The 64,059-nt window shown below is 45.7% G+C and overlaps 3 long non-coding RNA genes across 3 annotated transcripts; all 3 read left to right on the forward strand.

Annotated features, from left to right (window-relative positions):
* The first annotated feature begins 28,817 nt into the window (after positions 1-28,817).
* LOC140693389 (uncharacterized) lies at positions 28,818-33,926 on the forward strand. The gene is made up of 3 exons (XR_012069125.1): positions 28,818-29,062; positions 32,252-32,324; positions 33,698-33,926. It is a non-coding gene; the product is annotated as an uncharacterized lncRNA (long non-coding RNA).
* Positions 33,927-34,098: 172 nt separating this feature from the next.
* On the forward strand, positions 34,099-39,231 carry LOC140693384 (uncharacterized). The gene is made up of 3 exons (XR_012069120.1): positions 34,099-34,343; positions 37,533-37,605; positions 38,979-39,231. It is a non-coding gene; the product is annotated as an uncharacterized lncRNA (long non-coding RNA).
* Positions 39,232-55,222: 15,991 nt separating this feature from the next.
* Positions 55,223-60,221, forward strand: LOC140693390 (uncharacterized). Its single transcript, XR_012069126.1, has 3 exons — positions 55,223-55,467; positions 58,657-58,729; positions 60,104-60,221. It is a non-coding gene; the product is annotated as an uncharacterized lncRNA (long non-coding RNA).
* The last annotated feature ends 3,838 nt before the right edge of the window (positions 60,222-64,059 follow it).

Raw genomic sequence — 64,059 nt, forward strand, 5'->3', positions numbered from 1 at the left:
CATTCTGAATTCAAACCCAAGGCCCCCTGGATCCCTCAGACCCGATGCACAATATCTCTGATTCAGCCCCACACATGCTCTATTGGCAAAATGCCAAATTGGTCTCTGGTCCTGCAGATGCACTGGGTGTGGCCATGGGACAGATCGATAATTTCAACTGCGTGCGCCAGGGTGGTTGCTTGCTCATTGGGGTCACAGGTCTGTTTGCTCTCTTGATAGGACCCACCACATCCCACAACGCACTCCAGATCCCTGAGACTCAGCGTGTGCCATCATCTGTAGCCCTATCCCTCCCTGAACGCTGCCTCTGCTACCTCAAATTTGGCAGCTCGGAGCTTGGTCTCAGAATCAACTGTGGGGATATTTTGCACTGGATTCTTTGCGTTCTGTCAGCCAAGCATCTGCTGTGCACTCTTCTAACACTCAGCGCATCACCTTCAATCCCATGTCTCCTGTCCGCTTGAGAGTGTGCGTCCAAGTTAAAGAGAGTTTCACCTTTACTGCTCCATCAACAGGGCTCAGACCATGCACTGGTATCCATTCCCTGCTTTTCCTTCTCCTGCTTCCAGGTGTTCTGAGGCCTCATCCTGTCTTTGGAAGTAACAGGCCTCTCTTCGGCAAGTGTCCTGTGCCAAGGGCTGGGTGAGTGGATGTTTCCATTGCTGTGTTCATGGGAGCGAGTGAGCGCAGGTTGCACTGCTTCTCTGTCAACTGGGCATCGATGAATCAACACTTTCCAGATACATTTCACAGAAATGTGATTTTTTTTATCTCTTAGTTTCTATACAGCCGTGGTGGGAGGGATTGTCCGAAGACTCCAGTTTTGACATTGTGTTGATATCTCATTTGCAGTCTCTAAAAATTTAATAGAATATATATAAATGTTTTGGGAGTTATACGAAAATGAAGTTAGTTTCTGAAACATACTAATTCGACCTAGAAGCCCGACTTGTCAATTTCGGTAACATTTTGTCAGCTCTAAGGAAAACATAGACAGATAGAATGCAAACTAGCAGTCCGAACTTTTAAAGGGGTCATGTCAACTCTTTACTGTTGAAGCCTCCGAAACCAACAGGAACCATGAAATAACTAATGGAAACATGAAATAACCCCTAAGCTTGGATTCACTTGTGCATGTGGTGCCCTTTACTCCCGAAGACACCTACTGGTCAATGTTGGCATTTCAAGGTGTAACATCCCTCTCAAGGAAAATACAAGAGGAAACGAACTAAATATATACATTTAGCTTTGAATCCAAAGAACCTAGAGGCATTATAGCTATGAGAAGCCTGCTGCAGCTATGCTAGGCTACTGAGAACCAGGTGTTCTTCTATCAGTGATGAGAACGCTTAATCATCCGATCATGTTGGGTAAAGCACTTGAATGCAACCAAGTCTGCACCCCCATGATCGATTGCCCCCGGGGGCTTGACTCAATTGAAAGACGGTCCACATAAGCTGTGTCTTTCATGTCATTGGCGACTTTTACAGTTCCGTTCACTATCTGACTTCTAATATGTACCTAGACTGTCTTGAAAAACGGAGGCCTAATACAGATTCAAGTTCAGTCAAAGATTCCCCTCACTTACCACACTCCCTTCACCCCAGAGAAGACATGAACCCAGCATTTGCTGAATCTAGCGGAAGGCCATCGTTTCTTTGTGGGAGCTAAGTATTCAATTCCTATCTATTTCATACGAGAGTATTTGACCTTTATGGGGTTCCCTGTTGTTCACAGAGGATGAAGCTAGAGGAACTCTGATTCTAGGAGGGGCTTGCTCTTCTCTTACTGGCTCCATTGCAGCTCAGGTACTGATCCCTCAAAATGGATGCCTGAGTGGAGGGGAGGGAAGAGCAAGTGCTTGATAGCTAGGCCCAAACCTGGGAAAAGGCTTACCTGGGCTTGGTGCATTTTGATCTGAATGGCTTGGAATTGCCCCTTGGGTCGTGTGGATTATCTGACCTCTTTCAAGAACATGAGCGTTTTTATCATCTCTGCCATCTCTTCTCTTTAGACGTCAGAGATCTTGGACCCGTTCTTGGAGCAGAGAATTGAGGAACTTCCTCCAGTCCACGGTGGCCCTCCGTATGTTTCTGCTAGTATCAGCGAGGTTCAATATGTCTCATGAATGCCTTTCGAGCCTGCTATCCTCTACAGCTGTCTCCAGGCCAGTATTCTCTATTGTAGCAGAACATCTCTCATCAATGTGTTCGCATCTCTCCTCAATCCGTGCAGCCATATTTTCGGCCAGCTTCTCTTCGTGTCTCCCATAAAGTCGACTTCAACAGGACTGGGCAAGTCTGAAAGGACCTCGGAGCCTCTCCAGTAAGCTGAAGACAGGCAGATCTTCCACTGTCTGCCCTTTCAGGTTCTGGAAACTGACCCGTGAACTCAGGTCTTTGGGCAGCAGCAGTATCTCGAACTGACACAGCTTCCCGGACCAAAGACCTAAGCCAAGCTCCACAGAGGGCGGCAGCCCCTCCATCGCACTGATCCACCCACAGAACTCTGCCCGGTTACCTAGGATCCACCAGCCACAACAAGCCTCGCGGTACACACCAACATTCCACCTGGAATCCAACCGCTAACTGCCATCCCCAATGGCTGCTGCATCTTGTCAGTGTTGGGGGAGGGGCTGCATCCGACGAGAGGTTCCTAAGGTAAATGTGATTCTACCCACTAGCGTCCCATGGGCCTTTGTTCTTCCCTCTTTCCTTTTGTTCAGATCTGTATGCACTGTAGCAACGGAGGGAAGTGTGTCCATTTTCAGTTGAATGTTTCACACGTCTTTAAACTTTCTAACAGTTCACAGTACACAGAGACCCACTAAGGGAAACTATTGTTCCTGTAATATGGGCACACCCGCAATACATAGCCGTCGGTTGATTTCTGCTGAAACACCCGCATTCACGGGACATCTATCCATTTGTTTCAAGGGGGCTGAAATTCCTAGGAATGATACAATCCCCAATGTGCACTTTACTGCCTGTCTCTTTTGATCTTAGTACACTTTTGCGGAGCTACTTTTCCTTGTTATAGGCTTGTGCCATTTCTTCTCGACGTAGTGTAGAATATGGCATTCATTCATCCTGTTGGAAGACTTGCAAGTCTATATCACGGACTAGGAATCCATTGGATTCCTAATCGGCATTTGGGTTAGGTCACGATATGCTCATATGAAACAATATTTACGAATATAAATGCACGCCTCTGATTTCCGAATACAGGTGTGCTGAGTACATTCAAGCCGCGATACTGGGTCGACGCGTACTGAATGATCCTTGACATCACCTTGAGTAATTTCTTTTGAATATTCATGTTACCCTACCCTTTTTGTGTTGTTTGTTTGTTTGATTCTTTCTTGGTCTGCTTCTCGTTTGTTTTGCAAACACGTCAGGCCATGCATCTCTCCGTTTGCTTCCAACAGAGAGTCATATAAGCTGACTCCCTTAAGATAGTGCTTCCAATCCCCTATGATTTCCTGCTTCCCTCTCCCATCTTTAGGGTTTTGATGTCCTCCTTGCTTTCTTCTTGTTTCTTCTTTTCCACTCATGCTCTTCTTGCATTTCCAATAAGGGTTTTCTTCTTTCCATTTCATCTTGCTGCTTATCCCTTCAGGGGAGAATTCTCAACCTTTCTTTTAGGATAAGTTTCGAACTGCTGAATTCTTTTAAGATTTGCAGGTCTGTGGCATTCTCTAGCTCTGCTGTTATTAGAAATGGTGGTCATGTGGCATAGGCTACCCTAGATGGCAGCATTTTGCCATTCAAGCTATGGTCTATGTCCTGGCACTCCTCCCTGTCCTGCAATATTGCTGCTGAGATAGCAGCTGAAACCCCTCTGGAGGTTCTCTTGTGACTATGTTGCTTTCCTCCAGGCGCATTTTAAATCACTGGGATGCTCATGAACTTTGTTGATTTGGATCATACAGCTGCTGCTAAGTCTATTGGGATTCCACCTCTTTTGGACGCTGTGTACTTCCTGAATTCGCCTAGATGATTCTATCTTGGCTTTCAGCAAGTTTCAGTCTGATTTTTCTACACATAACTTTTCAAACATTGTTTGTTTCTTTATCTCTTGCTTTTCCATCTGGGACTCTTTCGAATTTTAGTCTTTCATGCCTTGTCTTAAACCAGGATTCAACAGCAATGTTTTCAATGGTTTGCACTTGCTTTCCTATGTGTGCTTCTGACCGAGGGATTTCTGTTCCCCTGTCTTCAAAAACTTTCACGCGTCCCTCTGCAATATCTAGTCTGCTTAGGACGGAATGTTAGCCCTGATATTTTCTCATCCACTGAGTTTTCTGATATTATTTGGCTCGTCTTTAGGCTTTCTCTTCCCCTTTTCTGGTATTCTGCCTTTTGTGATTCAGAGACACTGTTGTTCTTCAGTGTTTCCCTCACCTCCATTTTCAATACTTGCTCTGGAGAGCGTTTTGCAGTCTAGTTGTCTGAAAGCTTATCTTTAGGGCCTTCAATCTCTTTGGAACTGAAAATGGTACTTCATTTTCCTTTTACTGTATTTCTTCATCTCTACTGGTCAGGTAATTTCGGGTATCTAATGTAGACTTCTAGGGCTTGGTTAAGTGAAAACTTTAGACTCTTGGCTCTACACAATTGCATGGGATTTCTGTGAGGACAAATTTTCCTAGACATTGATGCCATGTCCTGTTCCTGTGTGTGTTGTCTGGTCTATCTCCAATTGCTGGTGTTGCCTTTGTTGTGATGAACCCCCCATACTATTTTGATTAGGATAACCTCATTTTGATTACGCTTATCTCACAAATCTGAAAGAGCACAGGACACTTCCTCTGGTGGAAATGGAGCTTCTAAAGGTTCTCAGCTCTGCATTCTACTCTATGTTATTTTGGAGTGTTTCCAGAAGAGCAGAGTGTGAGTGCGCTTGTGCTTTGGAGTGCCACGGGAATGTCCCACTGAAACCAGTTCTTCCAAGAGCTTCTCTGTCTACAGAAACACCAGTGGAAGCATATCTATGGATGTCACACATCAGGGCCTGCTGGAATGATCCCGCAGCCCGAACTTGGTGTCCTCGCTGCCGAACCGTGCCGGTGCCATCCAAAATGTAGCATCCGCTTTTGAGCGATAAACTGAAGGAAATCCTTCCTCTTCTCACGCTGTGGTCTTGGACCACACTTCCTTGTCCTCTCATCCTTGTGGTACGGGTGCACGAAGGCAACCACAGAGCTGTTGCACATCCTGTGCCTCAAACCAAACCATAATCACAGCCCAGGTTTTGAATGTAGCAGATCCTAAGGCTTTTCATTCTGAATTCAAACCCAAGGCCCCCTGGATCCCTCAGACCCGATGCACAATATCTCTGATTCAGCCCCACACATGCTCTATTGGCAAAATGCCAAATTGGTCTCTGGTCCTGCAGATGCACTGGGTGTGGCCATGGGACAGATCGATAATTTCAACTGCGTGCGCCAGGGTGGTTGCTTGCTCATTGGGGTCACAGGTCTGTTTGCTCTCTTGATAGGACCCACCACATCCCACAACGCACTCCAGATCCCTGAGACTCAGCGTGTGCCATCATCTGTAGCCCTATCCCTCCCTGAACGCTGCCTCTGCTACCTCAAATTTGGCAGCTCGGAGCTTGGTCTCAGAATCAACTGTGGGGATATTTTGCACTGGATTCTTTGCGTTCTGTCAGCCAAGCATCTGCTGTGCACTCTTCTAACACTCAGCGCATCACCTTCAATCCCATGTCTCCTGTCCGCTTGAGAGTGTGCGTCCAAGTTAAAGAGAGTTTCACCTTTACTGCTCCATCAACAGGGCTCAGACCATGCACTGGTATCCATTCCCTGCTTTTCCTTCTCCTGCTTCCAGGTGTTCTGAGGCCTCATCCTGTCTTTGGAAGTAACAGGCCTCTCTTCGGCAAGTGTCCTGTGCCAAGGGCTGGGTGAGTGGATGTTTCCATTGCTGTGTTCATGGGAGCGAGTGAGCGCAGGTTGCACTGCTTCTCTGTCAACTGGGCATCGATGAATCAACACTTTCCAGATACATTTCACAGAAATGTGATTTTTTTTATCTCTTAGTTTCTATACAGCCGTGGTGGGAGGGATTGTCCGAAGACTCCAGTTTTGACATTGTGTTGATATCTCATTTGCAGTCTCTAAAAATTTAATAGAATATATATAAATGTTTTGGGAGTTATACGAAAATGAAGTTAGTTTCTGAAACATACTAATTCGACCTAGAAGCCCGACTTGTCAATTTCGGTAACATTTTGTCAGCTCTAAGGAAAACATAGACAGATAGAATGCAAACTAGCAGTCCGAACTTTTAAAGGGGTCATGTCAACTCTTTACTGTTGAAGCCTCCGAAACCAACAGGAACCATGAAATAACTAATGGAAACATGAAATAACCCCTAAGCTTGGATTCACTTGTGCATGTGGTGCCCTTTACTCCCGAAGACACCTACTGGTCAATGTTGGCATTTCAAGGTGTAACATCCCTCTCAAGGAAAATACAAGAGGAAACGAACTAAATATATACATTTAGCTTTGAATCCAAAGAACCTAGAGGCATTATAGCTATGAGAAGCCTGCTGCAGCTATGCTAGGCTACTGAGAACCAGGTGTTCTTCTATCAGTGATGAGAACGCTTAATCATCCGATCATGTTGGGTAAAGCACTTGAATGCAACCAAGTCTGCACCCCCATGATCGATTGCCCCCGGGGGCTTGACTCAATTGAAAGACGGTCCACATAAGCTGTGTCTTTCATGTCATTGGCGACTTTTACAGTTCCGTTCACTATCTGACTTCTAATATGTACCTAGACTGTCTTGAAAAATGGAGGCCTAATACAGATTCAAGTTCAGTCAAAGATTCCCCTCACTTACCACACTCCCTTCACCCCAGAGAAGACATGAACCCAGCATTTGCTGAATCTAGCGGAAGGCCATCGTTTCTTTGTGGGAGCTAAGTATTCAATTCCTATCTATTTCATACGAGAGTATTTGACCTTTATGGGGTTCCCTGTTGTTCACAGAGGATGAAGCTAGAGGAACTCTGATTCTAGGAGGGGCTTGCTCTTCTCTTACTGGCTTCATTGCAGCTCAGGTACTGATCCCTCAAAATGGATGCCTGAGTGGAGGGGAGGGAAGAGCAAGTGCTTGATAGCTAGGCCCAAACCTGGGAAAAGGCTTACCTGGGCTTGGTGCACTTTGATCTGAATGGCTTGGAATTGCCCCTTGGGTCGTGTGGATTATCTGACCTCTTTCAAGAACATGAGCGTTTTTATCATCTCTGCCATCTCTTCTCTTTAGACGTCAGAGATCTTGGACCCGTTCTTGGAGCAGAGAATTGAGGAACTTCCTCCAGTCCACGGTGGCCCTCCGTATGTTTCTGCTAGTATCAGCGAGGTTCAATATGTCTCATGAATGCCTTTCGAGCCTGCTATCCTCTACAGCTGTCTCCAGGCCAGTATTCTCTATTGTAGCAGAACATCTCTCATCAATGTGTTCGCATCTCTCCTCAATCCGTGCAGCCATATTTTCGGCCAGCTTCTCTTCGTGTCTCCCATAAAGTCGACTTCAACAGGACTGGGCAAGTCTGAAAGGACCTCGGAGCCTCTCCAGTAAGCTGAAGACAGGCAGATCTTCCACTGTCTGCCCTTTCAGGTTCTGGAAACTGACCCGTGAACTCAGGTCTTTGGGCAGCAGCAGTATCTCGAACTGACACAGCTTCCCGGACCAAAGACCTAAGCCAAGCTCCACAGAGGGCGGCAGCCCCTCCATCGCACTGATCCACCCACAGAACTCTGCCCGGTTACCTAGGATCCACCAGCCACAACAAGCCTCGCGGTACACACCAACATTCCACCTGGAATCCAACCGCTAACTGCCATCCCCAATGGCTGCTGCATCTTGTCAGTGTTGGGGGAGGGGCTGCATCCGACGAGAGGTTCCTAAGGTAAATGTGATTCTACCCACTAGCGTCCCATGGGCCTTTGTTCTTCCCTCTTTCCTTTTGTTCAGATCTGTATGCACTGTAGCAACGGAGGGAAGTGTGTCCATTTTCAGTTGAATGTTTCACACGTCTTTAAACTTTCTAACAGTTCACAGTACACAGAGACCCACTAAGGGAAACTATTGTTCCTGTAATATGGGCACACCCGCAATACATAGCCGTCGGTTGATTTCTGCTGAAACACCCGCATTCACGGGACATCTATCCATTTGTTTCAAGGGGGCTGAAATTCCTAGGAATGATACAATCCCCAATGTGCACTTTACTGCCTGTCTCTTTTGATCTTAGTACACTTTTGCGGAGCTACTTTTCCTTGTTATAGGCTTGTGCCATTTCTTCTCGACGTAGTGTAGAATATGGCATTCATTCATCCTGTTGGAAGACTTGCAAGTCTATATCACGGACTAGGAATCCATTGGATTCCTAATCGGCATTTGGGTTAGGTCACGATATGCTCATATGAAACAATATTTACGAATATAAATGCACGCCTCTGATTTCCGAATACAGGTGTGCTGAGTACATTCAAGCCGCGATACTGGGTCGACGCGTACTGAATGATCCTTGACATCACCTTGAGTAATTTCTTTTGAATATTCATGTTACCCTACCCTTTTTGTGTTGTTTGTTTGTTTGATTCTTTCTTGGTCTGCTTCTCGTTTGTTTTGCAAACACGTCAGGCCATGCATCTCTCCGTTTGCTTCCAACAGAGAGTCATATAAGCTGACTCCCTTAAGATAGTGCTTCCAATCCCCTATGATTTCCTGCTTCCCTCTCCCATCTTTAGGGTTTTGATGTCCTCCTTGCTTTCTTCTTGTTTCTTCTTTTCCACTCATGCTCTTCTTGCATTTCCAATAAGGGTTTTCTTCTTTCCATTTCATCTTGCTGCTTATCCCTTCAGGGGAGAATTCTCAACCTTTCTTTTAGGATAAGTTTCGAACTGCTGAATTCTTTTAAGATTTGCAGGTCTGTGGCATTCTCTAGCTCTGCTGTTATTAGAAATGGTGGTCATGTGGCATAGGCTACCCTAGATGGCAGCATTTTGCCATTCAAGCTATGGTCTATGTCCTGGCACTCCTCCCTGTCCTGCAATATTGCTGCTGAGATAGCAGCTGAAACCCCTCTGGAGGTTCTCTTGTGACTATGTTGCTTTCCTCCAGGCGCATTTTAAATCACTGGGATGCTCATGAACTTTGTTGATTTGGATCATACAGCTGCTGCTAAGTCTATTGGGATTCCACCTCTTTTGGACGCTGTGTACTTCCTGAATTCGCCTAGATGATTCTATCTTGGCTTTCAGCAAGTTTCAGTCTGATTTTTCTACACATCACTTTTCAAACATTGTTTGTTTCTTTATCTCTTGCTTTTCCATCTGGGACTCTTTCGAATTTTAGTCTTTCATGCCTTGTCTTAAACCAGGATTCAACAGCAATGTTTTCAATGGTTTGCACTTGCTTTCCTATGTGTGCTTCTGACCGAGGGATTTCTGTTCCCCTGTCTTCAAAAACTTTCACGCGTCCCTCTGCAATATCTAGTCTGCTTAGGACGGAATGTTAGCCCTGATATTTTCTCATCCACTGAGTTTTCTGATATTATTTGGCTCGTCTTTAGGCTTTCTCTTCCCCTTTTCTGGTATTCTGCCTTTTGTGATTCAGAGACACTGTTGTTCTTCAGTGTTTCCCTCACCTCCATTTTCAATACTTGCTCTGGAGAGCGTTTTGCAGTCTAGTTGTCTGAAAGCTTATCTTTAGGGCCTTCAATCTCTTTGGAACTGAAAATGGTACTTCATTTTCCTTTTACTGTATTTCTTCATCTCTACTGGTCAGGTAATTTCGGGTATCTAATGTAGACTTCTAGGGCTTGGTTAAGTGAAAACTTTAGACTCTTGGCTCTACACAATTGCATGGGATTTCTGTGAGGACAAATTTTCCTAGACATTGATGCCATGTCCTGTTCCTGTGTGTGTTGTCTGGTCTATCTCCAATTGCTGGTGTTGCCTTTGTTGTGATGAACCCCCCATACTATTTCGATTAGGATAACCTCATTTTGATTACGCTTATCTCACAAATCTGAAAGAGCACAGGACACTTCCTCTGGTGGAAATGGAGCTTCTAAAGGTTCTCAGCTCTGCATTCTACTCTATGTTATTTTGGAGTGTTTCCAGAAGAGCAGAGTGTGAGTGCGCTTGTGCTTTGGAGTGCCACGGGAATGTCCCACTGAAACCAGTTCTTCCAAGAGCTTCTCTGTCTACAGAAACACCAGTGGAAGCATATCTATGGATGTCACACATCAGGGCCTGCTGGAATGATCCCGCAGCCCGAACTTGGTGTCCTCGCTGCCGAACCGTGCCGGTGCCATCCAAAATGTAGCATCCGCTTTTGAGCGATAAACTGAAGGAAATCCTTCCTCTTCTCACGCTGTGGTCTTGGACCACACTTCCTTGTCCTCTCATCCTTGTGGTACGGGTGCACGAAGGCAACCACAGAGCTGTTGCACATCCTGTGCCTCAAACCAAACCATAATCACAGCCCAGGTTTTGAATGTAGCAGATCCTAAGGCTTTTCATTCTGAATTCAAACCCAAGGCCCCCTGGATCCCTCAGACCCGATGCACAATATCTCTGATTCAGCCCCACACATGCTCTATTGGCAAAATGCCAAATTGGTCTCTGGTCCTGCAGATGCACTGGGTGTGGCCATGGGACAGATCGATAATTTCAACTGCGTGCGCCAGGGTGGTTGCTTGCTCATTGGGGTCACAGGTCTGTTTGCTCTCTTGATAGGACCCACCACATCCCACAACGCACTCCAGATCCCTGAGACTCAGCGTGTGCCATCATCTGTAGCCCTATCCCTCCCTGAACGCTGCCTCTGCTACCTCAAATTTGGCAGCTCGGAGCTTGGTCTCAGAATCAACTGTGGGGATATTTTGCACTGGATTCTTTGCGTTCTGTCAGCCAAGCATCTGCTGTGCACTCTTCTAACACTCAGCGCATCACCTTCAATCCCATGTCTCCTGTCCGCTTGAGAGTGTGCGTCCAAGTTAAAGAGAGTTTCACCTTTACTGCTCCATCAACAGGGCTCAGACCATGCACTGGTATCCATTCCCTGCTTTTCCTTCTCCTGCTTCCAGGTGTTCTGAGGCCTCATCCTGTCTTTGGAAGTAACAGGCCTCTCTTCGGCAAGTGTCCTGTGCCAAGGGCTGGGTGAGTGGATGTTTCCATTGCTGTGTTCATGGGAGCGAGTGAGCGCAGGTTGCACTGCTTCTCTGTCAACTGGGCATCGATGAATCAACACTTTCCAGATACATTTCACAGAAATGTGATTTTTTTTATCTCTTAGTTTCTATACAGCCGTGGTGGGAGGGATTGTCCGAAGACTCCAGTTTTGACATTGTGTTGATATCTCATTTGCAGTCTCTAAAAATTTAATAGAATATATATAAATGTTTTGGGAGTTATACGAAAATGAAGTTAGTTTCTGAAACATACTAATTCGACCTAGAAGCCCGACTTGTCAATTTCGGTAACATTTTGTCAGCTCTAAGGAAAACATAGACAGATAGAATGCAAACTAGCAGTCCGAACTTTTAAAGGGGTCATGTCAACTCTTTACTGTTGAAGCCTCCGAAACCAACAGGAACCATGAAATAACTAATGGAAACATGAAATAACCCCTAAGCTTGGATTCACTTGTGCATGTGGTGCCCTTTACTCCCGAAGACACCTACTGGTCAATGTTGGCATTTCAAGGTGTAACATCCCTCTCAAGGAAAATACAAGAGGAAACGAACTAAATATATACATTTAGCTTTGAATCCAAAGAACCTAGAGGCATTATAGCTATGAGAAGCCTGCTGCAGCTATGCTAGGCTACTGAGAACCAGGTGTTCTTCTATCAGTGATGAGAACGCTTAATCATCCGATCATGTTGGGTAAAGCACTTGAATGCAACCAAGTCTGCACCCCCATGATCGATTGCCCCCGGGGGCTTGACTCAATTGAAAGACGGTCCACATAAGCTGTGTCTTTCATGTCATTGGCGACTTTTACAGTTCCGTTCACTATCTGACTTCTAATATGTACCTAGACTGTCTTGAAAAACGGAGGCCTAATACAGATTCAAGTTCAGTCAAAGATTCCCCTCACTTACCACACTCCCTTCACCCCAGAGAAGACATGAACCCAGCATTTGCTGAATCTAGCGGAAGGCCATCGTTTCTTTGTGGGAGCTAAGTATTCAATTCCTATCTATTTCATACGAGAGTATTTGACCTTTATGGGGTTCCCTGTTGTTCACAGAGGATGAAGCTAGAGGAACTCTGATTCTAGGAGGGGCTTGCTCTTCTCTTACTGGCTCCATTGCAGCTCAGGTACTGATCCCTCAAAATGGATGCCTGAGTGGAGGGGAGGGAAGAGCAAGTGCTTGATAGCTAGGCCCAAACCTGGGAAAAGGCTTACCTGGGCTTGGTGCATTTTGATCTGAATGGCTTGGAATTGCCCCTTGGGTCGTGTGGATTATCTGACCTCTTTCAAGAACATGAGCGTTTTTATCATCTCTGCCATCTCTTCTCTTTAGACGTCAGAGATCTTGGACCCGTTCTTGGAGCAGAGAATTGAGGAACTTCCTCCAGTCCACGGTGGCCCTCCGTATGTTTCTGCTAGTATCAGCGAGGTTCAATATGTCTCATGAATGCCTTTCGAGCCTGCTATCCTCTACAGCTGTCTCCAGGCCAGTATTCTCTATTGTAGCAGAACATCTCTCATCAATGTGTTCGCATCTCTCCTCAATCCGTGCAGCCATATTTTCGGCCAGCTTCTCTTCGTGTCTCCCATAAAGTCGACTTCAACAGGACTGGGCAAGTCTGAAAGGACCTCGGAGCCTCTCCAGTAAGCTGAAGACAGGCAGATCTTCCACTGTCTGCCCTTTCAGGTTCTGGAAACTGACCCGTGAACTCAGGTCTTTGGGCAGCAGCAGTATCTCGAACTGACACAGCTTCCCGGACCAAAGACCTAAGCCAAGCTCCACAGAGGGCGGCAGCCCCTCCATCGCACTGATCCACCCACAGAACTCTGCCCGGTTACCTAGGATCCACCAGCCACAACAAGCCTCGCGGTACACACCAACATTCCACCTGGAATCCAACCGCTAACTGCCATCCCCAATGGCTGCTGCATCTTGTCAGTGTTGGGGGAGGGGCTGCATCCGACGAGAGGTTCCTAAGGTAAATGTGATTCTACCCACTAGCGTCCCATGGGCCTTTGTTCTTCCCTCTTTCCTTTTGTTCAGATCTGTATGCACTGTAGCAACGGAGGGAAGTGTGTCCATTTTCAGTTGAATGTTTCACACGTCTTTAAACTTTCTAACAGTTCACAGTACACAGAGACCCACTAAGGGAAACTATTGTTCCTGTAATATGGGCACACCCGCAATACATAGCCGTCGGTTGATTTCTGCTGAAACACCCGCATTCACGGGACATCTATCCATTTGTTTCAAGGGGGCTGAAATTCCTAGGAATGATACAATCCCCAATGTGCACTTTACTGCCTGTCTCTTTTGATCTTAGTACACTTTTGCGGAGCTACTTTTCCTTGTTATAGGCTTGTGCCATTTCTTCTCGACGTAGTGTAGAATATGGCATTCATTCATCCTGTTGGAAGACTTGCAAGTCTATATCACGGACTAGGAATCCATTGGATTCCTAATCGGCATTTGGGTTAGGTCACGATATGCTCATATGAAACAATATTTACGAATATAAATGCACGCCTCTGATTTCCGAATACAGGTGTGCTGAGTACATTCAAGCCGCGATACTGGGTCGACGCGTACTGAATGATCCTTGACATCACCTTGAGTAATTTCTTTTGAATATTCATGTTACCCTACCCTTTTTGTGTTGTTTGTTTGTTTGATTCTTTCTTGGTCTGCTTCTCGTTTGTTTTGCAAACACGTCAGGCCATGCATCTCTCCGTTTGCTTCCAACAGAGAGTCATATAAGCTGACTCCCTTAAGATAGTGCTTCCAATCCCCTATGATTTCCTGCTTCCCTCTCCCATCTTTAGGGTTTTGATGTCCTCCTTGCTTTCTTCTTGTTTCTTCTTTTCCACTCATGCTCTTCTTGCATTTCCAATAAGGGTTTTCTTCTTTCCATTTCATCTTGCTGCTTATCCCTTCAGGGGAGAATTCTCAACCTTTCTTTTAGGATAAGTTTCGAACTGCTGAATTCTTTTAAGATTTGCAGGTCTGTGGCATTCTCTAGCTCTGCTGTTATTAGAAATGGTGGTCATGTGGCATAGGCTACCCTAGATGGCAGCATTTTGCCATTCAAGCTATGGTCTATGTCCTGGCACTCCTCCCTGTCCTGCAATATTGCTGCTGAGATAGCAGCTGAAACCCCTCTGGAGGTTCTCTTGTGACTATGTTGCTTTCCTCCAGGCGCATTTTAAATCACTGGGATGCTCATGAACTTTGTTGATTTGGATCATACAGCTGCTGCTAAGTCTATTGGGATTCCACCTCTTTTGGACGCTGTGTACTTCCTGAATTCGCCTAGATGATTCTATCTTGGCTTTCAGCAAGTTTCAGTCTGATTTTTCTACACATAACTTTTCAAACATTGTTTGTTTCTTTATCTCTTGCTTTTCCATCTGGGACTCTTTCGAATTTTAGTCTTTCATGCCTTGTCTTAAACCAGGATTCAACAGCAATGTTTTCAATGGTTTGCACTTGCTTTCCTATGTGTGCTTCTGACCGAGGGATTTCTGTTCCCCTGTCTTCAAAAACTTTCACGCGTCCCTCTGCAATATCTAGTCTGCTTAGGACGGAATGTTAGCCCTGATATTTTCTCATCCACTGAGTTTTCTGATATTATTTGGCTCGTCTTTAGGCTTTCTCTTCCCCTTTTCTGGTATTCTGCCTTTTGTGATTCAGAGACACTGTTGTTCTTCAGTGTTTCCCTCACCTCCATTTTCAATACTTGCTCTGGAGAGCGTTTTGCAGTCTAGTTGTCTGAAAGCTTATCTTTAGGGCCTTCAATCTCTTTGGAACTGAAAATGGTACTTCATTTTCCTTTTACTGTATTTCTTCATCTCTACTGGTCAGGTAATTTCGGGTATCTAATGTAGACTTCTAGGGCTTGGTTAAGTGAAAACTTTAGACTCTTGGCTCTACACAATTGCATGGGATTTCTGTGAGGACAAATTTTCCTAGACATTGATGCCATGTCCTGTTCCTGTGTGTGTTGTCTGGTCTATCTCCAATTGCTGGTGTTGCCTTTGTTGTGATGAACCCCCCATACTATTTTGATTAGGATAACCTCATTTTGATTACGCTTATCTCACAAATCTGAAAGAGCACAGGACACTTCCTCTGGTGGAAATGGAGCTTCTAAAGGTTCTCAGCTCTGCATTCTACTCTATGTTATTTTGGAGTGTTTCCAGAAGAGCAGAGTGTGAGTGCGCTTGTGCTTTGGAGTGCCACGGGAATGTCCCACTGAAACCAGTTCTTCCAAGAGCTTCTCTGTCTACAGAAACACCAGTGGAAGCATATCTATGGATGTCACACATCAGGGCCTGCTGGAATGATCCCGCAGCCCGAACTTGGTGTCCTCGCTGCCGAACCGTGCCGGTGCCATCCAAAATGTAGCATCCGCTTTTGAGCGATAAACTGAAGGAAATCCTTCCTCTTCTCACGCTGTGGTCTTGGACCACACTTCCTTGTCCTCTCATCCTTGTGGTACGGGTGCACGAAGGCAACCACAGAGCTGTTGCACATCCTGTGCCTCAAACCAAACCATAATCACAGCCCAGGTTTTGAATGTAGCAGATCCTAAGGCTTTTCATTCTGAATTCAAACCCAAGGCCCCCTGGATCCCTCAGACCCGATGCACAATATCTCTGATTCAGCCCCACACATGCTCTATTGGCAAAATGCCAAATTGGTCTCTGGTCCTGCAGATGCACTGGGTGTGGCCATGGGACAGATCGATAATTTCAACTGCGTGCGCCAGGGTGGTTGCTTGCTCATTGGGGTCACAGGTCTGTTTGCTCTCTTGATAGGACCCACCACATCCCACAACGCACTCCAGATCCCTGAGACTCAGCGTGTGCCATCATCTGTAGCCCTATCCCTCCCTGAACGCTGCCTCTGCTACCTCAAATTTGGCAGCTCGGAGCTTGGTCTCAGAATCAACTGTGGGGATATTTTGCACTGGATTCTTTGCGTTCTGTCAGCCAAGCATCTGCTGTGCACTCTTCTAACACTCAGCGCATCACCTTCAATCCCATGTCTCCTGTCCGCTTGAGAGTGTGCGTCCAAGTTAAAGAGAGTTTCACCTTTACTGCTCCATCAACAGGGCTCAGACCATGCACTGGTATCCATTCCCTGCTTTTCCTTCTCCTGCTTCCAGGTGTTCTGAGGCCTCATCCTGTCTTTGGAAGTAACAGGCCTCTCTTCGGCAAGTGTCCTGTGCCAAGGGCTGGGTGAGTGGATGTTTCCATTGCTGTGTTCATGGGAGCGAGTGAGCGCAGGTTGCACTGCTTCTCTGTCAACTGGGCATCGATGAATCAACACTTTCCAGATACATTTCACAGAAATGTGATTTTTTTTATCTCTTAGTTTCTATACAGCCGTGGTGGGAGGGATTGTCCGAAGACTCCAGTTTTGACATTGTGTTGATATCTCATTTGCAGTCTCTAAAAATTTAATAGAATATATATAAATGTTTTGGGAGTTATACGAAAATGAAGTTAGTTTCTGAAACATACTAATTCGACCTAGAAGCCCGACTTGTCAATTTCGGTAACATTTTGTCAGCTCTAAGGAAAACATAGACAGATAGAATGCAAACTAGCAGTCCGAACTTTTAAAGGGGTCATGTCAACTCTTTACTGTTGAAGCCTCCGAAACCAACAGGAACCATGAAATAACTAATGGAAACATGAAATAACCCCTAAGCTTGGATTCACTTGTGCATGTGGTGCCCTTTACTCCCGAAGACACCTACTGGTCAATGTTGGCATTTCAAGGTGTAACATCCCTCTCAAGGAAAATACAAGAGGAAACGAACTAAATATATACATTTAGCTTTGAATCCAAAGAACCTAGAGGCATTATAGCTATGAGAAGCCTGCTGCAGCTATGCTAGGCTACTGAGAACCAGGTGTTCTTCTATCAGTGATGAGAACGCTTAATCATCCGATCATGTTGGGTAAAGCACTTGAATGCAACCAAGTCTGCACCCCCATGATCGATTGCCCCCGGGGGCTTGACTCAATTGAAAGACGGTCCACATAAGCTGTGTCTTTCATGTCATTGGCGACTTTTACAGTTCCGTTCACTATCTGACTTCTAATATGTACCTAGACTGTCTTGAAAAACGGAGGCCTAATACAGATTCAAGTTCAGTCAAAGATTCCCCTCACTTACCACACTCCCTTCACCCCAGAGAAGACATGAACCCAGCATTTGCTGAATCTAGCGGAAGGCCATCGTTTCTTTGTGGGAGCTAAGTATTCAATTCCTATCTATTTCATACGAGAGTATTTGACCTTTATGGGGTTCCCTGTTGTTCACAGAGGATGAAGCTAGAGGAACTCTGATTCTAGGAGGGGCTTGCTCTTCTCTTACTGGCTTCATTGCAGCTCAGGTACTGATCCCTCAAAATGGATGCCTGAGTGGAGGGGAGGGAAGAGCAAGTGCTTGATAGCTAGGCCCAAACCTGGGAAAAGGCTTACCTGGGCTTGGTGCACTTTGATCTGAATGGCTTGGAATTGCCCCTTGGGTCGTGTGGATTATCTGACCTCTTTCAAGAACATGAGCGTTTTTATCATCTCTGCCATCTCTTCTCTTTAGACGTCAGAGATCTTGGACCCGTTCTTGGAGCAGAGAATTGAGGAACTTCCTCCAGTCCACGGTGGCCCTCCGTATGTTTCTGCTAGTATCAGCGAGGTTCAATATGTCTCATGAATGCCTTTCGAGCCTGCTATCCTCTACAGCTGTCTCCAGGCCAGTATTCTCTATTGTAGCAGAACATCTCTCATCAATGTGTTCGCATCTCTCCTCAATCCGTGCAGCCATATTTTCGGCCAGCTTCTCTTCGTGTCTCCCATAAAGTCGACTTCAACAGGACTGGGCAAGTCTGAAAGGACCTCGGAGCCTCTCCAGTAAGCTGAAGACAGGCAGATCTTCCACTGTCTGCCCTTTCAGGTTCTGGAAACTGACCCGTGAACTCAGGTCTTTGGGCAGCAGCAGTATCTCGAACTGACACAGCTTCCCGGACCAAAGACCTAAGCCAAGCTCCACAGAGGGCGGCAGCCCCTCCATCGCACTGATCCACCCACAGAACTCTGCCCGGTTACCTAGGATCCACCAGCCACAACAAGCCTCGCGGTACACACCAACATTCCACCTGGAATCCAACCGCTAACTGCCATCCCCAATGGCTGCTGCATCTTGTCAGTGTTGGGGGAGGGGCTGCATCCGACGAGAGGTTCCTAAGGTAAATGTGATTCTACCCACTAGCGTCCCATGGGCCTTTGTTCTTCCCTCTTTCCTTTTGTTCAGATCTGTATGCACTGTAGCAACGGAGGGAAGTGTGTCCATTTTCAGTTGAATGTTTCACACGTCTTTAAACTTTCTAACAGTTCACAGTACACAGAGACCCACTAAGGGAAACTATTGTTCCTGTAATATGGGCACACCCGCAATACATAGCCGTCGGTTGATTTCTGCTGAAACACCCGCATTCACGGGACATCTATCCATTTGTTTCAAGGGGGCTGAAATTCCTAGGAATGATACAATCCCCAATGTGCACTTTACTGCCTGTCTCTTTTGATCTTAGTACACTTTTGCGGAGCTACTTTTCCTTGTTATAGGCTTGTGCCATTTCTTCTCGACGTAGTGTAGAATATGGCATTCATTCATCCTGTTGGAAGACTTGCAAGTCTATATCACGGACTAGGAATCCATTGGATTCCTAATCGGCATTTGGGTTAGGTCACGATATGCTCATATGAAACAATATTTACGAATATAAATGCACGCCTCTGATTTCCGAATACAGGTGTGCTGAGTACATTCAAGCCGCGATACTGGGTCGACGCGTACTGAATGATCCTTGACATCACCTTGAGTAATTTCTTTTGAATATTCATGTTACCCTACCCTTTTTGTGTTGTTTGTTTGTTTGATTCTTTCTTGGTCTGCTTCTCGTTTGTTTTGCAAACACGTCAGGCCATGCATCTCTCCGTTTGCTTCCAACAGAGAGTCATATAAGCTGACTCCCTTAAGATAGTGCTTCCAATCCCCTATGATTTCCTGCTTCCCTCTCCCATCTTTAGGGTTTTGATGTCCTCCTTGCTTTCTTCTTGTTTCTTCTTTTCCACTCATGCTCTTCTTGCATTTCCAATAAGGGTTTTCTTCTTTCCATTTCATCTTGCTGCTTATCCCTTCAGGGGAGAATTCTCAACCTTTCTTTTAGGATAAGTTTCGAACTGCTGAATTCTTTTAAGATTTGCAGGTCTGTGGCATTCTCTAGCTCTGCTGTTATTAGAAATGGTGGTCATGTGGCATAGGCTACCCTAGATGGCAGCATTTTGCCATTCAAGCTATGGTCTATGTCCTGGCACTCCTCCCTGTCCTGCAATATTGCTGCTGAGATAGCAGCTGAAACCCCTCTGGAGGTTCTCTTGTGACTATGTTGCTTTCCTCCAGGTGCATTTGAAATCACTGGGATGCTCATGAACTTTGTTGATTTGGATCATACAGCTGCTGCTAAGTCTATTGGGATTCCACCTCTTTTGGACGCTGTGTACTTCCTGAATTCGCCTAGATGATTCTATCTTGGCTTTCAGCAAGTTTCAGTCTGATTTTTCTACACATAACTTTTCAAACATTGTTTGTTTCTTTATCTCTTGCTTTTCCATCTGGGACTCTTTCGAATTTTAGTCTTTCATGCCTTGCCTTAAACCAGGATTCAACAGCAATGTTTTCATTGGTTTGAACTTGCTTTCCTATGTGTGCTTCTGACCGAGGGATTTCTGTTCCCCTGTCTTCAAAAAATTTCACGCGTCCCTCTGCAATATCTAGTCTGCTTAGGACGGAATGTTAGCCCTGATATTTTCTCATCCACTGAGTTTTCTGATATTATTTAGCTCGTCTTTAGGCTTTCTCTTCCCCTTTTCTGGTATTCTGCCTTTTGTGATTCTGAGACACTGTTGTTCTTCAGTGTTTCCCTCACCTCCATTTTCAACACTTGCTCTGGAGAGCGTTTTGCAGTCTAGTTGTCTGAAAGCTTATCTTTAGGGCCTTCAATCTCTTTGGAACTGAAAATGGTACTTCCTTTTCCTTTTACTGTATTTCTTCATCTCTACTGGTCAGTTAATATCGGGTATCTAATGTAGACTTCTATGGCTTGGTTAAGTGAAAACTTAAGACTCTTATCTCTACACAATTGCATGGGATTTCTGTGAGGAGAAATTTTCCTAGACATTGATGCCATGTCCTTTTCCTGTGTGTGTTGTCTGGTCTATCTCCAATTGCTGGTGTTGCCTTTGTTGTGATGAACCCCCCATACTATTTCGATTAGGATAACCTCATTTTGATTACGCTTATCTCACAAATCTGAAAGAGCACAGGACACTTCCTCTGGTGGAAATGGAGCTTCTAAAGGTTCTCAGCTCTGCATTCTACTCTATGTTATTTTGGAGTGTTTCCAGAAGAGCAGACTGTGAGTGCGCTTGTGCTTTGTAGTGCCACGGGAATGTCCCACAGAAACCAGTTCTTCCAAGAGCTTCTCTGTCTAAAGAAACACCAGTGGAAGCATATCCATGGATGTCACACATCAGGGCCTGCTGGAATGATCCCGCAGCCCGAACTTGGTGTCCTCGCTGCCGAACCGTGCCGGTGCCTTTCAAAATGTAGCATCCGCTTTTGAGCGATAAACTGAAGGAAATCCTTCCTCTTCTCACGCTGTGGTCTTGGACCACACTTCCTTGTCCTCTCATACTTGTGGTACGGGTGCACGAAGGCAACCACAGAGCTGTTGCACATCCTGTGCCTCAAACCAAACCATAATCACAGCCCAGGTTTTGAATGTAGCAGATCCTAAGGCTTTTCATTCTGAATTCAAACCCAAGGCCCCCTGGATCCCTCAGACCCGATGCACAATATCTCTGATTCAGCCCCACACATGCTCTATTGGCAAAATGCCAAATTGGTCTCTGGTCCTGCAGATGCACTGGGTGTGGCCATGGGACAGATCGATAATTTCAACTGCGTGCGCCAGGGTGGTTGCTTGCTCATTGGGGTCACAGGTCGGTTTGCTCTCTTGATAGGACCCACCACATCCCACAACGCACTCCAGATCCCTGAGACTCAGCGTGTGCCATCATCTGTAGCCCTATCCCTCCCTGAACGCTGCCTCTGCTACCTCAAATTTGGCAGCTCGGAGCTTGGTCTCAGAATCAACTGTGGGGATATTTTGCACTGGATTCTTTGCGTTCTGTCAGCCAAGCATCTGCTGTGCACTCTTCTAACACTCAGCGCATCACCTTCAATCCCATGTCTCCTGTCCGCTTGAGAGTGTGCGTCCAAGTTAAAGAGAGTTTCACCTTTACTGCTCCATCAACAGGGCTCAGACCATGCACTGGTATCCATTCCCTGCTTTTCCTTCTCCTGCTTCCAGGTGTTCTGAGGCCTCATCCTGTCTTTGGAAGTAACAGGCCTCTCTTCGGCAAGTGTCCTGTGCCAAGGGCTGGGTGAGTGGATGTTTCCATTGCTGTGTTCATGGGAGCGAGTGAGCGCAGGTTGCACTGCTTCTCTGTCAACTGGGCATCGATGAATCAACACTTTCCAGATACATTTCACAGAAATGTGATTTTTTTTTATCTCTTTGTTTCTATACAGCCGTGGTGGGAGGGATTGTCCGAAGACTCCAGTTTTGACATTGTGTTGATATCTCATTTGCAGTCTCTAAAAATTTAATAGAATATATATAAATGTTTTGGGAGTTATACGAAAATGAAGTTAGTTTCTGAAACATACTAATTCGACCTAGAAGCCCGACTTGTCAATTTCGGTAACATTTTGTCAGCTCTAAGGAAAACATAGACAGATAGAATGCAAACTAGCAGTCCGAACTTTTAAAGGGGTCATGTCAACTCTTTACTGTTGAAGCCTCCGAAACCAACAGGAACCATGAAATAACTAATGGAAACATGAAATAACCCCCAAGCTTGGATTCACTTGTGCATGTGGTGCCCTTTACTCCCGATGACACCTACTGGTCAATGTTGGCATTTCAAGGTGTAACATCCCTCTCAAGGAAAATACAAGAGGAAACGAACTAAATATATACATTTAGCTTTGAATCCAAAGAACCTAGAGGCATTATAGCTATGAGAAGCCTGCTGCAGCTATGCTAGGCTACTGAGAACCAGGTGTTCTTCTATCAGTGATGAGAACGCTTAATCATCCGATCATGTTGGGTAAAGCACTTGAATGCAACCAAGTCTGCACCCCCATGATCGATTGCCCCCGGGGGCTTGACTCAATTGAAAGACGGTCCACATAAGCTGTGTCTTTCATGTCATTGGCGACTTTTACAGTTCCGTTCACTATCTGACTTCTAATATGTACCTAGACTGTCTTGAAAAACGGAGGCCTAATACAGATTCAAGTTCAGTCAAAGATTCCCCTCACTTACCACACTCCCTTCACCCCAGAGAAGACATGAACCCAGCATTTGCTGAATCTAGCGGAAGGCCATCGTTTCTTTGTGGGAGCTAAGTATTCAATTCCTATCTATTTCATACGAGAGTATTTGACCTTTATGGGGTTCCCTGTTGTTCACAGAGGATGAAGCTAGAGGAACTCTGATTCTAGGAGGGGCTTGCTCTTCTCTTACTGGCTCCATTGCAGCTCAGGTACTGATCCCTCAAAATGGATGCCTGAGTGGAGGGGAGGGAAGAGCAAGTGCTTGATAGCTAGGCCCAAACCTGGGAAAAGGCTTACCTGGGCTTGGTGCACTTTGATCTGAATGGCTTGGAATTGCCCCTTGGGTCGTGTGGATTATCTGACCTCTTTCAAGAACATGAGCGTTTTTATCATCTCTGCCATCTCTTCTCTTTAGACGTCAGAGATCTTGGACCCGTTCTTGGAGCAGAGAATTGAGGAACTTCCTCCAGTCCACGGTGGCCCTCCGTATGTTTCTGCTAGTATCAGCGAGGTTCAATATGTCTCATGAATGCCTTTCGAGCCTGCTATCCTCTACAGCTGTCTCCAGGCCAGTATTCTCTATTGTAGCAGAACATCTCTCATCAATGTGTTCGCATCTCTCCTCAATCCGTGCAGCCATATTTTCGGCCAGCTTCTCTTCGTGTCTCCCATAAAGTCGACTTCAACAGGACTGGGCAAGTCTGAAAGGACCTCGGAGCCTCTCCAGTAAGCTGAAGACAGGCAGATCTTCCACTGTCTGCCCTTTCAGGTTCTGGAAACTGACCCGTGAACTCAGGTCTTTGGGCAGCAGCAGTATCTCGAACTGACACAGCTTCCCGGACCAAAGACCTAAGCCAAGCTCCACAGAGGGCGGCAGCCCCTCCATCGCACTGATCCACCCACAGAACTCTGCCCGGTTACCTAGGATCCACCAGCCACAACAAGCCTCGCGGTACACACCAACATTCCACCTGGAATCCAACCGCTAACTGCCATCCCCAATGGCTGCTGCATCTTGTCAGTGTTGGGGGAGGGGCTGCATCCGACGAGAGGTTCCTAAGGTAAATGTGATTCTACCCACTAGCGTCCCATGGGCCTTTGTTCTTCCCTCTTTCCTTTTGTTCAGATCTGTATGCACTGTAGCAACGGAGGGAAGTGTGTCCATTTTCAGTTGAATGTTTCACACGTCTTTAAACTTTCTAACAGTTCACAGTACACAGAGACCCACTAAGGGAAACTATTGTTCCTGTAATATGGGCACACCTGCAATACATAGCCGTCGGTTGATTTCTGCTGAAACACCCGCATTCACGGGACATCTATCCATTTGTTTCAAGGGGGCTGAAATTCCTAGGAATGATACAATCCCCAATGTGCACTTTACTGCCTGTCTCTTTTGATCTTAGTACACTTTTGCGGAGCTACTTTTCCTTGTTATAGGCTTGTGCCATTTCTTCTCGACGTAGTGTAGAATATGGCATTCATTCATCCTGTTGGAAGACTTGCAAGTCTATATCACGGACTAGGAATCCATTGGATTCCAAATCGGCATTTGGGTTAGGTCACGATATGCTCATATGAATCAATATTTACGAATATAAATGCACGCCTCTGATTTCCGAATACAGGTGTGCTGAGTACATTCAAGCCGCGATACTGTGTCGATGCGTACTGAATGATCCTAAACATCACCTTGAGTAATTTCTTTTGAATATTCATGTTACCCTACCCTTTTTGTGTTGTTTGTTTGTTTGATTCTTTCTTGGTCTGCTTCTCGTTTGTTTTGCAAACACGTCAGGCCATGCATCTCTCCGTTTGCTTCCAACAGAGAGTCATATAAGCTGACTCCCTTAAGATAGTGCTTCCAATCCCCTATGATTTCCTGCTTCCCTCTCCCATCTTTAGGGTTTTGATGTCCTCCTTGCTTTCTTCTTGTTTCTTCTTTTCCACTCATGCTCTTCTTGCATTTCCAATAAGGGTTTTCTTCTTTCCATTTCATCTTGCTGCTTATCCCTTCAGGGGAGAATTCTCAACCTTTCTTTTAGGATAAGTTTCGAACTGCTGAATTCTTTTAAGATTTGCAGGTCTGTGGCATTCTCTAGCTCTGCTGTTATTAGAAATGGTGGTCATGTGGCATAGGCTACCCTAGATGGCAGCATTTTGCCATTCAAGCTATGGTCTATGTCCTGGCACTCCTCCCTGTCCTGCAATATTGCTGCTGAGATAGCAGCTGAAACCCCTCTGGAGGTTCTCTTGTGACTATGTTGCTTTCCTCCAGGTGCATTTGAAATCACTGGGATGCTCATGAACTTTGTTGATTTGGATCATACAGCTGCTGCTAAGTCTATTGGGATTCCACCTCTTTTGGACGCTGTGTACTTCCTGAATTCGCCTAGATGATTCTATCTTGGCTTTCAGCAAGTTTCAGTCTGATTTTTCTACACATAACTTTTCAAACATTGTTTGTTTCTTTATCTCTTGCTTTTCCATCTGGGACTCTTTCGAATTTTAGTCTTTCATGCCTTGCCTTAAACCAGGATTCAACAGCAATGTTTTCATTGGTTTGAACTTGCTTTCCTATGTGTGCTTCTGACCGAGGGATTTCTGTTCCCCTGTCTTCAAAAAATTTCACGCGTCCCTCTGCAATATCTAGTCTGCTTAGGACGGAATGTTAGCCCTGATATTTTCTCATCCACTGAGTTTTCTGATATTATTTAGCTCGTCTTTAGGCTTTCTCTTCCCCTTTTCTGGTATTCTGCCTTTTGTGATTCTGAGACACTGTTGTTCTTCAGTGTTTCCCTCACCTCCATTTTCAACACTTGCTCTGGAGAGCGTTTTGCAGTCTAGTTGTCTGAAAGCTTATCTTTAGGGCCTTCAATCTCTTTGGAACTGAAAATGGTACTTCCTTTTCCTTTTACTGTATTTCTTCATCTCTACTGGTCAGTTAATATCGGGTATCTAATGTAGACTTCTATGGCTTGGTTAAGTGAAAACTTAAGACTCTTATCTCTACACAATTGCATGGGATTTCTGTGAGGACAAATTTTCCTAGACATTGATGCCATGTCCTTTTCCTGTGTGTGTTGTCTGGTCTATCTCCAATTGCTGGTGTTGCCTTTGTTGTGATGAACCCCCCATACTATTTCGATTAGGATAACCTCATTTTGATTACGCTTATCTCACAAATCTGAAAGAGCACAGGACACTTCCTCTGGTGGAAATGGAGCTTCTAAAGGTTCTCAGCTCTGCATTCTACTCTATGTTATTTTGGAGTGTTTCCAGAAGAGCAGACTGTGAGTGCGCTTGTGCTTTGTAGTGCCACGGGAATGTCCCACAGAAACCAGTTCTTCCAAGAGCTTCTCTGTCTACAGAAACACCAGTGGAAGCATATCTATGGATGTCACACATCAGGGCCTGCTGGAATGATCCCGCAGCCCGAACTTGGTGTCCTCGCTGCCGAACCGTGCCGGTGCCTTTCAAAATGTAGCATCCGCTTTTGAGCGATAAACTGAAGGAAATCCTTCCTCTTCTCACGCTGTGGTCTTGGACCACACTTCCTTGTCCTCTCATCCTTGTGGTACGGGTGCACGAAGGCAACCACAGAGCTGTTGCACATCCTGTGCCTCAAACCAAACCATAATCACAGCCCAGGTTTTGAATGTAGCAGATCCTAAGGCTTTTCATTCTGAATTCAAACCCAAGGCCCCCTGGATCCCTCAGACCCGATGCACAATATCTCTGATTCAGCCCCACACATGCTCTATTGGCAAAATGCCAAATTGGTCTCTGGTCCTGCAGATGCACTGGGTGTGGCCATGGGACAGATCGATAATTTCAACTGCGTGCGCCAGGGTGGTTGCTTGCTCATTGGGGTCACAGGTCGGTTTGCTCTCTTGATAGGACCCACCACATCCCACAACGCACTCCAGATCCCTGAGACTCAGCGTGTGCCATCATCCGTAGCCCTATCCCTCCCTGAACGCTGCCTCTGCTACCTCAAATTTGGCAGCTCGGAGCTTGGTCTCAGAATCAACTGTGGGGATATTTTGCACTGGATTCTTTGCGTTCTGTCAGCCAAGCATCTGCTGTGCACTCTTCTAACACTCAGCGCATCACCTTCAATCCCATGTCTCCTGTCCGCTTGAGAGTGTGCGTCCAAGTTAAAGAGAGTTTCACCTTTACTGCTCCATCAACAGGGCTCAGACCATGCACTGGTATCCATTCCCTGCTTTTCCTTCTCCTGCTTCCAGGTGTTCTGAGGCCTCATCCTGTCTTTGGAAGTAACAGGCCTCTCTTCGGCAAGTGTCCTGTGCCAAGGGCTGGGTGAGTGGATGTTTCCATTGCTGTGTTCATGGGAGCGAGTGAGCGCAGGTTGCACTGCTTCTCTGTCAACTGGGCATCGATGAATCAACACTTTCCAGATACATTTCACAGAAATGTGATTTTTTTTTATCTCTTTGTTTCTATACAGCCGTGGTGGGAGGGATTGTCCGAAGACTCCAGTTTTGACATTGTGTTGATATCTCATTTGCAGTCTCTAAAAATTTAATAGAATATATATAAATGTTTTGGGAGTTATACGAAAATGAAGTTAGTTTCTGAAACATACTAATTCGACCTAGAAGCCCGACTTGTCAATTTCGGTAACATTTTGTCAGCTCTAAGGAAAACATAGACAGATAGAATGCAAACTAGCAGTCCGAACTTTTAAAGGGGTCATGTCAACTCTTTACTGTTGAAGCCTCCGAAACCAACAGGAACCATGAAATAACTAATGGAAACATGAAATAACCCCCAAGCTTGGATTCACTTGTGCATGTGGTGCCCTTTACTCCCGATGACACCTACTGGTCAATGTTGGCATTTCAAGGTGTAACATCCCTCTCAAGGAAAATACAAGAGGAAACGAACTAAATATATACATTTAGCTTTGAATCCAAAGAACCTAGAGGCATTATAGCTATGAGAAGCCTGCTGCAGCTATGCTAGGCTACTGAGAACCAGGTGTTCTTCTATCAGTGATGAGAACACTTAATCATCCGATCATGTTGGGTAAAGCACTTGAATGCAACCAAGTCTGCACCCCCATGATCGATTGCCCCCGGGGGCTTGACTCAATTGAAAGACGGTCCACATAAGCTGTGTCTTTCATGTCATTGGCGACTTTTACAGTTCCGTTCACTATCTGACTTCTAATATGTACCTAGACTGTCTTGAAAAACGGAGGCCTAATACAGATTCAAGTTCAGTCAAAGATTCCCCTCACTTACCACACTCCCTTCACCCCAGAGAAGACATGAACCCAGCATTTGCTGAATCTAGCGGAAGGCCATCGTTTCTATGTGGGAGCTAAGTATTCAATTCCTATCTATTTCATACGAGAGTATTTGACCTTTATGGGGTTCCCTGTTGTTCACAGAGGATGAAGCTAGAGGAACTCTGATTCTAGGAGGGGCTTGCTCTTCTCTTACTGGCTTCATTGCAGCTCAGGTACTGATCCCTCAAAATGGATGCCTGAGTGGAGGGGAGGGAAGAGCAAGTGCTTGATAGCTAGGCCCAAACCTGGGAAAAGGCTTACCTGGGCTTGGTGCACTTTGATCTGAATGGCTTGGAATTGCCCCTTGGGTCGTGTGGATTATCTGACCTCTTTCAAGAACATGAGCGTTTTTATCATCTCTGCCATCTCTTCTCTTTAGACGTCAGAGATCTTGGACCCGTTCTTGGAGCAGAGAATTGAGGAACTTCCTCCAGTCCACGGTGGCCCTCCGTATGTTTCTGCTAGTATCAGCGAGGTTCAATATGTCTCATGAATGCCTTTCGAGCCTGCTATCCTCTACAGCTGTCTCCAGGCCAGTATTCTCTATTGTAGCAGAACATCTCTCATCAATGTGTTCGCATCTCTCCTCAATCCGTGCAGCCATATTTTCGGCCAGCTTCTCTTCGTGTCTCCCATAAAGTCGACTTCAACAGGACTGGGCAAGTCTGAAAGGACCTCGGAGCCTCTCCAGTAAGCTGAAGACAGGCAGATCTTCCACTGTCTGCCCTTTCAGGTTCTGGAAACTGACCCGTGAACTCAGGTCTTTGGGCAGCAGCAGTATCTCGAACTGACACAGCTTCCCGGACCAAAGACCTAAGCCAAGCTCCACAGAGGGCGGCAGCCCCTCCATCGCACTGATCCACCCACAGAACTCTGCCCGGTTACCTAGGATCCACCAGCCACAACAAGCCTCGCGGTACACATCAACATTCCACCTGGAATCCAACCGCTAACTGCCATCCCCAATGGCTGCTGCATCTTGTCAGTGTTGGGGGAGGGGCTGCATCCGACGAGAGGTTCCTAAGGTAAATGTGATTCTACCCACTAGCGTCCCATGGGCCTTTGTTCTTCCCTCTTTCCTTTTGTTCAGATCTGTATGCACTGTAGCAACGGAGGGAAGTGTGTCCATTTTCAGTTGAATGTTTCACACGTCTTTAAACTTTCTAACAGTTCACAGTACACAGAGACCCACTAAGGGAAACTATTGTTCCTGTAATATGGGCACACCCGCAATACATAGCCGTCGGTTGATTTCTGCTGAAACACCCGCATTCACGGGACATCTATCCATTTGTTTCAAGGGGGCTGAAATTCCTAGGAATGATACAATCCCCAATGTGCACTTTACTGCCTGTCTCTTTTGATCTTAGTACACTTTTGCGGAGCTACTTTTCCTTGTTATAGGCTTGTGCCATTTCTTCTCGACGTAGTGTAGAATATGGCATTCATTCATCCTGTTGGAAGACTTGCAAGTCTATATCACGGACTAGGAATCCATTGGATTCCAAATCGGCATTTGGGTTAGGTCACGATATGCTCATATGAATCAATATTTACGAATATAAATGCACGCCTCTGATTTCCGAATACAGGTGTGCTGAGTACATTCAAGCCGCGATACTGGGTCGATGCGTACTGAATGATCCTTGACATCACCTTGAGTAATTTCTTTTGAATATTCATGTTACCCTACCCTTTTTGTGTTGTTTGTTTGTTTGATTCTTTCTTGGTCTGCTTCTCGTTTGTTTTGCAAACACGTCAGGCCATGCATCTCTCCGTTTGCTTCCAACAAAGAGTCATATAAGCTGACTCCCTTAAGATAGTGCTTCCAATCCCCTATGATTTCCTGCTTCCCTCTCCCATCTTTAGGGTTTTGATGTCCTCCTTGCTTTCTTCTTGTTTCTTCTTTTCCACTCATGCTCTTCTTGCATTTCCAATAAGGGTTTTCTTCTTTCCATTTCATCTTGCTGCTTATCCCTTCAGGGGAGAATTCTCAACCTTTCTTTTAGGATAAGTTTCGAACTGCTGAATTCTTTTAAGATTTGCAGGTCTGTGGCATTCTCTAGCTCTGCTGTTATTAGAAATGGTGGTCATGTGGCATAGGCTACCCTAGATGGCAGCATTTTGCCATTCAAGCTATGGTCTATGTCCTGGCACTCCTCCCTGTCCTGCAATATTGCTGCTGAGATAGCAGCTGAAACCCCTCTGGAGGTTCTCTTGTGACTATGTTGCTTTCCTCCAGGCGCATTTTAAATCACTGGGATGCTCATGAACTTTGTTGATTTGGATCATACAGCTGCTGCTAAGTCTATTGGGATTCCACCTCTTTTGGACGCTGTGTACTTCCTGAATTCGCCTAGATGATTCTATCTTGGCTTTCAGCAAGTTTCAGTCTGATTTTTCTACACATCAATTTTCAAACATTGTTTGTTTCTTTATCTCTTGCTTTTCCATCTGGGACTCTTTCGAATTTTAGTCTTTCATGCCTTGCCTTAAACCAGGATTCAACAGCAATGTTTTCATTGGTTTGAACTTGCTTTCCTATGTGTGCTTCTGACCGAGGGATTTCTGTTCCCCTGTCTTCAAAAAATTTCACGCGTCCCTCTGCAATATCTAGTCTGCTTAGGACGGAATGTTAGCCCTGATATTTTCTCATCCACTGAGTTTTCTGATATTATTTAGCTCGTCTTTAGGCTTTCTCTTCCCCTTTTCTGGTATTCTGCCTTTTGTGATTCTGAGACACTGTTGTTCTTCAGTGTTTCCCTCACCTCCATTTTCAACACTTGCTCTGGAGAGCGTTTTGCAGTCTAGTTGTCTGAAAGCTTATCTTTAGGGCCTTCAATCTCTTTGGAACTGAAAATGGTACTTCCTTTTCCTTTTACTGTATTTCTTCATCTCTACTGGTCAGTTAATATCGGGTATCTAATGTAGACTTCTATGGCTTGGTTAAGTGAAAACTTAAGACTCTTATCTCTACACAATTGCATGGGATTTCTGTGAGGACAAATTTTCCTAGACATTGATGCCATGTCCTTTTCCTGTGTGTGTTGTCTGGTCTATCTCCAATTGCTGGTGTTGCCTTTGTTGTGATGAACCCCCCATACTATTTCGATTAGGATAACCTCATTTTGATTACGCTTATCTCACAAATCTGAAAGAGCACAGGACACTTCCTCTGGTGGAAATGGAGCTTCTAAAGGTTCTCAGCTCTGCATTCTACTCTATGTTATTTTGGAGTGTTTCCAGAAGAGCAGACTGTGAGTGCGCTTGTGCTTTGTAGTGCCACGGGAATGTCCCACAGAAACCAGTTCTTCCAAGAGCTTCTCTGTCTACAGAAACACCAGTGGAAGCATATCTATGGATGTCACACATCAGGGCCTGCTGGAATGATCCCGCAGCCCGAACTTGGTGTCCTCGCTGCCGAACCGTGCCGGTGCCTTTCAAAATGTAGCATCCGCTTTTGAGCGATAAACTGAAGGAAATCCTTCCTCTTCTCACGCTGTGGTCTTGGACCACACTTCCTTGTCCTCTCATCCTTGTGGTACGGGTGCACGAAGGCAACCACAGAGCTGTTGCACATCCTGTGCCTCAAACCAAACCATAATCACAGCCCAGGTTTTGAATGTAGCAGATCCTAAGGCTTTTCATTCTGAATTCAAACCCAAGGCCCCCTGGATCCCTCAGACCCGATGCACAATATCTCTGATTCAGCCCCACACATGCTCTATTGGCAAAATGCCAAATTGGTCTCTGGTCCTGCAGATGCACTGGGTGTGGCCATGGGACAGATCGATAATTTCAACTGCGTGCGCCAGGGTGGTTGCTTGCTCATTGGGGTCACAGGTCGGTTTGCTCTCTTGATAGGACCCACCACATCCCACAACGCACTCCAGATCCCTGAGACTCAGCGTGTGCCATCATCCGTAGCCCTATCCCTCCCTGAACGCTGCCTCTGCTACCTCAAATTTGGCAGCTCGGAGCTTGGTCTCAGAATCAACTGTGGGGATATTTTGCACTGGATTCTTTGCGTTCTGTCAGCCAAGCATCTGCTGTGCACTCTTCTAACACTCAGCGCATCACCTTCAATCCCATGTCTCCTGTCCGCTTGAGAGTGTGCGTCCAAGTTAAAGAGAGTTTCACCTTTACTGCTCCATCAACAGGGCTCAGACCATGCACTGGTATCCATTCCCTGCTTTTCCTTCTCCTGCTTCCAGGTGTTCTGAGGCCTCATCCTGTCTTTGGAAGTAACAGGCCTCTCTTCGGCAAGTGTCCTGTGCCAAGGGCTGGGTGAGTGGATGTTTCCATTGCTGTGTTCATGGGAGCGAGTGAGCGCAGGTTGCACTGCTTCTCTGTCAACTGGGCATCGATGAATCAACACTTTCCAGATACATTTCACAGAAATGTGATTTTTTTTTATCTCTTTGTTTCTATACAGCCGTGGTGGGAGGGATTGTCCGAAGACTCCAGTTTTGACATTGTGTTGATCTCTCATTTGCAGTCTCTAAAAATTTAATAGAATATATATAAATGTTTTGGGAGTTATACGAAAATGAAGTTAGTTTCTGAAACATACTAATTCGACCTAGAAGCCCGACTTGTCAATTTCGGTAACATTTTGTCAGCTCTAAGGAAAACATAGACAGATAGAATGCAAACTAGCAGTCCGAACTTTTAAAGGGGTCATGTCAACTCTTTACTGTTGAAGCCTCCGAAACCAACAGGAACCATGAAATAACTAATGGAAACATGAAATAACCCCTAAGCTTGGATTCACTTGTGCATGTGGTGCCCTTTACTCCCGAAGACACCTACTGGTCAATGTTGGCATTTCAAGGTGTAACATCCCTCTCAAGGAAAATACAAGAGAAAACGAACTAAATATATACATTTAGCTTTGAATCCAAAGAACCTAGAGGCATTATAGCTATGAGAACCCTGCTGCAGCTATGCTAGGCTACTGAGAACCAGGTGTTCTTCTATCAGTGATGAGAACGCTTAATCATCCGATCATGTTGGGTAAAGCACTTGAATGCAACCAAGTCTGCACCCCCATGATAGATTGCCCCCGGGGGCTTGACTTAATTGAAAGACGGTCCACATAAGCTGTGTCTTTCATGTCATTGGCGAATTTTACAGTTCAGTTCACTATCTGACTTCTAATATGTACCTAGACTGTCTTGAAAAACGGAGGCCTAATACAGATTCAAGTTCAGTCAAAGATTCCCCTCACTTACCACACTCCCTTCACCCCAGAGAAGACATGAACCCAGCATTTGCTGAATCTAGCGGAAGGCCATCGTTTCTTTGTGGGAGCTAAGTATTCAATTCCTATCTCTTTCATACGAGAGTGTTTGACCTTTATGAAGTTCCCTGTTGTTCACAGAGGATGAAGCTAGAGGAACTCTGATTTTAGGAGGGGCTTGCTCTTCTCTTACTGGCTTCATTGCAGCTCAGGTACTGATCCCTCAAAATGGATGCCTGAGTGGAGGGGAGGGAAGAGCAAGTGCTTGATAGCTAGGCCCAAAGCTGGGAAAAGGCTTACCTGGGCTTGGTGCACTTTGATCTGAATGGCTTGGAATTGCCCCTTGGGTCGTGTGGATTATCTGACCTCTTTCAAGAACATGAGCGTTTTTATCATCTCTGCCATCTCTTCTCTTTAGACGTCAGAGATCTTGGACCCGTTCTTGGAGCAGAGAATTGAGGAACTTCCTCCAGTCCACGGTGGCCCTCCGTATGTTTCTGCTAGTATCAGCGAGGTTCAATATGTCTCATGAATGCCTTTCGAGCCTGCTATCCTCTACAGCTGTCTCCAGGCCAGTATTCTCTATTGTAGCAGAACATCTCTCATCAATGTGTTCGCATCTCTCCTCAATCCGTGCAGCCATATTATCGGCCAGCTTCTCTTCGTGTCTCCCATAAAGTCGACTTCAACAGGACTGGGCAAGTCTGAAAGGACCTCGGAGCCTCTCCAGTAAGCTGAAGACAGGCAGATCTTCCACTGTCTGCCCTTTCAGGTTCTGGAAACTGACCCGTGAACTCAGGTCTTTGGGCAGCAGCAGTATCTCGAACTGACACAGCTTCCCGGACCAAAGACCTAAGCCAAGCTCCACAGAGGGCGGCAGCCCCTCCATCGCACTGATCCACCCACAGAACTCTGCCCGGTTACCTAGGATCCACCAGCCACAACAAGCCTCGCGGTACACATCAACATTCCACCTGGAATCCAACCGCTAACTGCCATCCCCAATGGCTGCTGCATCTTGTCAGTGTTGGGGGAGGGGCTGCATCCGACGAGAGGTTCCTAAGGTAAATGTGATTCTACCCACTAGCGTCCCATGGGCCTTTGTTCTTCCCTCTTTCCTTTTGTTCAGATCTGTATGCACTGTAGCAACGGAGGGAAGTGTGTCCATTTTCAGTTGAATGTTTCACACGTCTTTAAACTTTCTAACAGTTCACAGTACACAGAGACCCACTAAGGGAAACTATTGTTCCTGTAATATGGGCACACCCGCAATACATAGCCGTCGGTTGATTTCTGCTGAAACACCCGCATTCACGGGACATCTATCCATTTGTTTCAAGGGGGCTGAAATTCCTAGGAATGATACAATCCCCAATGTGCACTTTACTGCCTGTCTCTTTTGATCTTAGTACACTTTTGCGGAGCTACTTTTCCTTGTTATAGGCTTGTGCCATTTCTTCTCGACGTAGTGTAGAATATGGCATTCATTCATCCTGTTGGAAGACTTGCAAGTCTATATCACGGACTAGGAATCCATTGGATTCCAAATCGGCATTTGGGTTAGGTCACGATATGCTCATATGAATCAATATTTACGAATATAAATGCACGCCTCTGATTTCCGAATACAGGTGTGCTGAGTACATTCAAGCCGCGATACTGGGTCGACGCGTACTGAATGATCCTTGACATCACCTTGAGTAATTTCTTTTGAATATTCATGTTACCCTACCCTTTTTGTGTTGTTTGTTTGTTTGATTCTTTCTTGGTCTGCTTCTCGTTTGTTTTGCAAACACGTCAGGCCATGCATCTCTCCGTTTGCTTCCAACAAAGAGTCATATAAGCTGACTCCCTTAAGATAGTGCTTCCAATCCCCTATGATTTCCTGCTTCCCTCTCCCATCTTTAGGGTTTTGATGTCCTCCTTGCTTTCTTCTTGTTTCTTCTTTTCCACTCATGCTCTTCTTGCATTTCCAATAAGGGTTTTCTTCTTTCCATTTCATCTTGCTGCTTATCCCTTCAGGGGAGAATTCTCAACCTTTCTTTTAGGATAAGTTTCGAACTGCTGAATTCTTTTAAGATTTGCAGGTCTGTGGCATTCTCTAGCTCTGCTGTTATTAGAAATGGTGGTCATGTGGCATAGGCTACCCTAGATGGCAGCATTTTGCCATTCAAGCTATGGTCTATGTCCTGGCACTCCTCCCTGTCCTGCAATATTGCTGCTGAGATAGCAGCTGAAACCCCTCTGGAGGTTCTCTTGTGACTATGTTGCTTTCCTCCAGGCGCATTTTAAATCACTGGGATGCTCATGAACTTTGTTGATTTGGATCATACAGCTGCTGCTAAGTCTATTGGGATTCCACCTCTTTTGGACGCTGTGTACTTCCTGAATTCGCCTAGATGATTCTATCTTGGCTTTCAGCAAGTTTCAGTCTGATTTTTCTACACATAACTTTTCAAACATTGTTTGTTTCTTTATCTCTTGCTTTTCCATCTGGGACTCTTTCGAATTTTAGTCTTTCATGCCTTGCCTTAAACCAGGATTCAACAGCAATGTTTTCATTGGTTTGAACTTGCTTTCCTATGTGTGCTTCTGACCGAGGGATTTCTGTTCCCCTGTCTTCAAAAAATTTCACGCGTCCCTCTGCAATATCTAGTCTGCTTAGGACGGAATGTTAGCCCTGATATTTTCTCATCCACTGAGTTTTCTGATATTATTTAGCTCGTCTTTAGGCTTTCTCTTCCCCTTTTCTGGTATTCTGCCTTTTGTGATTCTGAGACACTGTTGTTCTTCAGTGTTTCCCTCACCTCCATTTTCAACACTTGCTCTGGAGAGCGTTTTGCAGTCTAGTTGTCTGAAAGCTTATCTTTAGGGCCTTCAATCTCTTTGGAACTGAAAATGGTACTTCCTTTTCCTTTTACTGTATTTCTTCATCTCTACTGGTCAGTTAATATCGGGTATCTAATGTAGACTTCTATGGCTTGGTTAAGTGAAAACTTAAGACTCTTATCTCTACACAATTGCATGGGATTTCTGTGAGGACAAATTTTCCTAGACATTGATGCCATGTCCTTTTCCTGTGTGTGTTGTCTGGTCTATCTCCAATTGCTGGTGTTGCCTTTGTTGTGATGAACCCCCCATACTATTTCGATTAGGATAACCTCATTTTGATTACGCTTATCTCACAAATCTGAAAGAGCACAGGACACTTCCTCTGGTGGAAATGGAGCTTCTAAAGGTTCTCAGCTCTGCATTCTACTCTATGTTATTTTGGAGTGTTTCCAGAAGAGCAGACTGTGAGTGCGCTTGTGCTTTGTAGTGCCACGGGAATGTCCCACAGAAACCAGTTCTTCCAAGAGCTTCTCTGTCTACAGAAACACCAGTGGAAGCATATCTATGGATGTCACACATCAGGGCCTGCTGGAATGATCCCGCAGCCCGAACTTGGTGTCCTCGCTGCCGAACCGTGCCGGTGCCTTTCAAAATGTAGCATCCGCTTTTGAGCGATAAACTGAAGGAAATCCTTCCTCTTCTCACGCTGTGGTCTTGGACCACACTTCCTTGTCCTCTCATCCTTGTGGTACGGGTGCACGAAGGCAACCACAGAGCTGTTGCACATCCTGTGCCTCAAACCAAACCATAATCACAGCCCAGGTTTTGAATGTAGCAGATCCTAAGGCTTTTCATTCTGAATTCAAACCCAAGGCCCCCTGGATCCCTCAGACCCGATGCACAATATCTCTGATTCAGCCCCACACATGCTCTATTGGCAAAATGCCAAATTGGTCTCTGGTCCTGCAGATGCACTGGGTGTGGCCATGGGACAGATCGATAATTTCAACTGCGTGCGCCAGGGTGGTTGCTTGCTCATTGGGGTCACAGGTCGGTTTGCTCTCTTGATAGGACCCACCACATCCCACAACGCACTCCAGATCCCTGAGACTCAGCGTGTGCCATCATCCGTAGGCCTATCCCTCCCTGAACGCTGCCTCTGCTACCTCAAATTTGGCAGCTCGGAGCTTGGTCTCAGAATCAACTGTGGGGATATTTTGCACTGGATTCTTTGCGTTCTGTCAGCCAAGCATCTGCTGTGCACTCTTCTAACACTCAGCGCATCACCTTCAATCCCATGTCTCCTGTCCGCTTGAGAGTGTGCGTCCAAGTTAAAGAGAGTTTCACCTTTACTGCTCCATCAACAGGGCTCAGACCATGCACTGGTATCCATTCCCTGCTTTTCCTTCTCCTGCTTCCAGGTGTTCTGAGGCCTCATCCTGTCTTTGGAAGTAACAGGCCTCTCTTCGGCAAGTGTCCTGTGCCAAGGGCTGGGTGAGTGGATGTTTCCATTGCTGTGTTCATGGGAGCGAGTGAGCGCAGGTTGCACTGCTTCTCTGTCAACTGGGCATCGATGAATCAACACTTTCCAGATACATTTCACAGAAATGTGATTTTTTTTTATCTCTTTGTTTCTATACAGCCGTGGTGGGAGGGATTGTCCGAAGACTCCAGTTTTGACATTGTGTTGATCTCTCATTTGCAGTCTCTAAAAATTTAATAGAATATATATAAATGTTTTGGGAGTTATACGAAAATGAAGTTAGTTTCTGAAACATACTAATTCGACCTAGAAGCCCGACTTGTCAATTTCGGTAACATTTTGTCAGCTCTAAGGAAAACATAGACAGATAGAATGCAAACTAGCAGTCCGAACTTTTAAAGGGGTCATGTCAACTCTTTACTGTTGAAGCCTCCGAAACCAACAGGAACCATGAAATAACTAATGGAAACATGAAATAACCCCTAAGCTTGGATTCACTTGTGCATGTGGTGCCCTTTACTCCCGATGACACCTACTGGTCAATGTTGGCATTTCAAGGTGTAACATCCCTCTCAAGGAAAATACAAGAGAAAACGAACTAAATATATACATTTAGCTTTGAATCCAAAGAACCTAGAGGCATTATAGCTATGAGAACCCTGCTGCAGCTATGCTAGGCTACTGAGAACCAGGTGTTCTTCTATCAGTGATGAGAACGCTTAATCATCCGATCATGTTGGGTAAAGCACTTGAATGCAACCAAGTCTGCACCCCCATGATCGATTGCCCCCGGGGGCTTGACTCAATTGAAAGACGGTCCACATAAGCTGTGTCTTTCATGTCATTGGCGACTTTTACAGTTCCGTTCACTATCTGACTTCTAATATGTACCTAGACTGTCTTGAAAAACGGAGGCCTAATACAGATTCAAGTTCAGTCAAAGATTCCCCTCACTTACCACACTCCCTTCACCCCAGAGAAGACATGAACCCAGCATTTGCTGAATCTAGCGGAAGGCCATCGTTTCTTTGTGGGAGCTAAGTATTCAATTCCTATCTATTTCATACGAGAGTATTTGACCTTTATGGGGTTCCCTGTTGTTCACAGAGGATGAAGCTAGAGGAACTCTGATTCTAGGAGGGGCTTGCTCTTCTCTTACTGGCTTCATTGCAGCTCAGGTACTGATCCCTCAAAATGGATGCCTGAGTGGAGGGGAGGGAAGAGCAAGTGCTTGATAGCTAGGCCCAAACCTGGGAAAAGGCTTACCTGGGCTTGGTGCACTTTGATCTGAATGGCTTGGAATTGCCCCTTGGGTCGTGTGGATTATCTGACCTCTTTCAAGAACATGAGCGTTTTTATCATCTCTGCCATCTCTTCTCTTTAGACGTCAGAGATCTTGGACCCGTTCTTGGAGCAGAGAATTGAGGAACTTCCTCCAGTCCACGGTGGCCCTCCGTATGTTTCTGCTAGTATCAGCGAGGTTCAATATGTCTCATGAATGCCTTTCGAGCCTGCAATCCTCTACAGCTGTCTCCAGGCCAGTATTCTCTATTGTAGCAGAACATCTCTCATCAATGTGTTCGCATCTCTCCTCAATCCGTGCAGCCATATTTTCGGCCAGCTTCTCTTCGTGTCTCCCATAAAGTCGACTTCAACAGGACTGGGCAAGTCTGAAAGGACCTCGGAGCCTCTCCAGTAAGCTGAAGACAGGCAGATCTTCCACTGTCTGCCCTTTCAGGTTCTGGAAACTGACCCGTGAACTCAGGTCTTTGGGCAGCAGCAGTATCTCGAACTGACACAGCTTCCCGGACCAAAGACCTAAGCCAAGCTCCACAGAGGGCGGCAGCCCCTCCATCGCACTGATCCACCCACAGAACTCTGCCCGGTTACCTAGGATCCACCAGCCACAACAAGCCTCGCGGTACACACCAACATTCCACCTGGAATCCAACCGCTAACTGCCATCCCCAATGGCTGCTGCATCTTGTCAGTGTTGGGGGAGGGGCTGCATCCGACGAGAGGTTCCTAAGGTAAATGTGATTCTACCCACTAGCGTCCCATGGGCCTTTGTTCTTCCCTCTTTCCTTTTGTTCAGATCTGTATGCACTGTAGCAACGGAGGGAAGTGTGTCCATTTTCAGTTGAATGTTTCACACGTCTTTAAACTTTCTAACAGTTCACAGTACACAGAGACCCACTAAGGGAAACTATTGTTCCTGTAATATGGGCACACCCGCAATACATAGCCGTCGGTTGATTTCTGCTGAAACACCCGCATTCACGGGACATCTATCCATTTGTTTCAAGGGGGCTGAAATTCCTAGGAATGATACAATCCCCAATGTGCACTTTACTGCCTGTCTCTTTTGATCTTAGTACACTTTTGCGGAGCTACTTTTCCTTGTTATAGGCTTGTGCCATTTCTTCTCGACGTAGTGTAGAATATGGCATTCATTCATCCTGTTGGAAGACTTGCAAGTCTATATCACGGACTAGGAATCCATTGGATTCCTAATCGGCATTTGGGTTAGGTCACGATATGCTCATATGAAACAATATTTACGAATATAAATGCACGCCTCTGATTTCCGAATACAGGTGTGCTGAGTACATTCAAGCCGCGATACTGGGTCGACGCGTACTGAATGATCCTTGACATCACCTTGAGTAATTTCTTTTGAATATTCATGTTACCCTACCCTTTTTGTGTTGTTTGTTTGTTTGATTCTTTCTTGGTCTGCTTCTCGTTTGTTTTGCAAACACGTCAGGCCATGCATCTCTCCGTTTGCTTCCAACAGAGAGTCATATAAGCTGACTCCCTTAAGATAGTGCTTCCAATCCCCTATGATTTCCGGCTTCCCTCTCCCATCTTTAGGGTTTTGATGTCCTCCTTGCTTTCTTCTTGTTTCTTCTTTTCCACTCATGCTCTTCTTGCATTTCCAATAAGGGTTTTCTTCTTTCCATTTCATCTTGCTGCTTATCCCTTCAGGGGAGAATTCTCAACCTTTCTTTTAGGATAAGTTTCGAACTGCTGAATTCTTTTAAGATTTGCAGGTCTGTGGCATTCTCTAGCTCTGCTGTTATTAGAAATGGTGGTCATGTGGCATAGGCTACCCTAGATGGCAGCATTTTGCCATTCAAGCTATGGTCTATGTCCTGGCACTCCTCCCTGTCCTGCAATATTGCTGCTGAGATAGCAGCTGAAACCCCTCTGGAGGTTCTCTTGTGACTATGTTGCTTTCCTCCAGGCGCATTTTAAATCACTGGGATGCTCATGAACTTTGTTGATTTGGATCATACAGCTGCTGCTAAGTCTATTGGGATTCCACCTCTTTTGGACGCTGTGTACTTCCTGAATTCGCCTAGATGATTCTATCTTGGCTTTCAGCAAGTTTCAGTCTGATTTTTCTACACATCAATTTTCAAACATTGTTTGTTTCTTTATCTCTTGCTTTTCCATCTGGGACTCTTTCGAATTTTAGTCTTTCATGCCTTGTCTTAAACCAGGATTCAACAGCAATGTTTTCAATGGTTTGCACTTGCTTTCCTATGTGTGCTTCTGACCGAGGGATTTCTGTTCCCCTGTCTTCAAAAACTTTCACGCGTCCCTCTGCAATATCTAGTCTGCTTAGGACGGAATGTTAGCCCTGATATTTTCTCATCCACTGAGTTTTCTGATATTATTTAGCTCGTCTTTAGGCTTTCTCTTCCCCTTTTCTGGTATTCTGCCTTTTGTGATTCTGAGACACTGTTGTTCTTCAGTGTTTCCCTCACCTCCATTTTCAATACTTGCTCTGGAGAGCGTTTTGCAGTCTAGTTGTCTGAAAGCTTATCTTTAGGGCCTTCAATCTCTTTGGAACTGAAAATGGTACTTCATTTTCCTTTTACTGTATTTCTTCATCTCTACTGGTCAGGTAATTTCGGGTATCTAATGTAGACTTCTAGGGCTTGGTTAAGTGAAAACTTTAGACTCTTGGCTCTACACAATTGCATGGGATTTCTGTGAGGACAAATTTTCCTAGACATTGATGCCATGTCCTTTTCCTGTGTGTGTTGTCTGGTCTATCTCCAATTGCTGGTGTTGCCTTTGTTGTGATGAACACCCCATACTATTTCGATTAGGATAACCTCATTTTGATTACGCTTATCTCACAAATCTGAAAGAGCACAGGACACTTCCTCTGGTGGAAATGGAGCTTCTAAATGTTCTCAGCTCTGCATTCTACTCTATGTTATTTTGGAGTGTTTCTAGAAGAGCAGAGTGTGAGTGCGCTTGTGCTTTGTAGTTCCACGGGAATGTCCCACTGAAACCAGTTCTTCCAAGAGCTTCTCTGTCTACAGAAACACCAGTGGAAGCATATCTATGGATGTCACACATCAGGGCCTGCTGGAATGATCCCGCAGCCCGAACTTGGTGTCCTCGCTGCCGAACCGTGCCGGTGCCATCCAAAATGTAGCATCCGCTTTTGAGCGATAAACTGAAGGAAATCCTTCCTCTTCTCACGCTGTGGTCTTGGACCACACTTCCTTGTCCTCTCATCCTTGTGGCACGGGTGCACGAAGGCAACCACAGAGCTGTTGCCCATCCTGTGCCTCAAACCAAACCATAATCACAGCCCAGGTTATGAATGTAGCAGATCCTAAGGCTTTTCATTCTGAATTCAAACCCAAGGCCCCCTGGATCCCTCAGACCCGATGCACAATATCTCTGATTCAGCCCCACACATGCTCTATTGGCAAAATGCCAAATTGGTCTCTGGTCCTGCAGATGCACTGGGTGTGGCCATGGGACAGATCGATAATTTCAACTGCGTGCGCCAGGGTGGTTGCATGCTCATTGGGGTCACAGGTCGGTTTGCTCTCTTGATAGGAACCACCACATCCCACAACGCACTCCAGATCCCTGAGACTCAGCGTGTGCCATCATCCGTAGGCCTATCCCTCCCTGAACGCTGCCTCTGCTACCTCAAATTTGGCAGCTCGGAGCTTGGTCTCAGAATCAACTGTGGGGATATTTTGCACTGGATTCTTTGCGTTCTGTCAGCCAAGCATCTGCTGTGCACTCTTCTAACACTCAGCGCATCACCTTCAATCCCATGTCTCCTGTCCGCTTGAGAGTGTGCGTCCAAGTTAAAGAGAGTTTCACCTTTACTGCTCCATCAACAGGGCTCAGACCATGCACTGGTATCCATTCCCTGCTTTTCCTTCTCCTGCTTCCAGGTGTTCTGAGGCCTCATCCTGTCTTTGGAAGTAACAGGCCTCTCTTCGGCAAGTGTCCTGTGCCAAGGGCTGGGTGAGTGGATGTTTCCATTGCTGTGTTCATGGGAGCGAGTGAGCGCAGGTTGCACTGCTTCTCTGTCAACTGGGCATCGATGAATCAACACTTTCCAGATACATTTCACAGAAATGTGATTTTTTTTTATCTCTTTGTTTCTATACAGCCGTGGTGGGAGGGATTGTCCGAAGACTCCAGTTTTGACATTGTGTTGATCTCTCATTTGCAGTCTCTAAAAATTTAATAGAATATATATAAATGTTTTGGGAGTTATACGAAAATGAAGTTAGTTTCTGAAACATACTAATTCGACCTAGAAGCCCGACTTGTCAATTTCGGTAACATTTTGTCAGCTCTAAGGAAAACATAGACAGATAGAATGCAAACTAGCAGTCCGAACTTTTAAAGGGGTCATGTCAACTCTTTACTGTTGAAGCCTCCGAAACCAACAGGAACCATGAAATAACTAATGGAAACATGAAATAACCCCTAAGCTTGGATTCACTTGTGCATGTGGTGCCCTTTACTCCCGATGACACCTACTGGTCAATGTTGGCATTTCAAGGTGTAACATCCCTCTCAAGGAAAATACAAGAGAAAACGAACTAAATATATACATTTAGCTTTGAATCCAAAGAACCTAGAGGCATTATAGCTATGAGAACCCTGCTGCAGCTATGCTAGGCTACTGAGAACCAGGTGTTCTTCTATCAGTGATGAGAACGCTTAATCATCCGATCATGTTGGGTAAAGCACTTGAATGCAACCAAGTCTGCACCCCCATGATCGATTGCCCCCGGGGGCTTGACTCAATTGAAAGACGGTCCACATAAGCTGTGTCTTTCATGTCATTGGCGACTTTTACAGTTCCGTTCACTATCTGACTTCTAATATGTACCTAGACTGTCTTGAAAAACGGAGGCCTAATACAGATTCAAGTTCAGTCAAAGATTCCCCTCACTTACCACACTCCCTTCACCCCAGAGAAGACATGAACCCAGCATTTGCTGAATCTAGCGGAAGGCCATCGTTTCTTTGTGGGAGCTAAGTATTCAATTCCTATCTATTTCATACGAGAGTATTTGACCTTTATGGGGTTCCCTGTTGTTCACAGAGGATGAAGCTAGAGGAACTCTGATTCTAGGAGGGGCTTGCTCTTCTCTTACTGGCTTCATTGCAGCTCAGGTACTGATCCCTCAAAATGGATGCCTGAGTGGAGGGGAGGGAAGAGCAAGTGCTTGATAGCTAGGCCCAAACCTGGGAAAAGGCTTACCTGGGCTTGGTGCACTTTGATCTGAATGGCTTGGAATTGCCCCTTGGGTCGTGTGGATTATCTGACCTCTTTCAAGAACATGAGCGTTTTTATCATCTCTGCCATCTCTTCTCTTTAGACGTCAGAGATCTTGGACCCGTTCTTGGAGCAGAGAATTGAGGAACTTCCTCCAGTCCACGGTGGCCCTCCGTATGTTTCTGCTAGTATCAGCGAGGTTCAATATGTCTCATGAATGCCTTTCGAGCCTGCAATCCTCTACAGCTGTCTCCAGGCCAGTATTCTCTATTGTAGCAGAACATCTCTCATCAATGTGTTCGCATCTCTCCTCAATCCGTGCAGCCATATTTTCGGCCAGCTTCTCTTCGTGTCTCCCATAAAGTCGACTTCAACAGGACTGGGCAAGTCTGAAAGGACCTCGGAGCCTCTCCAGTAAGCTGAAGACAGGCAGATCTTCCACTGTCTGCCCTTTCAGGTTCTGGAAACTGACCCGTGAACTCAGGTCTTTGGGCAGCAGCAGTATCTCGAACTGACACAGCTTCCCGGACCAAAGACCTAAGCCAAGCTCCACAGAGGGCGGCAGCCCCTCCATCGCACTGATCCACCCACAGAACTCTGCCCGGTTACCTAGGATCCACCAGCCACAACAAGCCTCGCGGTACACACCAACATTCCACCTGGAATCCAACCGCTAACTGCCATCCCCAATGGCTGCTGCATCTTGTCAGTGTTGGGGGAGGGGCTGCATCCGACGAGAGGTTCCTAAGGTAAATGTGATTCTACCCACTAGCGTCCCATGGGCCTTTGTTCTTCCCTCTTTCCTTTTGTTCAGATCTGTATGCACTGTAGCAACGGAGGGAAGTGTGTCCATTTTCAGTTGAATGTTTCACACGTCTTTAAACTTTCTAACAGTTCACAGTACACAGAGACCCACTAAGGGAAACTATTGTTCCTGTAATATGGGCACACCCGCAATACATAGCCGTCGGTTGATTTCTGCTGAAACACCCGCATTCACGGGACATCTATCCATTTGTTTCAAGGGGGCTGAAATTCCTAGGAATGATACAATCCCCAATGTGCACTTTACTGCCTGTCTCTTTTGATCTTAGTACACTTTTGCGGAGCTACTTTTCCTTGTTATAGGCTTGTGCCATTTCTTCTCGACGTAGTGTAGAATATGGCATTCATTCATCCTGTTGGAAGACTTGCAAGTCTATATCACGGACTAGGAATCCATTGGATTCCTAATCGGCATTTGGGTTAGGTCACGATATGCTCATATGAAACAATATTTACGAATATAAATGCACGCCTCTGATTTCCGAATACAGGTGTGCTGAGTACATTCAAGCCGCGATACTGGGTCGACGCGTACTGAATGATCCTTGACATCACCTTGAGTAATTTCTTTTGAATATTCATGTTACCCTACCCTTTTTGTGTTGTTTGTTTGTTTGATTCTTTCTTGGTCTGCTTCTCGTTTGTTTTGCAAACACGTCAGGCCATGCATCTCTCCGTTTGCTTCCAACAGAGAGTCATATAAGCTGACTCCCTTAAGATAGTGCTTCCAATCCCCTATGATTTCCGGCTTCCCTCTCCCATCTTTAGGGTTTTGATGTCCTCCTTGCTTTCTTCTTGTTTCTTCTTTTCCACTCATGCTCTTCTTGCATTTCCAATAAGGGTTTTCTTCTTTCCATTTCATCTTGCTGCTTATCCCTTCAGGGGAGAATTCTCAACCTTTCTTTTAGGATAAGTTTCGAACTGCTGAATTCTTTTAAGATTTGCAGGTCTGTGGCATTCTCTAGCTCTGCTGTTATTAGAAATGGTGGTCATGTGGCATAGGCTACCCTAGATGGCAGCATTTTGCCATTCAAGCTATGGTCTATGTCCTGGCACTCCTCCCTGTCCTGCAATATTGCTGCTGAGATAGCAGCTGAAACCCCTCTGGAGGTTCTCTTGTGACTATGTTGCTTTCCTCCAGGCGCATTTTAAATCACTGGGATGCTCATGAACTTTGTTGATTTGGATCATACAGCTGCTGCTAAGTCTATTGGGATTCCACCTCTTTTGGACGCTGTGTACTTCCTGAATTCGCCTAGATGATTCTATCTTGGCTTTCAGCAAGTTTCAGTCTGATTTTTCTACACATCAATTTTCAAACATTGTTTGTTTCTTTATCTCTTGCTTTTCCATCTGGGACTCTTTCGAATTTTAGTCTTTCATGCCTTGTCTTAAACCAGGATTCAACAGCAATGTTTTCAATGGTTTGCACTTGCTTTCCTATGTGTGCTTCTGACCGAGGGATTTCTGTTCCCCTGTCTTCAAAAACTTTCACGCGTCCCTCTGCAATATCTAGTCTGCTTAGGACGGAATGTTAGCCCTGATATTTTCTCATCCACTGAGTTTTCTGATATTATTTAGCTCGTCTTTAGGCTTTCTCTTCCCCTTTTCTGGTATTCTGCCTTTTGTGATTCTGAGACACTGTTGTTCTTCAGTGTTTCCCTCACCTCCATTTTCAATACTTGCTCTGGAGAGCGTTTTGCAGTCTAGTTGTCTGAAAGCTTATCTTTAGGGCCTTCAATCTCTTTGGAACTGAAAATGGTACTTCATTTTCCTTTTACTGTATTTCTTCATCTCTACTGGTCAGGTAATTTCGGGTATCTAATGTAGACTTCTAGGGCTTGGTTAAGTGAAAACTTTAGACTCTTGGCTCTACACAATTGCATGGGATTTCTGTGAGGACAAATTTTCCTAGACATTGATGCCATGTCCTTTTCCTGTGTGTGTTGTCTGGTCTATCTCCAATTGCTGGTGTTGCCTTTGTTGTGATGAACACCCCATACTATTTCGATTAGGATAACCTCATTTTGATTACGCTTATCTCACAAATCTGAAAGAGCACAGGACACTTCCTCTGGTGGAAATGGAGCTTCTAAATGTTCTCAGCTCTGCATTCTACTCTATGTTATTTTGGAGTGTTTCTAGAAGAGCAGAGTGTGAGTGCGCTTGTGCTTTGTAGTTCCACGGGAATGTCCCACTGAAACCAGTTCTTCCAAGAGCTTCTCTGTCTACAGAAACACCAGTGGAAGCATATCTATGGATGTCACACATCAGGGCCTGCTGGAATGATCCCGCAGCCCGAACTTGGTGTCCTCGCTGCCGAACCGTGCCGGTGCCATCCAAAATGTAGCATCCGCTTTTGAGCGATAAACTGAAGGAAATCCTTCCTCTTCTCACGCTGTGGTCTTGGACCACACTTCCTTGTCCTCTCATCCTTGTGGCACGGGTGCACGAAGGCAACCACAGAGCTGTTGCCCATCCTGTGCCACAAACCAAACCATAATCACAGCCCAGGTTATGAATGTAGCAGATCCTAAGGCTTTTCATTCTGAATTCAAACCCAAGGCCCCCTGGATCCCTCAGACCCGATGCACAATATCTCTGATTCAGCCCCACACATGCTCTATTGGCAAAATGCCAAATTGGTCTCTGGTCCTGCAGATGCACTGGGTGTGGCCATGGGACAGATCGATAATTTCAACTGCGTGCGCCAGGGTGGTTGCATGCTCATTGGGGTCACAGGTCGGTTTGCTCTCTTGATAGGACCCACCACATCCCACAACGCACTCCAGATCCCTGAGACTCAGCGTGTGCCATCATCCGTAGGCCTATCCCTCCCTGAACGCTGCCTCTGCTACCTCAAATTTGGCAGCTCGGAGCTTGGTCTCAGAATCAACTGTGGGGATATTTTGCACTGGATTCTTCGCGTTCTGTCAGCCAAGCATCTGCTGTGCACTCTTCTAACACTCAGCGCATCACCTTCAATCCCATGTCTCCTGTCCGCTTGAGAGTGTGCGTCCAAGTTAAAGAGAGTTTCACCTTTACTGCTCCATCAACAGGGCTCAGACCATGCACTGGTATCCATTCCCTGCTTTTCCTTCTCCTGCTTCCAGGTGTTCTGAGGCCTCATCCTGTCTTTGGAAGTAACAGGCCTCTCTTCGGCAAGTGTCCTGTGCCAAGGGCTGGGTGAGTGGATGTTTCCATTGCTGTGTTCATGGGAGCGAGTGAGCGCAGGTTGCACTGCTACTCTGTCAACTGGGCATCGATGAATCAACACTTTCCAGATACATTTCACAGAAATGTGATTTTTTTTTATCTCTTTGTTTCTATACAGCCGTGGTGGGAGGGATTGTCCGAAGACTCCAGTTTTGACATTGTGTTGATCTCTCATTTGCAGTCTCTAAAAATTTAATAGAATATATATAAATGTTTTGGGAGTTATACGAAAATGAAGTTAGTTTCTGAAACATACTAATTCGACCTAGAAGCCCGACTTGTCAATTTCGGTAACATTTTGTCAGCTCTAAGGAAAACATAGACAGATAGAATGCAAACTAGCAGTCCGAACTTTTAAAGGGGTCATGTCAACTCTTTACTGTTGAAGCCTCCGAAACCAACAGGAACCATGAAATAACTAATGGAAACATGAAATAACCCCTAAGCTTGGATTCACTTGTGCATGTGGTGCCCTTTACTCCCGATGACACCTACTGGTCAATGTTGGCATTTCAAGGTGTAACATCCCTCTCAAGGAAAATACAAGAGAAAACGAACTAAATATATACATTTAGCTTTGAATCCAAAGAACCTAGAGGCATTATAGCTATGAGAACCCTGCTGCAGCTATGCTAGGCTACTGAGAACCAGGTGTTCTTCTATCAGTGATGAGAACGCTTAATCATCCGATCATGTTGGGTAAAGCACTTGAATGCAACCAAGTCTGCACCCCCATGATCGATTGCCCCCGGGGGCTTGACTCAATTGAAAGACGGTCCACATAAGCTGTGTCTTTCATGTCATTGGCGACTTTTACAGTTCCGTTCACTATCTGACTTCTAATATGTACCTAGACTGTCTTGAAAAACGGAGGCCTAATACAGATTCAAGTTCAGTCAAAGATTCCCCTCACTTACCACACTCCCTTCACCCCAGAGAAGACATGAACCCAGCATTTGCTGAATCTAGCGGAAGGCCATCGTTTCTTTGTGGGAGCTAAGTATTCAATTCCTATCTATTTCATACGAGAGTATTTGACCTTTATGGGGTTCCCTGTTGTTCACAGAGGATGAAGCTAGAGGAACTCTGATTCTAGGAGGGGCTTGCTCTTCTCTTACTGGCTTCATTGCAGCTCAGGTACTGATCCCTCAAAATGGATGCCTGAGTGGAGGGGAGGGAAGAGCAAGTGCTTGATAGCTAGGCCCAAACCTGGGAAAAGGCTTACCTGGGCTTGGTGCACTTTGATCTGAATGGCTTGGAATTGCCCCTTGGGTCGTGTGGATTATCTGACCTCTTTCAAGAACATGAGCGTTTTTATCATCTCTGCCATCTCTTCTCTTTAGACGTCAGAGATCTTGGACCCGTTCTTGGAGCAGAGAATTGAGGAACTTCCTCCAGTCCACGGTGGCCCTCCGTATGTTTCTGCTAGTATCAGCGAGGTTCAATATGTCTCATGAATGCCTTTCGAGCCTGCAATCCTCTACAGCTGTCTCCAGGCCAGTATTCTCTATTGTAGCAGAACATCTCTCATCAATGTGTTCGCATCTCTCCTCAATCCGTGCAGCCATATTTTCGGCCAGCTTCTCTTCGTGTCTCCCATAAAGTCGACTTCAACAGGACTGGGCAAGTCTGAAAGGACCTCGGAGCCTCTCCAGTAAGCTGAAGACAGGCAGATCTTCCACTGTCTGCCCTTTCAGGTTCTGGAAACTGACCCGTGAACTCAGGTCTTTGGGCAGCAGCAGTATCTCGAACTGACACAGCTTCCCGGACCAAAGACCTAAGCCAAGCTCCACAGAGGGCGGCAGCCCCTCCATCGCACTGATCCACCCACAGAACTCTGCCCGGTTACCTAGGATCCACCAGCCACAACAAGCCTCGCGGTACACACCAACATTCCACCTGGAATCCAACCGCTAACTGCCATCCCCAATGGCTGCTGCATCTTGTCAGTGTTGGGGGAGGGGCTGCATCCGACGAGAGGTTCCTAAGGTAAATGTGATTCTACCCACTAGCGTCCCATGGGCCTTTGTTCTTCCCTCTTTCCTTTTGTTCAGATCTGTATGCACTGTAGCAACGGAGGGAAGTGTGTCCATTTTCAGTTGAATGTTTCACACGTCTTTAAACTTTCTAACAGTTCACAGTACACAGAGACCCACTAAGGGAAACTATTGTTCCTGTAATATGGGCACACCCGCAATACATAGCCGTCGGTTGATTTCTGCTGAAACACCCGCATTCACGGGACATCTATCCATTTGTTTCAAGGGGGCTGAAATTCCTAGGAATGATACAATCCCCAATGTGCACTTTACTGCCTGTCTCTTTTGATCTTAGTACACTTTTGCGGAGCTACTTTTCCTTGTTATAGGCTTGTGCCATTTCTTCTCGACGTAGTGTAGAATATGGCATTCATTCATCCTGTTGGAAGACTTGCAAGTCTATATCACGGACTAGGAATCCATTGGATTCCTAATCGGCATTTGGGTTAGGTCACGATATGCTCATATGAAACAATATTTACGAATATAAATGCACGCCTCTGATTTCCGAATACAGGTGTGCTGAGTACATTCAAGCCGCGATACTGGGTCGACGCGTACTGAATGATCCTTGACATCACCTTGAGTAATTTCTTTTGAATATTCATGTTACCCTACCCTTTTTGTGTTGTTTGTTTGTTTGATTCTTTCTTGGTCTGCTTCTCGTTTGTTTTGCAAACACGTCAGGCCATGCATCTCTCCGTTTGCTTCCAACAGAGAGTCATATAAGCTGACTCCCTTAAGATAGTGCTTCCAATCCCCTATGATTTCCTGCTTCCCTCTCCCATCTTTAGGGTTTTGATGTCCTCCTTGCTTTCTTCTTGTTTCTTCTTTTCCACTCATGCTCTTCTTGCATTTCCAATAAGGGTTTTCTTCTTTCCATTTCATCTTGCTGCTTATCCCTTCAGGGGAGAATTCTCAACCTTTCTTTTAGGATAAGTTTCGAACTGCTGAATTCTTTTAAGATTTGCAGGTCTGTGGCATTCTCTAGCTCTGCTGTTATTAGAAATGGTGGTCATGTGGCATAGGCTACCCTAGATGGCAGCATTTTGCCATTCAAGCTATGGTCTATGTCCTGGCACTCCTCCCTGTCCTGCAATATTGCTGCTGAGATAGCAGCTGAAACCCCTCTGGAGGTTCTCTTGTGACTATGTTGCTTTCCTCCAGGCGCATTTTAAATCACTGGGATGCTCATGAACTTTGTTGATTTGGATCATACAGCTGCTGCTAAGTCTATTGGGATTCCACCTCTTTTGGACGCTGTGTACTTCCTGAATTCGCCTAGATGATTCTATCTTGGCTTTCAGCAAGTTTCAGTCTGATTTTTCTACACATAACTTTTCAAACATTGTTTGTTTCTTTATCTCTTGCTTTTCCATCTGGGACTCTTTCGAATTTTAGTCTTTCATGCCTTGTCTTAAACCAGGATTCAACAGCAATGTTTTCAATGGTTTGCACTTGCTTTCCTATGTGTGCTTCTGACCGAGGGATTTCTGTTCCCCTGTCTTCAAAAACTTTCACGCGTCCCTCTGCAATATCTAGTCTGCTTAGGACGGAATGTTAGCCCTGATATTTTCTCATCCACTGAGTTTTCTGATATTATTTAGCTCGTCTTTAGGCTTTCTCTTCCCCTTTTCTGGTATTCTGCCTTTTGTGATTCTGAGACACTGTTGTTCTTCAGTGTTTCCCTCACCTCCATTTTCAATACTTGCTCTGGAGAGCGTTTTGCAGTCTAGTTGTCTGAAAGCTTATCTTTAGGGCCTTCAATCTCTTTGGAACTGAAAATGGTACTTCATTTTCCTTTTACTGTATTTCTTCATCTCTACTGGTCAGGTAATTTCGGGTATCTAATGTAGACTTCTAGGGCTTGGTTAAGTGAAAACTTTAGACTCTTGGCTCTACACAATTGCATGGGATTTCTGTGAGGACAAATTTTCCTAGACATTGATGCCATGTCCTTTTCCTGTGTGTGTTGTCTGGTCTATCTCCAATTGCTGGTGTTGCCTTTGTTGTGATGAAAACCCCATACTATTTCGATTAGGATAACCTCATTTTGATTACGCTTATCTCACAAATCTGAAAGAGCACAGGACACTTCCTCTGGTGGAAATGGAGCTTCTAAATGTTCTCAGCTCTGCATTCTACTCTATGTTATTTTGGAGTGTTTCTAGAAGAGCAGAGTGTGAGTGCGCTTGTGCTTTGTAGTTCCACGGGAATGTCCCACTGAAACCAGTTCTTCCAAGAGCTTCTCTGTCTACAGAAACACCAGTGGAAGCATATCTATGGATGTCACACATCAGGGCCTGCTGGAATGATCCCGCAGCCCGAACTTGGTGTCCTCGCTGCCGAACCGTGCCGGTGCCATCCAAAATGTAGCATCCGCTTTTGAGCGATAAACTGAAGGAAATCCTTCCTCTTCTCACGCTGTGGTCTTGGACCACACTTCCTTGTCCTCTCATCCTTGTGGCACGGGTGCACGAAGGCAACCACAGAGCTGTTGCCCATCCTGTGCCTCAAACCAAACCATAATCACAGCCCAGGTTATGAATGTAGCAGATCCTAAGGCTTTTCATTCTGAATTCAAACCCAAGGCCCCCTGGATCCCTCAGACCCGATGCACAATATCTCTGATTCAGCCCCACACATGCTCTATTGGCAAAATGCCAAATTGGTCTCTGGTCCTGCAGATGCACTGGGTGTGGCCATGGGACAGATCGATAATTTCAACTGCGTGCGCCAGGGTGGTTGCTTGCTCATTGGGGTCACAGGTCGGTTTGCTCTCTTGATAGGAACCACCACATCCCACAGCGCACTCCAGATCCCTGAGACTCAGCGTGTGCCATCATCCGTAGCCCTATCCCTCCCTGAACGCTGCCTCTGCTACCTCAAATTTGGCAGCTCGGAGCTTGGTCTCAGAATCAACTGTGGGGATATTTTGCACTGGATTCTTTGCGTTCTGTCAGCCAAGCATCTGCTGTGCACTCTTCTAACACTCAGCGCATCACCTTCAATCCCATGTCTCCTGTCCGCTTGAGAGTGTGCGTCCAAGTTAAAGAGAGTTTCACCTTTACTGCTCCATCAACAGGGCTCAGACCATGCACTGGTATCCATTCCCTGCTTTTCCTTCTCCTGCTTCCAGGTGTTCTGAGGCCTCATCCTGTCTTTGGAAGTAACAGGCCTCTCTTCGGCAAGTGTCCTGTGCCAAGGGCTGGGTGAGTGGATGTTTCCATTGCTGTGTTCATGGGAGCGAGTGAGCGCAGGTTGCACTGCTTCTCTGTCAACTGGGCATCGATGAATCAACACTTTCCAGATACATTTCACAGAAATGTGATTTTTTTTTATCTCTTTGTTTCTATACAGCCGTGGTGGGAGGGATTGTCCGAAGACTCCAGTTTTGACATTGTGTTGATCTCTCATTTGCAGTCTCTAAAAATTTAATAGAATATATATAAATGTTTTGGGAGTTATACGAAAATGAAGTTAGTTTCTGAAACATACTAATTCGACCTAGAAGCCCGACTTGTCAATTTCGGTAACATTTTGTCAGCTCTAAGGAAAACATAGACAGATAGAATGCAAACTAGCAGTCCGAACTTTTAAAGGGGTCATGTCAACTCTTTACTGTTGAAGCCTCCGAAACCAACAGGAACCATGAAATAACTAATGGAAACATGAAATAACCCCCAAGCTTGGATTCACTTGTGCATGTGGTGCCCTTTACTCCCGATGACACCTACTGGTCAATGTTGGCATTTCAAGGTGTAACATCCCTCTCAAGGAAAATACAAGAGGAAACGAACTAAATATATATATTTAGCTTTGAATCCAAAGAACCTAGAGGCATTATAGCTATGAGAAGCCTGCTGCAGCTATGCTAGGCTACTGAGAACCAGGTGTTCTTCTATCAGTGATGAGAACGCTTAATCATCCGATCATGTTGGGTAAAGCACTTGAATGCAACCAAGTCTGCACCCCCATGATCGATTGCCCCCGGGGGCTTGACTCAATTGAAAGACGGTCCACATAAGCTGTGTCTTTCATGTCATTGGCGACTTTTACAGTTCCGTTCACTATCTGACTTCTAATATGTACCTAGACTGTCTTGAAAAACGGAGGCCTAATACAGATTCAAGTTCAGTCAAAGATTCCCCTCACTTACCACACTCCCTTCACCCCAGAGAAGACATGAACCCAGCATTTGCTGAATCTAGCGGAAGGCCATCGTTTCTTTGTGGGAGCTAAGTATTCAATTCCTATCTATTTCATACGAGAGTATTTGACCTTTATGGGGTTCCCTGTTGTTCACAGAGGATGAAGCTAGAGGAACTCTGATTCTAGGAGGGGCTTGCTCTTCTCTTACTGGCTTCATTGCAGCTCAGGTACTGATCCCTCAAAATGGATGCCTGAGTGGAGGGGAGGGAAGAGCAAGTGCTTGATAGCTAGGCCCAAACCTGGGAAAAGGCTTACCTGGGCTTGGTGCACTTTGATCTGAATGGCTTGGAATTGCCCCTTGGGTCGTGTGGATTATCTGACCTCTTTCAAGAACATGAGCGTTTTTATCATCTCTGCCATCTCTTCTCTTTAGACGTCAGAGATCTTGGACCCGTTCTTGGAGCAGAGAATTGAGGAACTTCCTCCAGTCCACGGTGGCCCTCCGTATGTTTCTGCTAGTATCAGCGAGGTTCAATATGTCTCATGAATGCCTTTCGAGCCTGCTATCCTCTACAGCTGTCTCCAGGCCAGTATTCTCTATTGTAGCAGAACATCTCTCATCAATGTGTTCGCATCTCTCCTCAATCCGTGCAGCCATATTTTCGGCCAGCTTCTCTTCGTGTCTCCCATAAAGTCGACTTCAACAGGACTGGGCAAGTCTGAAAGGACCTCGGAGCCTCTCCAGTAAGCTGAAGACAGGCAGATCTTCCACTGTCTGCCCTTTCAGGTTCTGGAAACTGACCCGTGAACTCAGGTCTTTGGGCAGCAGCAGTATCTCGAACTGACACAGCTTCCCGGACCAAAGACCTAAGCCAAGCTCCACAGAGGGCGGCAGCCCCTCCATCGCACTGATCCACCCACAGAACTCTGCCCGGTTACCTAGGATCCACCAGCCACAACAAGCCTCGCGGTACACATCAACATTCCACCTGGAATCCAACCGCTAACTGCCATCCCCAATGGCTGCTGCATCTTGTCAGTGTTGGGGGAGGGGCTGCATCCGACGAGAGGTTCCTAAGGTAAATGTGATTCTACCCACTAGCGTCCCATGGGCCTTTGTTCTTCCCTCTTTCCTTTTGTTCAGATCTGTATGCACTGTAGCAACGGAGGGAAGTGTGTCCATTTTCAGTTGAATGTTTCACACGTCTTTAAACTTTCTAACAGTTCACAGTACACAGAGACCCACTAAGGGAAACTATTGTTCCTGTAATATGGGCACACCCGCAATACATAGCCGTCGGTTGATTTCTGCTGAAACACCCGCATTCACGGGACATCTATCCATTTGTTTCAAGGGGGCTGAAATTCCTAGGAATGATACAATCCCCAATGTGCACTTTACTGCCTGTCTCTTTTGATCTTAGTACACTTTTGCGGAGCTACTTTTCCTTGTTATAGGCTTGTGCCATTTCTTCTCGACGTAGTGTAGAATATGGCATTCATTCATCCTGTTGGAAGACTTGCAAGTCTATATCACGGACTAGGAATCCATTGGATTCCTAATCGGCATTTGGGTTAGGTCACGATATGCTCATATGAAACAATATTTACGAATATAAATGCACGCCTCTGATTTCCGAATACAGGTGTGCTGAGTACATTCAAGCCGCGATACTGGGTCGACGCGTACTGAATGATCCTTGACATCACCTTGAGTAATTTCTTTTGAATATTCATGTTACCCTACCCTTTTTGTGTTGTTTGTTTGTTTGATTCTTTCTTGGTCTGCTTCTCGTTTGTTTTGCAAACACGTCAGGCCATGCATCTCTCCGTTTGCTTCCAACAGAGAGTCATATAAGCTGACTCCCTTAAGATAGTGCTTCCAATCCCCTATGATTTCCGGCTTCCCTCTCCCATCTTTAGGGTTTTGATGTCCTCCTTGCTTTCTTCTTGTTTCTTCTTTTCCACTCATGCTCTTCTTGCATTTCCAATAAGGGTTTTCTTCTTTCCATTTCATCTTGCTGCTTATCCCTTCAGGGGAGAATTCTCAACCTTTCTTTTAGGATAAGTTTCGAACTGCTGAATTCTTTTAAGATTTGCAGGTCTGTGGCATTCTCTAGCTCTGCTGTTATTAGAAATGGTGGTCATGTGGCATAGGCTACCCTAGATGGCAGCATTTTGCCATTCAAGCTATGGTCTATGTCCTGGCACTCCTCCCTGTCCTGCAATATTGCTGCTGAGATAGCAGCTGAAACCCCTCTGGAGGTTCCCTTGTGACTATGTTGCTTTCCTCCAGGTGCATTTGAAATCACTGGGATGCTCATGAACTTTGTTGATTTGGATCATACAGCTGCTGCTAAGTCTATTGGGATTCCACCTCTTTTGGACGCTGTGTACTTCCTGAATTCGCCTAGATGATTCTATCTTGGCTTTCAGCAAGTTTCAGTCTGATTTTTCTACACATAACTTTTCAAACATTGTTTGTTTCTTTATCTCTTGCTTTTCCATCTGGGACTCTTTCGAATTTTAGTCTTTCATGCCTTGTCTTAAACCAGGATTCAACAGCAATGTTTTCAATGGTTTGCACTTGCTTTCCTATGTGTGCTTCTGACCGAGGGATTTCTGTTCCCCTGTCTTCAAAAACTTTCACGCGTCCCTCTGCAATATCTAGTCTGCTTAGGACGGAATGTTTGCCCTGATATTTTCTCATCCACTGAGTTTTCTGATATTATTTAGCTCGTCTTTAGGCTTTTTCTTCCCCTTTTCTGGTATTCTGCCTTTTGTGATTCTGAGACACTGTTGTTCTTCAGTGTTTCCCTCACCTCCATTTTCAATACTTGCTCTGGAGAGCGTTTTGCAGTCTAGTTGTCTGAAAGCTTATCTTTAGGGCCTTCAATCTCTTTGGAACTGAAAATGGTACTTCATTTTCCTTTTACTGTATTTCTTCATCTCTACTGGTCAGGTAATTTCGGGTATCTAATGTAGACTTCTAGGGCTTGGTTAAGTGAAAACTTTAGACTCTTGGCTCTACACAATTGCATGGGATTTCTGTGAGGACAAATTTTCCTAGACATTGATGCCATGTCCTGTTCCTGTGTGTGTTGTCTGGTCTATCTCCAATTGCTGGTGTTGCCTTTGTTGTGATGAACCCCCCATACTATTTCGATTAGGATAACCTCATTTTGATTACGCTTATCTCACAAATCTGAAAGAGCACAGGACACTTCCTCTGGTGGAAATGGAGCTTCTAAAGGTTCTCAGCTCTGCATTCTACTCTATGTTATTTTGGAGTGTTTCCAGAAGAGCAGAGTGTGAGTGCGCTTGTGCTTTGGAGTGCCACGGGAATGTCCCACTGAAACCAGTTCTTCCAAGAGCTTCTCTGTCTACAGAAACACCAGTGGAAGCATATCTATGGATGTCACACATCAGGGCCTGCTGGAATGATCCCGCAGCCCGAACTTGGTGTCCTCGCTGCCGAACCGTGCCGGTGCCATCCAAAATGTAGCATCCGCTTTTGAGCGATAAACTGAAGGAAATCCTTCCTCTTCTCACGCTGTGGTCTTGGACCACACTTCCTTGTCCTCTCATCCTTGTGGTACGGGTGCACGAAGGCAACCACAGAGCTGTTGCACATCCTGTGCCTCAAACCAAACCATAATCACAGCCCAGGTTTTGAATGTAGCAGATCCTAAGGCTTTTCATTCTGAATTCAAACCCAAGGCCCCCTGGATCCCTCAGACCCGATGCACAATATCTCTGATTCAGCCCCACACATGCTCTATTGGCAAAATGCCAAATTGGTCTCTGGTCCTGCAGATGCACTGGGTGTGGCCATGGGACAGATCGATAATTTCAACTGCGTGCGCCAGGGTGGTTGCTTGCTCATTGGGGTCACAGGTCTGTTTGCTCTCTTGATAGGACCCACCACATCCCACAACGCACTCCAGATCCCTGAGACTCAGCGTGTGCCATCATCTGTAGCCCTATCCCTCCCTGAACGCTGCCTCTGCTACCTCAAATTTGGCAGCTCGGAGCTTGGTCTCAGAATCAACTGTGGGGATATTTTGCACTGGATTCTTTGCGTTCTGTCAGCCAAGCATCTGCTGTGCACTCTTCTAACACTCAGCGCATCACCTTCAATCCCATGTCTCCTGTCCGCTTGAGAGTGTGCGTCCAAGTTAAAGAGAGTTTCACCTTTACTGCTCCATCAACAGGGCTCAGACCATGCACTGGTATCCATTCCCTGCTTTTCCTTCTCCTGCTTCCAGGTGTTCTGAGGCCTCATCCTGTCTTTGGAAGTAACAGGCCTCTCTTCGGCAAGTGTCCTGTGCCAAGGGCTGGGTGAGTGGATGTTTCCATTGCTGTGTTCATGGGAGCGAGTGAGCGCAGGTTGCACTGCTTCTCTGTCAACTGGGCATCGATGAATCAACACTTTCCAGATACATTTCACAGAAATGTGATTTTTTTTTTATCTCTTTGTTTCTATACAGCCGTGGTGGGAGGGATTGTCCGAAGACTCCAGTTTTGACATTGTGTTGATCTCTCATTTGCAGTCTCTAAAAATTTAATAGAATATATATAAATGTTTTGGGAGTTATACGAAAATGAAGTTAGTTTCTGAAACATACTAATTCGACCTAGAAGCCCGACTTGTCAATTTCGGTAACATTTTGTCAGCTCTAAGGAAAACATAGACAGATAGAATGCAAACTAGCAGTCCGAACTTTTAAAGGGGTCATGTCAACTCTTTACTGTTGAAGCCTCCGAAACCAACAGGAACCATGAAATAACTAATGGAAACATGAAATAACCCCCAAGCTTGGATTCACTTGTGCATGTGGTGCCCTTTACTCCCGATGACACCTACTGGTCAATGTTGGCATTTCAAGGTGTAACATCCCTCTCAAGGAAAATACAAGAGGAAACGAACTAAATATATACATTTAGCTTTGAATCCAAAGAACCTAGAGGCATTATAGCTATGAGAAGCCTGCTGCAGCTATGCTAGGCTACTGAGAACCAGGTGTTCTTCTATCAGTGATGAGAACGCTTAATCATCCGATCATGTTGGGTAAAGCACTTGAATGCAACCAAGTCTGCACCCCCATGATCGATTGCCCCCGGGGGCTTGACTCAATTGAAAGATGGTCCACATAAGCTGTGTCTTTCATGTCATTGGCGACTTTTACAGTTCCGTTCACTATCTGACTTCTAATATGTACCTAGACTGTCTTGAAAAATGGAGGCCTAATACAGATTCAAGTTCAGTCAAAGATTCCCCTCACTTACCACACTCCCTTCACCCCAGAGAAGACATGAACCCAGCATTTGCTGAATCTAGCGGAAGGCCATCGTTTCTTTGTGGGAGCTAAGTATTCAATTCCTATCTATTTCATACGAGAGTATTTGACCTTTATGGGGTTCCCTGTTGTTCACAGAGGATGAAGCTAGAGGAACTCTGATTCTAGGAGGGGCTTGCTCTTCTCTTACTGGCTTCATTGCAGCTCAGGTACTGATCCCTCAAAATGGATGCCTGAGTGGAGGGGAGGGAAGAGCAAGTGCTTGATAGCTAGGCCCAAACCTGGGAAAAGGCTTACCTGGGCTTGGTGCACTTTGATCTGAATGGCTTGGAATTGCCCCTTGGGTCGTGTGGATTATCTGACCTCTTTCAAGAACATGAGCGTTTTTATCATCTCTGCCATCTCTTCTCTTTAGACGTCAGAGATCTTGGACCCGTTCTTGGAGCAGAGAATTGAGGAACTTCCTCCAGTCCACGGTGGCCCTCCGTATGTTTCTGCTAGTATCAGCGAGGTTCAATATGTCTCATGAATGCCTTTCGAGCCTGCTATCCTCTACAGCTGTCTCCAGGCCAGTATTCTCTATTGTAGCAGAACATCTCTCATCAATGTGTTCGCATCTCTCCTCAATCCGTGCAGCCATATTTTCGGCCAGCTTCTCTTCGTGTCTCCCATAAAGTCGACTTCAACAGGACTGGGCAAGTCTGAAAGGACCTCGGAGCCTCTCCAGTAAGCTGAAGACAGGCAGATCTTCCACTGTCTGCCCTTTCAGGTTCTGGAAACTGACCCGTGAACTCAGGTCTTTGGGCAGCAGCAGTATCTCGAACTGACACAGCTTCCCGGACCAAAGACCTAAGCCAAGCTCCACAGAGGGCGGCAGCCCCTCCATCGCACTGATCCACCCACAGAACTCTGCCCGGTTACCTAGGATCCACCAGCCACAACAAGCCTCGCGGTACACACCAACATTCCACCTGGAATCCAACCGCTAACTGCCATCCCCAATGGCTGCTGCATCTTGTCAGTGTTGGGGGAGGGGCTGCATCCGACGAGAGGTTCCTAAGGTAAATGTGATTCTACCCACTAGCGTCCCATGGGCCTTTGTTCTTCCCTCTTTCCTTTTGTTCAGATCTGTATGCACTGTAGCAACGGAGGGAAGTGTGTCCATTTTCAGTTGAATGTTTCACACGTCTTTAAACTTTCTAACAGTTCACAGTACACAGAGACCCACTAAGGGAAACTATTGTTCCTGTAATATGGGCACACCCGCAATACATAGCCGTCGGTTGATTTCTGCTGAAACACCCGCATTCACGGGACATCTATCCATTTGTTTCAAGGGGGCTGAAATTCCTAGGAATGATACAATCCCCAATGTGCACTTTACTGCCTGTCTCTTTTGATCTTAGTACACTTTTGCGGAGCTACTTTTCCTTGTTATAGGCTTGTGCCATTTCTTCTCGACGTAGTGTAGAATATGGCATTCATTCATCCTGTTGGAAGACTTGCAAGTCTATATCACGGACTAGGAATCCATTGGATTCCTAATCGGCATTTGGGTTAGGTCACGATATGCTCATATGAAACAATATTTACGAATATAAATGCACGCCTCTGATTTCCGAATACAGGTGTGCTGAGTACATTCAAGCCGCGATACTGGGTCGACGCGTACTGAATGATCCTTGACATCACCTTGAGTAATTTCTTTTGAATATTCATGTTACCCTACCCTTTTTGTGTTGTTTGTTTGTTTGATTCTTTCTTGGTCTGCTTCTCGTTTGTTTTGCAAACACGTCAGGCCATGCATCTCTCCGTTTGCTTCCAACAGAGAGTCATATAAGCTGACTCCCTTAAGATAGTGCTTCCAATCCCCTATGATTTCCTGCTTCCCTCTCCCATCTTTAGGGTTTTGATGTCCTCCTTGCTTTCTTCTTGTTTCTTCTTTTCCACTCATGCTCTTCTTGCATTTCCAATAAGGGTTTTCTTCTTTCCATTTCATCTTGCTGCTTATCCCTTCAGGGGAGAATTCTCAACCTTTCTTTTAGGATAAGTTTCGAACTGCTGAATTCTTTTAAGATTTGCAGGTCTGTGGCATTCTCTAGCTCTGCTGTTATTAGAAATGGTGGTCATGTGGCATAGGCTACCCTAGATGGCAGCATTTTGCCATTCAAGCTATGGTCTATGTCCTGGCACTCCTCCCTGTCCTGCAATATTGCTGCTGAGATAGCAGCTGAAACCCCTCTGGAGGTTCTCTTGTGACTATGTTGCTTTCCTCCAGGCGCATTTTAAATCACTGGGATGCTCATGAACTTTGTTGATTTGGATCATACAGCTGCTGCTAAGTCTATTGGGATTCCACCTCTTTTGGACGCTGTGTACTTCCTGAATTCGCCTAGATGATTCTATCTTGGCTTTCAGCAAGTTTCAGTCTGATTTTTCTACACATCACTTTTCAAACATTGTTTGTTTCTTTATCTCTTGCTTTTCCATCTGGGACTCTTTCGAATTTTAGTCTTTCATGCCTTGTCTTAAACCAGGATTCAACAGCAATGTTTTCAATGGTTTGCACTTGCTTTCCTATGTGTGCTTCTGACCGAGGGATTTCTGTTCCCCTGTCTTCAAAAACTTTCACGCGTCCCTCTGCAATATCTAGTCTGCTTAGGACGGAATGTTAGCCCTGATATTTTCTCATCCACTGAGTTTTCTGATATTATTTGGCTCGTCTTTAGGCTTTCTCTTCCCCTTTTCTGGTATTCTGCCTTTTGTGATTCTGAGACACTGTTGTTCTTCAGTGTTTCCCTCACCTCCATTTTCAATACTTGCTCTGGAGAGCGTTTTGCAGTCTAGTTGTCTGAAAGCTTATCTTTAGGGCCTTCAATCTCTTTGGAACTGAAAATGGTACTTCATTTTCCTTTTACTGTATTTCTTCATCTCTACTGGTCAGGTAATTTCGGGTATCTAATGTAGACTTCTAGGGCTTGGTTAAGTGAAAACTTTAGACTCTTGGCTCTACACAATTGCATGGGATTTCTGTGAGGACAAATTTTCCTAGACATTGATGCCATGTCCTGTTCCTGTGTGTGTTGTCTGGTCTATCTCCAATTGCTGGTGTTGCCTTTGTTGTGATGAACCCCCCATACTATTTCGATTAGGATAACCTCATTTTGATTACGCTTATCTCACAAATCTGAAAGAGCACAGGACACTTCCTCTGGTGGAAATGGAGCTTCTAAAGGTTCTCAGCTCTGCATTCTACTCTATGTTATTTTGGAGTGTTTCCAGAAGAGCAGAGTGTGAGTGCGCTTGTGCTTTGGAGTGCCACGGGAATGTCCCACTGAAACCAGTTCTTCCAAGAGCTTCTCTGTCTACAGAAACACCAGTGGAAGCATATCTATGGATGTCACACATCAGGGCCTGCTGGAATGATCCCGCAGCCCGAACTTGGTGTCCTCGCTGCCGAACCGTGCCGGTGCCATCCAAAATGTAGCATCCGCTTTTGAGCGATAAACTGAAGGAAATCCTTCCTCTTCTCACGCTGTGGTCTTGGACCACACTTCCTTGTCCTCTCATCCTTGTGGTACGGGTGCACGAAGGCAACCACAGAGCTGTTGCACATCCTGTGCCTCAAACCAAACCATAATCACAGCCCAGGTTTTGAATGTAGCAGATCCTAAGGCTTTTCATTCTGAATTCAAACCCAAGGCCCCCTGGATCCCTCAGACCCGATGCACAATATCTCTGATTCAGCCCCACACATGCTCTATTGGCAAAATGCCAAATTGGTCTCTGGTCCTGCAGATGCACTGGGTGTGGCCATGGGACAGATCGATAATTTCAACTGCGTGCGCCAGGGTGGTTGCTTGCTCATTGGGGTCACAGGTCTGTTTGCTCTCTTGATAGGACCCACCACATCCCACAACGCACTCCAGATCCCTGAGACTCAGCGTGTGCCATCATCTGTAGCCCTATCCCTCCCTGAACGCTGCCTCTGCTACCTCAAATTTGGCAGCTCGGAGCTTGGTCTCAGAATCAACTGTGGGGATATTTTGCACTGGATTCTTTGCGTTCTGTCAGCCAAGCATCTGCTGTGCACTCTTCTAACACTCAGCGCATCACCTTCAATCCCATGTCTCCTGTCCGCTTGAGAGTGTGCGTCCAAGTTAAAGAGAGTTTCACCTTTACTGCTCCATCAACAGGGCTCAGACCATGCACTGGTATCCATTCCCTGCTTTTCCTTCTCCTGCTTCCAGGTGTTCTGAGGCCTCATCCTGTCTTTGGAAGTAACAGGCCTCTCTTCGGCAAGTGTCCTGTGCCAAGGGCTGGGTGAGTGGATGTTTCCATTGCTGTGTTCATGGGAGCGAGTGAGCGCAG

Source organism: Vicugna pacos, unplaced genomic scaffold, assembly GCF_048564905.1.
Source record: "Vicugna pacos unplaced genomic scaffold, VicPac4 scaffold_19, whole genome shotgun sequence".
Classification (NCBI taxonomy): domain Eukaryota; kingdom Metazoa; phylum Chordata; class Mammalia; order Artiodactyla; family Camelidae; genus Vicugna; species Vicugna pacos.